Genomic DNA, 60948 nt, shown 5'->3' with positions numbered 1-60948 from the left:
GGTGGTAGGAGCAGTGGCAGCTCCACCAGCAGCGGCTGCCTCAGTCTGCAGTCGATGATGAGTAGCTTTCTTCACCAGCGCAGTGAGGAAACTACTAACCAGCCGCAGCAGCAGCAGCAGCAGCAGCAGCAGCAGCATCAGGTGGACCTGGAGCAGGACCTCAAACAACAGGCTTAGGCCTACTTGGACAGCACCCTGCCAACCGAGGTAGACAATCCCCTTGACTACTGGGCAACGAAACTTGACCTTTGGCCCCAACTAGCTGAATTTGCCCTTGAAAGGCTGTCATGCCCGGCCAGTAGCGTGGCATCGGAGCGCGTGTTTAGTGCGGCAGGAGGTATTGCAACTCCGCGGAGGACACGACTGTCCACCCAAAGTGTGGAGAGACTGACGTTTGTGAAAATGAATCAGGCGTGGATTAGTCTGGATTTCAAACCACCAGTTCCTGACACAACTGACTAAATCCGCCATGAATCATGCCCCAAACATGTGCCACTTTCAGGTCTCCTCACACTGCTGGTGTGTTCCATTTTTTGTCATAGGGTGCTGGCAGATTACGGGCCTCCCATAGCTGCTGCCAGGCCCCTAATCTGCCATGGGCCCCTATACCGCCTCCTCATGCTGCTGCCAAGTCCAGAGTCTCTCATGGGTCCCTGTACGGCCTCCCATTGCTGCTGTCTCCATCGCCACACTCTGCCATGTGCCACTTTCAGGTCTCCTCACACACTGCTGGTGTGTAGAATTTTTTGACATAGGGTGCTGTCAGATTACGGGCCTCCCATAGCTGCTGCCAGGCCCCTAATCTGCCATAGGCCCCTATATACCGCCTCCTCATGCTGCTGCCAGGTCCAGAGTGTGTCATGGGTCCCTGTACGGCCTCCCATTGCTGCTGTCTCCATCGCCACACTCTGCCATGTGCCACTTTCAGGTCTCCTCACACTGCTGGTGGGTTCCATTTTTTGTCATAGGGTGCTGGCAGATTACGGGCCTCCCATAGCTGCTGCCAGGCCCCTAATCTGCCATGGGCCCCTGTTGTCGCTTGTTGGCATATTCCGCTCGTTCAGATGCTCCTTCTCCTGCTACTCCTCTTCACGGATTCCGTCAGCAGTCTTTCTTGGAATCCGTTTCCAAGAGACAACAGTTTGCGAGCACGCACCAGACGGTGCAGAAACTGAACGTCCTCCTGTCCAAGTTGCTGCTGCCAGGCTCGTAATCTGTCATGCGCCCCTGTACCGCCTCCTCATGCTGCTGCCAGGTCCAGAGTGTGTCATGGGCCCCCGTACCGACTCCAAATGCTGCTGCCAGGCCCGTAATCTGTCATGGGCCCCTGTACCGCCTCCCCATGCTGCTGCCACGTCCAGATTGTGTCATGGGTCCCTGTACGGCCTCCCATTGCTGCTGCCAGGCCTGTAATCTGCCATGGGCCCCCGTACCGACTCCTCATGCTGCTGCCAGGCCCGTAATCTGCCATGGGCCCCTGTACCGCCTCCTCATGCTGCTGCCAGGTCCAGAGTCTGTCATGGGTCCCTGTACGGCCTCCCATTGCTGCTGTCTCCATCACCACACTCTGCCATGTGCCACTTTCAGGTCTCCTCACACTGCTGGTGGTTTCCATTTTTGTCATAGGGTGCTGTATGGCCTCCCATTGCTGCTGCCTCCACCGCCACACTGTGGCTCCACACTCTGGTTTTGGCCCCGTGACTGGCCAAATGAGTGAAGTGTGCGGTGATTCTAAGATCGACGGCACTCATCTGCATGTCATACTGCCTGACAGTATTATTTCTCTTCCCCAGCAGACTCCAAGGGCATTTAAATTAAAGGTACAGTGTTCAGCACTAATATTAAGTCTCTCTGAAGCCTAGAAACACCCTTTTTTAAGTTAAATTCACAGCGAATATATTCGACTCGAATCGAAATTTTTCTACGAATTCGCCGAATCAGTCGAATCGAATTTTTGAATACTTCGCTCATCTCTAGTCAGAATGTCCGATACAGTCCCGCTATAAGTCGATGATCACCACCATTACTAGTATAACAAAAATAAAAATAAATATTCCAGGATATATACCGCCATTTGGAGATGCTATAACATTCACGTAAACCAATTAATATACACTTATTGGGATTTGTTTTAGCAAAGACATGTAGCAGAATACATTTTGACCTAAATTTATGAAATTTGATTTTTTAAATTTTTTACTGGATATGTTTTATAGCAAAAAGTAAAAACATTTTTTTTTCAAAATTGTCAGTCTTTTTTAGTTTATAGCACAAAAAATTAAAAACGCAGAGGTGATCAAATACCACCAAAAGAAAGCTCTATTTGTGTTTCACTTATGTACAGTGTTGCTTGACCGCGCAATTGTCAGTTAAAGTAACGCAGCGCTGTATCACAAAAAATGGCCTGGTCAGGAAGGGTGGTAAATCCTCTGCAGGACAAGTGGTTAATAAACTTCAAGAAATAGATTTCATGGTCAGTACATAAATCCAGTTTTCTTTTTCACTTTGCTATAACATTGTAAAATAGCTAAAGATAACATTTCTCTTAAATGCAACCACTATAGCAGTGGCATACCAACATTTTCATTTTCCTGCTGGTAAGATTGGATCATTGCCTTTTTTTTTTCTTTTTAAAACGTCAGGTTGCAAACATCCACATGTTTGGTGGTGGAGTTTCATAGGATTTTACATGAAAAAGGATACTGATTATGTGGAGGAAAGACAGACCCTCCCATGTAGGTTTACAGCTTACATCAATATCTACAGAACAAAAGACCTTTCCATGACAAATCCAACAATCAAGGTGTTTTTCGATACTTAAAGGGAACTATAGTTGTATTTTCAGGAAGTTATTGACCTGGCAAAAGTAGGCAAGATGGTAGCTAAGACGTTTTCTACTTCACTGACTGCTTGTTTGTTTAAGGCAGTGGTCAGCAACTGCGGCCCTTTTTTTGCCTTCATCTGGCCCTTGGGGCACTATTCCTCCCACTGACAACAACAATGGGGCAATAATTCTTGCACTGACAATGGTAGTGGGGCATTAATCCTCCCACTGACACTGAGGAGCACTATTGCTACCACTGACAGCAGGGATAGGGCACTATTGCTGCCACTGACACCAGGGATGGGGCAATACTCCTCCCACTGACACCAGGGATGGGGCACTATTGCTACCACTGACAGCAGGGATAGGGCACTATTGCTGCCACTGACACCAGGGATGGGGCACTATTGCTGCCACTGATACCAGAGATAGGGCAGTGTTGCTCCCACTGACACCAAGGATGGGGCACTATTCCTCCAAATGGCACCAAGGATGGGGCACTGTTCCTCCCAATGACACTAAGGATGGGGCACTTTTCCTCCCACTGATACCAAAGATGGGGCATTATTCCTCCCACTGACACCAATGATGAGGCACTATTGCTCCCATTGACACTAATGATGGGGCACCAATAATTACCTTAATATCAGTGATAGGACATTGTTTACTCCCACTGGCCTTGGCCTGGCCCCCTAATGTCTGAGACCCCTGGCTTAAGGTAACAAAATCCCTGAGTAGTCAAGCTAACATTGGGATTGCAGACCCAGATCTTGTAAATGTAAAATAAAAGAAGTTTGCAATGGCAACTGATATTTCTGTTCTCATAGGTTCACCCAATCACCAACCTAAAACCTTTTTTTTTTACTTTACATGCATTCCACTCTATGAGTTTGTGCTTTATCTTTGGTAGCATTACTGTTAACCTGCATCCACAGCTTTACTTGGCTGGATAATTAACACTACTGAAGTTTGTAGCAGATATTGTTCACCAGAAGCATCCTCCTGCCAATGACAAATCCTAACATTTGCATCTCTCCTTTAATACTCTCTGCAGCTTTCAACATGGTCGACCACCCCCTCCTCCTCAAAAAACTATACTCTTTTGGCCTCAGAGACTCCGCTCTCTCCTGGCTCTCTTCCTATCTATCACAATGCTCCTTCAGTGTTACCTATAACGCTGCCACCTCCCCCTCTCTGTTGGAGTCCCCCAAGGTTCTGTCCTTGGGCCCCTTCTCTTCTCCATCTACACCTCCTCCCTTGGTCAACTGATACACTCCCACGGCTTCAACTACCAATTCTATGCTGATGACACTTAAATCTATCTCTCTACCCCTCGCCTCACCCCTTCAGTCTCCGCCCGAATCACTAGCCTTCTGAACGACATATCAGACTGGATGTCACTCCACTTCCTCAAATTAAACCTTGCCAAAACCAAGCTCCTAGTTTTCCCCCCAGCCTGCACCCCCCCCGACCTCTCCATCACGACCAACAATGCCACCATCAGCCCCACCCCGCAAGCCAGAGTACTAGGTGTCACTCTAGACTCCAATCTGTCTTTCCAGCCCCAGGTCCAATCACTGACAAATTCATGCAGACTCCACGTCCGCAACATCTCCAAAATATGCACGTTCCTAACTCCAGAAACTACAAGGCAACTCATTCACTCCCTTATTATATCACGACTTGACTACCGGAACTCCCTCCTCGCCGGCCTACCTCAACACAGGCTATCCCCGCTTCAGTCTATCCTGAATTCTGCGGCCAGACTCATCCACCTTACTAACCGCTCAGTATCCGCCACCCCCCTCTGCCAATCCCTCCACTGGCTTCCGATTGCCCAACGCATAATTCTTATGTTGTGAAACTAATAAATCCACTCTCTGGATCATCCTATGCACCTATCCAGCCAGACGGATAGCTCCCTGACATGGTGAATTGCCATATCTGCCCTGGAGTTAGGAAAGTTATTCATTTCAATTTCCTGGAAGGTGCAACAACAGTACCAGCCTTCCAGGTTTGAGGTTAGTTTACAACCTACAACCCCTTAATGGTTCGGGGACCTGGTCTTCAGAGGAGATGACATTCTCGAACTGAAAGTTATTAAATTATCTCTACAACACTGGACCCCCACCTTCTGCAAGGTCACCCAGTAGAGTGACCTAATCCTCAATTGGGAGTTTTCTTCAATGTGTTTCTCATATACAGTAAATCCCCAAATTTGACATCCTGTCTTGGAATCTGAACCTGGTGCACTCCAGAGACCCTCACTTTGCACTGATTAGATATATCTTCTTGGAAGGCCTTACATGTAAGGCTGGGGACATAAAGTGTGTTAGGTGTGTTTCTGAGCTGACATAGGACATTGTTCTCTCTTTCCTCTGTCCTGCTCCAAAACATACCAAGTAAATTTCTCTACACTGCTTGAACATTTTCAGGGCTGTCAAGGTCTGCCTGGCAGAATCCATTTCTGTTCACAAAATGGAGCCCATTTTTGCTTTACCTCTGATGCTTGTAGAGATCATCCTACCTCCCCTAGCTATGTTCAGGTCCCCAGGGGCATCTGAATATTTGGATTCTATGCCAGGAACATGCCAAGCACAAGAAACAGGACATGTTGAGTGCAAGGAATGTTTTACATCCTGTGCATTAGAGTGACTCTGCTAGGGACATGCTGAGCTTTTAGGATTCTGTACCAGGTACACGTCAGCACATGTAGCACACTGCTGGGGATATGTTTAACTCAATGAGCATTTTTCCAGGAGCATGGTGACTTTGAGATATGCTAAATACATGAATCACTCTTACATTGCAGTGGTTTAGGTGATGTTTCCTGTGTTCTGATTTTCACCAGCCTTTTTCAATCAGGGTGCCCAGGTATGTTGGTCATCTACACAGCATCCTTGTTTGCCCCTCTCCATCAGCACTGGGGTTGTATGATAGAGAAAAACTGAGAAACCCTAAGGGAGAAAAGAAACATTGGAATACTAGCCAGTACCAGTGTGCAAAGGTTTATTTGCTTTGGAAGATGTCTCCTCCAACATTGGGAGTCCTAAATGTGTGGATATTGTTGTGTTATGTAAAACTATTAGTTTAGTTTTTCACATTTTAGAATGGGGTGCCTTGAATCAAAAAAGGTTCAAAAACACTGATGTAAACAGATGTGCCATGATAATCCTATATACACACATAATGACATGCTTGGATGCTGCCACCTTTCTGCAAATCATTATTTTGGAAGATAGCAATTAAAAAAGTACAGCAACACAATAAAATTTAAATTACTGTAACCAACACATAAATTCCTAAACAATGAAAATATACTGTCCCATATATGTCTCTTTATCTGTTAAATATATTTGCAATGACTGGATCTGGAATAACTAGGGCTGCACTAAAACCAATGTGCTCTTGGTTAAATGTCTCTATTAAGATGAATGTATCAGTAATGGGCCTACAAATTTGAAATTTTACAGTACCACTCTATCTCTTTCAAATGATTAGGGATAGATAAGGATGCTAGTTGGATAAAGAAAAGAACATCTTTGGCATACTCTGTCAAGAAGAAAGTATCACGTTTTTGACGCCTTGTGGTAAATACACCCCTGCCGTTATACACTGGTTACTCACATAATTCCGAGAAATGCTTTATCTAAATCAGAAAACACAACATACAGTATTTAGTCTGAGAAAAGCTTTGTACTTTTATAAATAAATACAGAGTTCCCTTGATAGGATCCTCTGACTCTAGTATAGGAATTCCTAGAAGTTTCTTGGCACTGAATGTTTGTGGTCGTGTCTAGAAGTGACTTATTTGGGTTATCTGGCTTTGACTCTGCTGTTCAATATTTTCCTGGAATTATTTTATTTTATATGTGGTTCTATTTTGTCACATTTTGAGATGAATGAAAAATTTTCAAACTGACATTATCATGATCAGAGGTTTTAGGTGTTTCTAAAACAAATTCTGATCTTTCATACAATAAGAAGAAACTATACTCAAAATCATAGAAGAAATATGGCATGCAGTATAAATCATGACAGTGGTTTTCTACTTTATAATTCTATTCAACCCCTCTTTGGTGTCTTTATATCTAAAAGACAAAGGTTCATAGAACCCTTTTCCCCTAAAATGCACCATATCTTAACCTCCCTGACGGTATTCTCGAGTGTAGCTCGGGGTTTAACTTTCACTACCAGAAGTGGTAACCCCGAGCTACACTCAGGATTACACTGCAGTGTTGCTCTGGGATCCCTCCAGCACTTACCTTGTCCTTCGCTCCTGCGATGTCCCCCTTGCAGTGTCTCTGGCCATGTCCTCTGGCCGATGCTGGCATCCGTCTTCTGGGTTCCATTCCCTGCGAACGTTGGGACGTATGGGGGACGGAACTGGTGGGAATTTAAAAAATTTAAAAGTTTTACATTCACTCAATACATTAAAATCTGAAAGTATTACATTACTGTATCAAACCATTTCACATACATTTTGTCCCGAGTGTTTTGTCCTGTGCCCTGCCTGCATTTTTACTGTTCTTTCTGCCTGGAAACTGAGAAATGTCCATGGCGTCCAAAAAAAGTCAAAGTGGTTTTAGACCAGCTGGAGAACAGTGATAGCAAATTAGAACCACTTGCAGAATTGAGTGATAATGATTCGTGGGGAAATTCGTCATCAGACACTGAAAACGATTTTGCGACTAAGCTCAGTGATGTGTGAACTTGGTGCTCTATTTCAAATTTCAGCGTTTTTGGTTTGATTACATTATTGAATTAAATATATTATTATTATATTATTATTTTTTATGATTATTTATGTTGTTATAAGTTATGATTTTGTGTTTCAAATTTTATCCTACCCGGGATGTTTACTAGACTCTTGTTCGGACAGATTTCAGTGAGTTATTCCTAAGAATTACAGGCCTACAATAAAAAAACAACATATTTCCATTGAAAACAATGTACCGCTTTGAGCACAGAAATACTGATATAATCAGACTGCTAGGGAAGTTAATACAAGAGAATTTGTGAACATTTTATTCAAAATATTAACATATCCATATAAATAAATGACAAATGCTGGCAATATTAGAAACAAAACTTACAGTAGGTAAAGCACTGCATAAATGTATGGCACTATATAAGTACCTATAATAAATACATTTAACAGAAGATCATAAAATATGCTTTTACCCACAACTGTATAGTTGTTGTTATACTGGACGTTTTGGCACTTTTACATAGTTATATTATTATTTATGCTTACTACTTTTATATTCGAATAAAGGGAAACCACTGAGGCTTCCACTTGATGAACACAGGTGGTGGAGATTTTGTTGAGAGATCTGCCTGTTTATATCCAGTATTATACAACTGTAGAAAAGGTAGGAGGATGTAGATGTCTGATGACTCAGTGTTTACACTGGCTAGAAAACTTTTTCATCCTTTCAATATGCGAAGAAGGGTCTTCGCATGACCTAAACCTTTCCACCAAGCTCGGTTTTGTTAGCATAGGTAAGACCTAACAAGAAATGCACATATAAATAGTTAAGTATTTCTGCAAAATAGCCTATATAAATAAAATTAATATTAGAGCTCTGATGTAATCTTTTCTCCGTTTAATGGTCATATTGTCACAGTTAGCCTTGATTATCTGACTCATCTGGGTCAGTGGCATATCTGTTTTCTACAGTTCAGTCTTCAAAGCGTGGTACAGTAATAACTAGCTTTACGTATGATTGTGGAACTTTGATAAGGCAACAACGAGTCTTTAGTGTTTGCTGAAGACCCAACATGTAAAATTTTACCTTTGTTTTGCCAAATTATAAAAAAAAATTCCCCTTTATTTCTGTCTGTGACCTTATTTTGGAGCTTTTCCCTTAGAGTAGGTTCACACCATAGCACGTGCGTCAGTGCATATATGTATGGACATGTCCTGGCAATGTGCACTGTGCTACATGAGCTGCGTTGTGTTGTCCATATGTGTGTGTGCTGCATTATTTATTTCTTTTTACACACAATACACAATACTTTATTTTTACAATTTTTTGTTTTCCATTTTACATGCACTGCGGTGTGTCTCAACACACACGCTAAATTAATAAAAGTGAATTCTGATTGCTCGCTTTGGTTATTGCACTTTCCTTCTTGTAGTGTTTAGTAAATATTATTGTTTCTATTTATAGCCATATTTTTTTTTTTTTACATTTTTCATGCCTGCAGCCTGATATTTGCCACAGACGCCAGCACTTCCTGAACCCCGAGCATTATATATACTGAATACAGCTTCTATTTGGCATCACCAATTACAGAATGAAAGAAAGCTTTTGTATACCTTTCACATGCAAAGGCTAGAATGCAGTGTGGAAATCCCACGATCCGTGCGCTTTTCCTGCACCGCATTCAAAACACACTACAGTTGTGATCAACAGCAGGTGTTAATGTTAACAACACTTCAAATGCAGGTCGCAAATGCAAAAGTACCATGCAATCTGGTTGCAATGCATTTCCAAAAGTAGTGCATACACTTCTTTTGGTCTGATGCAGTGCAATTTGAGCTCATTCAAAATGAATGGGCTCAAACCGCATTGCTCTGAATCACATGTGAATCACACAAGAATGTGCTGTGCATTCCTGTGCAATTCATAGGCAATTCTTAGTATGAACCAGGGCTAAAAGTGTTGTGGAACCCACAGGGATTTTGCTTCCCATTTGGCTTTTATTGATCTTTTTTGCTCACAAAGTTTATGTGAATAAGTTAGGAGCTTTGAGGCAAATCAAGCACACCGGGACACATTTTTTTTGTATCTAATAGGTGAATGTTCACAATGTTGTCACAGAGCTTTACATAGACATAGATGTCTACCCTAGCTGAAGCAAACTGTCTTACTATTATGTGCATAGATTCAGTCACCCTAGATCAGGGTTTCTCAACCAGGGTTCCGTGGAACTCTGAGGTTCCTCTAGAGGTTGCTAGGGGTTCTTGAGTAATGAGAAATTTCTTCTTCTCTCATAAGTTCCCACTGACACCATTGGCCCTTTTAGCTATCTGTAAGGGGGGCATTCTTCCCAATGACCACAAAGTGTTAGGAGAATTCTTCCTACTGACCATCACACTAATGTATTATGAGTTGTAAATATATTAATTTTTACCAGGTGTTCCCTGAGATTGGAAAGTTATTTCAAGGGTTCCTCTGTGTTGAAAATACTGAGAAAGGTTGCCCTAGATCCTAGAAAGAGAGGTCTCCACATTATTACTGGCAAATACTTTCCACAAAAGCAATACTCAACTGTATTAGAATAATGTAAACAAATGTACCCTAGACCGTGGACCCTTTAAGCTGTCCTGCAAAACATTCTTCCCTGTTGCAACTTGTTACCCTCTTCATGTGATTGATGAACAGTGTTGGAGAAGAATAGTGTCCTCAGTAGAGGGGTGGCATCCACTTTGGGGGAGACCAAGGTTGAAGGAGGAATACAATTAGATACTTCAGTAGCTTGACTGTGGACTCACCCTTGGAAATGGGGAGGGCAGGACTTCAATTGGCAGCAGCCACTGTTTGGGTTTTGGTCCTTCCCTGGAAGGAAGAAACCGTGTACAGAGTCTATGGGGAGGGCAGTTGTTGGAGGGCCATCTGAGAGTAAAAGGCTGGACTACTGAGGACTGTTGCTGTGAGAAGGCCAAAGAAAGAGAAGCTTGCTGAGCAGCTGTAGTATGCCAGAAGAAACATTCTGGCTAAGTTAGCAATGAGTCATTGTGGGGCATTGGTGCAGGAAGGTTACCAAGTGCCTGTTAGTGAAACTGTTGTGCAGCACCCACCTGAAACTGTGTGTGAAGCTGCTAAACCTCATCTGTGTTACTATGAGGGCACCTGCTTAGCTGCATACAGAGATAGTATGTGTCTAAGTGATATCCAGAGACTGAATGTAGATATCTTCACTGGCACTGTAACACAGGGCAGAGCCACCAGAAGATGATCATCAGCCAAGTTCAGGCTTAATTAAGAAGGAGGCCAAAAGCTGTAGGCTGCCTTTTACCTGATCCCACACAGGAATTACGGCCTAAGTGTATTTATTCACCATCCTGTCCAGGGCAGCATCTGGTGAAGAAACAATTACACCTAGAGGAGTGTCATAAGAACATCAGAGTGGTAAGACTATTGGTTGCTTATTGGTCACCTGCTTTGCTTCCATCAGGGGTGCTCTGATGTGGCCCGTGACCTCAAACCAGGGACGTGCATGCCTGGGGTCAGCAACCCATTGATCACGATCTGGGTTTGCCGATGTGCCATTCCAGTGCATCAGAGTGCATCGAACCAGTGCCAGCAGCAGAGAAAGCAGGTGGCCACAGAGGGAGCAGGTGCTGCATAAGCCAATGCTTACTCTGTAGTGCTGGCTCCTGTCCCAGGTGGAATGATACCAACTGCATTTTGCCTGGACCTTTCTAGTAACCTGAAAACAGAAAAGGATGCTTGCAGAAGCTGGAAGAGGAAAGGAAGGTCAGTGTATTACACAACACATGCTCTGTGCTTTTGCAATGAGCATATTAGCACCTATAAAAGGGTTAATGACTATTAGGCTGCTTTCACACTGATCCAAGGGTGCAGCGCAGTGCACCTGCATCTTTCCTGGGGGTTAGCTGCACTGAACCGTAGAATTCCATTATAGTCTGCATGTTTGGTGCCCTTTCTGGAAGTACACTAAAACTCCAGGAATTCTTGTGCACTTTCAGAAAGTGCAGCACACCTGCAAGATAAAAAAGAAGTCTATGGCAAAGCGCAGCTTACCCGCAGAACCACGGGTGCACTGCGCTGTACCCATGGTGTGGGTAAACAGCAGCACATCAGTCTGAAAGCAGCCTTATAGGGGACTCAGTACAGTAAGGACTCGTTCACATTTCTCCTTTGGGGGGCAATAAAACTCCATAGTTGAGAAGTGTTTTTTTCCACAACCCCCCAACCACTGGTGTAGAATCAGGAGTCGCAATGGCAACCCCAACCCATGCTCCAGAGAGCCTGTGCGGCCTCCCTGTCACATTCTGTTTTACATTTAGACAGGAGGGGTGGTGGGAGTGGCATACACAGACACCAATCCTTTCCATTTTCCTCCTTCAACTGCTGAAATCCGACTTCTCCTCCTCTCTCTCCAGTTGGATTTCAGCAGCTGCAGAAGGAAAATGTTCATTATACTATTTCAAATAAAACATTGGAAATTCTGAACCATTTAATTTCATTGTAGGCCATACCAAACATCTTAAGTGGCCCTTGCCCTTCAAAAGGTTGAGCACCCACCCCACTGGCCAATGGGCTAGTTAGGGCTCCTTGCTTCTAGATATGACATTTGATACTGTTAGCACTGCCACAATGGAAATTGTTGGAGCTGATTTATTGATCATATTGCATCAGTGTAATCAATTCTTTTCCGAAAGGCTTTTGCCTGTTTAACCACTTGAGTCCCAGCACCTTTAACTTATATAAACCTGCTTGATTCCTAAGGCTTTTTTCAGGTTTTGGACAGGTAGATTGTCTTACAATTGTTGCTTTGTTTTGCAGTTACCCTAGCCAATCTCGATATTATTTTTTGTGGACAGATAGTACTTTCTTTTGACACTACATTTTAAATTGCATACCTATTTTTTTTCTCTTAAATGAGAAAAAAAAACTGGTGAAAAATGATGAAAAATTTTATTTTCTGTTGATTTCAACCATAAAAAAATTTAAAAGATGAGACACAGTTTTTTTTCTGAAATAAAAAAAAAATCAGGAATCAAACAATGCTAAATTTGCCTGTTTTTCTAAGATATGGGGAAATATACTGTATAGTATAGAAACAATGGTGGATATATTACATATTATTTACAAAACTCTTTTCTCACACTATGACATGACAACATCATTGAAAATATATTGAAAAACACCACAAAATTGTACCATTTTGAACTGCCATTTTATTTTGTGAATGTTACATTTATAATCAATAGTTTTTTATTATGGTTACTTGAAATTAAAAAATGTACATAAGTACATAATGAGGTTATAAAATACTTTATGCCACTACTCCTATACATAAGAACACCACATAGGTATGTCTTAATCCCTTGGTGGGAGCATGGAAGAAAAAAGGAGCACATCCTGGCTGTCAATGACATGGAATTGCATTTACAGTTGCTCAGGAATAGCGGGACCCCAGAAACTATCCCATAATCACTCCATTTAGAAAAGTAGATTCCCACAAGGTTTTTGGAAAGAAGCATAACTTGGACTTTAAGCCCTACTTTTTCAGAATGTACTTGGCAGCAAAATTAGGTAATTAATGTAAATAAAACATTTTCAACAAAAGTGTAAATTCAGTGGTGGATTTGTGCCACTTCTGTGCACAAGGATACTATGCAAGCATGTATTAGTCATTTGTTAGGAATATGGCAGAGCACAGAGGGGAGAGCATTTTGGCAGTCAATGGCTGTACCATCATTTATTGGTACAAAAAGGATTTTAATTTGGTAGCAAATTTTGATACATATATTTTATTTCTTTGGATTTTATTGAGAATAAATAGAAAAATTTGAAAAGAAATTGTACTTTTATGCAATTTTCCCAACACAGGATGTTTGTAATATACACACCCTTATAAATTTACCCCGAAATATGATCATCAAAGTCTGCTGATTAAAATATGACATTAGTGTAACTTTTATGTAATGTACTGGAATGGTAAAGCCCAAAGTGATTTTATGCATCTTACTTTAGGATTGCTTTGTTCCTCTTTGGATGTCACATTTTGAGTCATGCAGGGAAATGAAAATGTTTGCATAAATTGTTTGTATAATAGTAAGGTAACACTAAAGTAAAACTATAGGCAAAACCTTTTTTTTTTCATTTTGGATAGCGCAAGGGATGGTTACTACCCCTGTTGGATTTTTATTTGCCATCTGTTTTCTATTGTGAAGGGATTTCCCTTCACTTCATGTCCCATAGCCCAACAGGAAGTGAGAGGAAATCTCTTTAAATTAGGGGAATTCCTTGGGGCAACCTCCAGGATACCAAAACCAATGTTTCCATTGGAAGATTTCCGCTCTATTACTTTTCTTGGGACAATCCAAAATTGGGGATTTTCTTTTACTTTCACTTTCAATGATAATGGTAAAGAGGACACATAGAGAGGGAGAATCTTCCTAATGGGGGCACAGACAGCAATAAAAACTGACCGGTGTTCTAATCCCTCCCCACTCTATCCAGAACTTAAAAAAAGTTTTGCCTTTAGTTATATTTGAAGTTGGGTTTAATTTGGCACACATTAACATGACCATGGCATTTTCATAGGTATGCATTTGCTAAAGATGTGAATAACCTTGTGCTCACTCAGGCATTTGAACAATCTTGTGTTCACTTGAGCATCTGATGCTTGTGCAGTGAATACATGCGCCATTCAGATCATCCAACATCATTGTTGCAACTTAGGAATTTTTCTGGGGAGGGAAAATTCTTATTTGGCCTCCTACACTTGTTTGCTTTTGTACGTACAAATGAAACATTTGGGGGTTTAATCGTACCCAAAATGTACAAGTACTGTAAATGGTAAGCCATGTAATTTTAAAGTCATGCGCAGTTGTACAGCAGTATATGCTGATAAATGTGCATATAGCATATGGATGTATTCTCTGAGAAATTATCGGCTGTAGGCGACTGTATGTGGGTTTATGGTGGTACTCATGTGAACATTCGTATGGTAATACACCCCTATGTTATATGTGTATTTAGGGAAGTACTGATGTATACCTTCATACATCTGCACACAGCCATTCATATATATATATATATATATATATATATACAATTATTTTTTTATTTATACAATTTTTTATGTATTTTTAAAATTTACTTTTGTTCTCTACTTGGTGGGGGATCTGGATCTGATCTGTGGAGATCTGATCCAGACCCATCCCATGCAGCTTTGCAGCAACAGATCACTGATATTAAACTGCCTATACACTAGTTAGATTTTTGAATAAATGTTCATATGAATATTCATATGAACATTCATACGAAAAGTCTTTGTGCATTCAGAAACTTGGCAAATTTAATTCAAAAGAACTTCAACATTTTGTTCCTTTTAACATCTGATTTAGGAATAAATGTAATTTCCTGACAGAAAATTACATTCACTGTTAGAAATTCATTCGCTCAAGAAAAATTTGACATCCTGCTACTTTGAATTTATTCATCATTGTGGCTGAAAACGAATGGCGATTTGATCCCACTAATGATTAGAAAATTGAACAAACTTTCTTGAAACAAAATATTTTGAACAAAATTCTGCTAGTGTGTAGCGAACGTTAGTCATCTGTTGCTGGCTGCAATTAGCCTGCAATAAATCACTTCAGCAGTGATTAGAGATGTGCATGACAAAAAAATTCATTTTGTTTAGTTTTGGATTCATTTGTCATATTCATTATGTTAGAATGATTTGTTTTCAGAATTCATTTCGCATAAATACCTGTAATAAATATTCAAATTTGGCTAGTCTAACTCACAAAGAGAAATAGATTTTGCGGATTGGACAATATAAAAGAATGAATGGAACAAAATGATTTCAGATTCATCCCAACACAATAAGTAAGAATCATCATCTTATTTAATTTCATACCTAACTTTATTTATTTCAGTATGATCTTCTGTGATTGGACAGTATTTCATATGTAGTGCATTTTTTATATTAATGAAAATTGTTAATGCAAAATAAAAATGAAATGGAAGCAAAAGAACGAATGGAACAAAATTAATTTAATCATTATATAATTTCGGATGCTTTAAACATTAACAAAAGGCCCAAACTATCGCATTATGTCATCCGAATGAAACAAATGAATACAAATTAATTTGTTTTGTTATAATGTATTTTGGATTCGTTGAATTTCGTTACTATTGTGATTCGGAGATCTGTATACATTCGAATCTCTGAATAATGAAATTTTCATCTGAATTTTGAAACAAATTGCGCTCATCTAGCAGTGGTCTGCTGCTGTGCAGAGAAGCTGGGCAGAACTATGACTCTTGGTGAATAAAAACAAACAAGGGTGCACTCTCATTGTGCATTACCGTGGTATAACACATAATTTATTAAATAAAAAAGGATGTATACTCACAAACCAACGTGATTATAGTCAGTATAGAGCTCTGAGGAAGAGGGTTCAGCTCCTGAAACGCGTCAACTAATCCGCATCATTAGACACAGTTGCATTGTGACTGTTTTTGTGGATCACCTATACTGCCTATAATCACGTTGGTTTGTGAGTATACATCCTTTTTTATTTAATAAATTACATGTTATACCACGGTAATGTACAATGAGAGTGCGCCCTTGTTTGTTTTTATTCACCAGTGGTCAGATTTCCGGATCTCAGAAGGGCAGCACCTCTTCGGTTGGCATTTTGGCAATTCCTTGGTTTGCATGAAGATTGGAGCACTGGTTTCGTTTGTTTATCTCTTGGAGTGCAGAACTATGACTCTGCAGGACTCTCCATAGTGAATGGGAGTACTGTGATGTCACTGGTGAAGTTATCACACTCCCAAAATAAACACCACACAGAAGTGCTGTGTTTCCTTTCCTATGAAGCGATCTGATGAAAGCATCAAAAGCCCAGGAGCTGGTCATCTCAGCTTTTGGGTTTAGAGCTGGATGATGGCTGACACAGATGACTGGCAGTTCTAGCGCTTATCCCTGCCAATCCCCTCCACCATTTAAAATGGCTGCTATTCCAGAGTCATTTTAAAAAATTGTGTTGGGAACTCAAGTGGTTAATAAATCTCACTTTCTCTTACCCTGTGTGCCAGTGAATTGGGTTCAACCAGGGTGGGTCATCACTGGGAAAGGAAGAAGAACCCAGCTATCAAGTGGCTGACTTGGGGATAGTACTATGCATGATAGCATTAAGGAACCCTGCAACTCTTCTATTTTCTATAGCATAAAGGGCTGTTCTGTAGTCCTCAGAGAACAATGTAATTGATCACATTCTGCACAGGCAAAGAATGTAGGAAGGTATCAGCTCATAAGATTTCCAGCAAGAGCAACAGTTATGTTTTGGAACTTATTAAACAGATAAAGCAATATGCCTTTAATGGTATATTTAACAGACCAAAATGGACCAAATAAGAGATGGATAAAATCTGTTGTATATTTCCACTGTGGTATCAAAATGAATGTTTTAGCATGTCACTATTTTTTGTTTCCGTTAATAATTATTATGCACCTCTCGCTTATGACCACCTTTTTTAATGTACTGCAGGCCAGAAGCATGAACTGGAGCTGAAAGCAAGTCATTCTACCCACAGATAGATGATTAACCTTCATATTCTCATAAATGTGTGATTTCTCCTGGATGTAGCACTGAAACTGGCACATGGCAGTTATACGACAAAGGCGTTCCATACGAGCATGGTGGGCGAATACTGTGATGAAGCCCCTTTAGATCATGAAGGAAATTATTTTGAAAATAAACTCACTTTTAACACTAAGAAATAATCTAAAGAATAACTTTCACATGCCTTTGGTATAGTTATTTGGGATGCTATCTAGACAGTTCCTAATGTTGCAGACATAATAACTAATAAAATATATCAGTTCCTATAGCAGTTTAAACACATGAGATTAACCAGTAATCTAATCGAAGAAATTGGTAGAAGAGGAGCTACTGCTGCCAGTATACAACATTAACACTAAGCATATAAATGTACACCAGTATTTAAATAATATGAACTTTATATAGGAAAAGATTAATAACAGTACACACATCCAATATACAAACAAGTATTATTAGCAAAGGGCCTGACAGGAGACCTGGTGGAATTGTGCACTTGTACCCGGATGCCTCTATCTGGAGTCAGGCTCGGAGGCCAGGAGTAATAGCAGTAGCAAGGTACCTACCAACCAGCTGGATAACTACAGAAGCAGGGCACCCTGGAGGATGATACAGGTTCATCTGAGGTGCAGAGCCTAAGTATTAACCAGTGTTCTTCAGAGCTTCTGACGGGGGAGATGAGTTATGCTGCATGTTAGTACCAGATCGCGGTCCTCAGGATTGCCCCATCAGGAGATGAGCAAGCCAGGGTCCAGTAGCAGATATAGCAGGTAGGGGTAAGCACAGCAATGGGCAAACTACGGCCCGCGGGCCGTATACGGCCCGGCGGACCTTTTAATCCGGCCCGCGGAGCTAGGCTCCCGCAAGGCCAGTGGTCGGCAAGCCGCGGCTCTTTACAAATTTAGATGCGGCTCTCCTGTGTGCCGGGCGCCCGCTCCCCTCCCTCCTCTCCCCTCCTCTCCTCTCGGATGGCCGCCCCCCCTCTCGGATGGCCGCCCCCCTCCCTCCTCTCGGACGTCAGGACTCTGCAGCTGTCAGGATGTAGGCGGGGCAGCCAGGATGTAGGCGGGGCAGCGTGACGAACTCCTCTCACAGTCCTCCCTGAAGACCAGAACGGCGCGGGAATACGAGAGGAACGCGCGGACCAAAGGTAAGTGAATTGACACAGGGGGGGGACTTACTATATGGGGGACTTACTATATGGGGGATGAATTACTATAGGGGGGACTTACTATATGGGGAATTAATTACTATATGGGGGACTTACTATATGGGGAATTAATTACTATATGGAGGACTTACTATATGGGGAATGAATTACTATATGGGGGACTTACTATATGGGGAATGAATTACTATATGGAGGACTTACTATATGGGGAATGAATTACTATATGGGGGACTTACTATATGGGGAATGAATTACTATATGGAGGACTTACTATATGGGGAATGAATTACTATATGGAGGACTTACTATATGGGGGATGAATTACTATATGGGGGATGAATTAATATGGGGGATGAATTAATATGGGGGATGAATTACTATGTGGGGGATGAATTACTATGGGGGATGAATTACTATATGGGGGATGAATTACTATGGGGGATGAATTACTATAGGGGGGATGAATTACTATGGGGGACGAATTACTATATGGGGGACGAATTACTATCTGGGGGACGAATTACTATATGGGGGATGAATTACTATGGGGGATGAATTACTATATGGGGGATGAATTACTATATGGGGGATGAATTACTATATGGGGGATTAATTACTATGGGGGATTAATTACTATGCTTACTATGGGGGAATATTACTATACTTACTATGGATGACACATACACATCATTCATCTACTCTTGGTCCGGCCCCCGGGTCCAATATATGAACCCATTGCGGCCCTCAAGTCAAAAAGTTTGCCCACCCCTGGGTAAGCAGAAGCGTAGATCATAAACAAGCCAAAGGTCGGTAATGAATGGTTGCAGGTTGGAATCAAGCAGAAGCATAGTCACTAAACAAGCCAAAGGTTGGAAATAAGTGGTAGCAGGATGGCAGCAGGAGTGAAATTTTACATGGCAGCAGATGAAAACTCCAACAGTAGGAGTTCATGGATTTACAGCCAAATAATGTCTACCACAGCTGCTCTTTGACTTATTACCGCTATGAAAACCAAAATGCATGGTTGGTAAAAGTTAGTTGCCCAAGTTAATGTAATATCTTGCCATGTAAATTAAAAGATCAATTTTCGTTTTAACAACAAGTTCCTTCAGTTGTTCATCTGGTATTGTGGTTTAGGAAAGTTTAGGACAATTAAGATCTAAAATGAACTTCCAGGCAGAATTTGTTTTTGCTCTCAGTAATATGAAGAATATAGGTATTCCCCATCATTTGCTGTTGTTTCACCAAGGCTACAGACAACAATATAAATTGGACAATTCTAAAACAAACAGAAAATGATTAATGCGAGATTTACTTTAATCTAACAAATACTACTGTAAGTCATTTATGGAGTAGAAATTACTTCTGTGGCCAATCTATATACTCAGGAATGGAGAAAAAGTGAGTTGGATGATATGACCCTTCCAGAAGAATATCCCAGATTAGCTGAACCATATATTGGCTATAACAATCCATCACCGAGATCTGTACCATTTTAAGTTTGTAAAAGAGGCTGTACGGTATTATGTGAAATGTTTTATACTGCACTTCAAAGTGGATGACCTCTATAGATTTTAGTCAATTTGCATAAAATCTGGAAGATTTGTTTAGGCACCAATGCTTAAACCAAGGCAGCACCGAAGTGTGCCACCATCTTGAAAATATAGAATGCTTACCAAAACACATGGACTCTTTGTGTATAGAAAGAGTCACAAATGCGCATGTGTCAATGCACCATCTGTTGAGGTACCTCCTCCAGGTCTCCAGATGAGATCACCAATCCATAGCCATAGCATATAAAGAAAATCAGGAATGCCAACGTAGTGTAATATATACATTTTTTTAATTCCAAAAAGATTTGCCACTCACATAATAAAAACAACAAGTGTTTGTCTGTAATACCAATCCCAGGATTCACACTAGTCACTTCCTGGTAACAGCATGCATGGTGATGTCATGAGCGATGAGTCATCACTTGTGACATCACCACGCACGTTGTTACCAATCTGGCCAATTAAATGAATGAATGCTTGATGCGCCTGAATGCATGTAAACTAGCCTGAGTGATTTTTAGCAATTTTTAATGCTGTTCTGTCGGGGGAAAGGCATTCAGAAGAGCCTAGTGGGCATGAGGCCTTACTGTGTCTAGTTTTTGAGTGCTTGCTTACACAACGATATTGCTAATATAGAGTTAGTCCTGAGATGGGCAACAAAAAGGGTATGAGGGATAAAAGATATCAGGAGAGACTGGGGAAATGTAATATGGACGCCTTCAATGATAAAAGGGTATGGGGGACATGACAAAACTTTTAAATACATTGAAGGTGTGAATAAGGTTCAGGAGGGCAGTAGTTGCAATATGAAGCTGAGGTCAAAAACATGGGAGAATGCGAGAACAACATAAAAACAAAAATTGGAAAAAAAAGTGAAACAGAGCAATACAAAATCACAGTAAAAAAAACCCAGCAGACTCGATGGACAACTTGCTCTTTTTCTGCTGTTGCTTTTCTGAGTCTGTGTTTTTCAGTTGACCAAGTTAATAGATGAAAGTTTCCTTCTTTGAATACTGTACTTAATTTTGTCCCAAAGACATTTACCTGCATTTAAAACCAGGATTCTATAAACCAGATTACTTTCTTCAACTCACTGACAATCCAGTGCTGATGTTCCTAACTTCAGTTAAAACATTTCTGCAAGTCAACCATGGATAGGAGAGGTGCCCTTCATAGTTATTTACTCTTACATGGCCAAATGCAGCCATATGCAGCCCAAAACCACCAAGAACCACTTTGCTTATAGTGGGTGTTTTGAGAAGAAATCTGATGATTTGGTACATTCACTGTATGATTTTGAGATTGCTGTCCTTGATGAGTCCAACAACTTTAAAGTGTATGTAATCCTAACAATGAACTTTAGATTGTACGCCCCTTGAGGGTTAGGGACTGATGTGACTGTACAATACATGTATGTAAAGCACTGCATAAATTGACAGCTCTATATAAGTACCTGAAATAAATAAATAAATAAACGTATTTGATTTGGTTCCTAATATATCATTGAACGTTTTTGGGCATATCTGTTTGATAAGTTGAAAAAATAGCTATTGATCTTGCCATAAATCTTGCAATCTGATCATTTTCTATGTTCGCTGCTGTGCAGACTATTATCAAATACATTGTCTCTGAGGACTAAAACACCCCCATACCGCTCTATGTTATGGACAAATAGGAGAGGGGCAGGGATTCATAGTGCTTTCTTGTTTCTGTTGTCCTGAAACAGATGGATAATTGAGTGTTGTCACCATAGGACAAGAAATGTGTTACTGGAAGTATCACCAGGTAAAAATAAAGGAAAATAAGCTTGAAAAAAGAAAACTAATGCAGTCATCACATCTAACGATGGTAAGCTGCAATATATATATTTTTTGGTTTTGGGTTTAGACACACTGTAAGGTCCTTACGAGGCTCTGCAGCTTCCGCATGTATTTGCAAACATGTGCTAACTAAACCCCTGTTTTTAACGCATACTGTTGGACAGGACAATTCGGCTTGTTCGCAAGCTGCTTGGTAAGTTGAGCTGGGAATTTTTTTTACCTTTATTGTTTGACATGTGTCAACCTTCCATGTGCTCCTTGCTGTGATGGCCAGTTATAGATTGGGGCAGTGACCATTTTTTGTACTGTTGATATGCTGGAGAGAGGGTGCACTGGACACCTTGGCTGTCATTTTGCTATATGCTGGGTGTCTAGTACGCCCCTGTACCTTTAAGGAGGGTTGGGCTCCCTCAGGCTCACCTGCCCTCAGTCTATCCATTTATACATGTGCTTCTACTATGGAGGCTCTCATAATTTAGAGTTAGGAACTGCAGAGTATTGGGGAGCTGTGAAGAGGCTCTGTAGTTTACGTATGTATTTACAAATGTGTGCTAACTAAACCCCTGTTTTTAACACATACTGTTAGACAGGATAATTCAGTTTGTTTGCAAGCTGGTCATTATGCTGAGCTGGGAATTTTTCTCTTATATTGTTTGACATGCGTCATCCTTCCATATGCTCCTTGCTGTGAAGGCCAGTTATAGACTGGGCAGTGGCCATTTTTTGTACTTTACAATTTTCTAACCCATTTTTTTGGTATTAATCCCCATGCATTTTTAAGTATCTTTTGGGTAAGACTGTAACGCAAACCCATTTTTTACCTATTCTGGCCAAACCTGCAGGTTTGCTTTAACCCCAACTTTGCCAAGCATATACATAACTTCCCTTTTGCTCCTCTACTCTTCTGTTCAAAGCTGGAAGCTGAAAGAAATGCCCTTTTATTATAGAGATAAGAACGGGTAAAGGCGGAACAGAACAAACAGCAGGTCAGTTGTGCTGCAGTGCTCATGTGCTACAAAGGACTTGCCAATAGGACTCTCCTGCTTTTCCTTCTATTGTCCTATCACAGGATTTGGAAGGAACTAGAACTGCATGTGTTACGTAATTGCATCAGAGAAAAAAAAACAGCTCTTCTGGCCTGCCAGACATGGTGGTGCTATATGGTAGAGCTGTGTATTTCTCAAATGTGTATAGGCAGTAATACAAAGCCTTTTGCAAAGAAAACAGGCTCATTATACAGTATGTGTTTCATCTATGTATTTAGCTGTTTCTATATAGTTCCACTTTAAATGTATTCATTGAATATTAATTGAAAGTGTGTGTTGCTTGCATATACATATGTGATACATAACAGTTTTACTCTAAAACTTTCTATTGGCTACAGCAAAGGTGTCAAACTGGCGGCCCTCCAGCTGTTGCCAAATTACAAGTCAAATGAGGAATTGCACGATTGACAGTTACAAGCATGACTCCCAAAGGCAGTGGCATGATGGGACTTGTAGTTTTGCAATATCTGGAGGGCCACCAGTTTGAAACCCCTGGGCTACAGTATGATTCAAAACTCATAGAGTCTTTAACACACTTCTCTGGCAATAACTAGTTTATATACATGCATGAGCTGAGCTTTCATACTTTCGCCCACTGCAGCCTATAGGCAGGGCCAAGAACATGGCGGGAAAACGTATAGATACGCAGGTACCATATGCCAGCTTCAAGCCCAAATTGTACTAATGTGAGCCCACACTCCCATAGGGAGTCCTTGTACCCTAAGTCTTTGTGCCACTCAACCAGTAAAGTAAAAGCTCACAAACCTTCCGCCCCTCCTCTGGGGGATCAGGTGGCCTACTTATTTCCCCAAGGCATAGGCCACAGACTAAAATAAGGAGAGGTAAATCCAAAAGTTCTTTCTGCTTTTATCTTTACTAAAGTGCAAATAACAACAAAACATCTCAAATTAAAGGTTGTTGGTGACCAGTCACATTGTCAGAGCCTGGGTCCGAACCTGGGCCTTCTGCGGTGAGAGGCAATGTTTCTTCTTGCTTAGCCACCTGGAATTCTGGACAGCTCCCTTGACAATTGTTTGGATAATCCTGCCTTGGCCCTGTTTGTCTTGAACCTTGAACCCCTTGCTCTTCCCATGTATTTCCTGATAAAAGCCATCTCTCTGCATTTCCTCTTTGCCAGATTATTGTGCCTTCTCCAGCCAATATCCCGCTTGTCTCTCCTGCTGCTGTCTATACCTTCGCTACTGACCTTTGGCTTGTTCCTGGACTACGATTTTGCCTCATCCTCATCTACTACTGTTTGTGACCGACCCTTGGCTTGTTGACTGACTTCGCTTTTGCTTGATCCCGAACTTGTTCGATCTGCTACTGGATTCAGGCTTGCTCATTCCCTGGTGGGGTGATCCTGAGATCTGCGACCTGGTACCAACACGCGGCCAAATCCATCTCCACTATTAGGAGCTCTGGTGAAAACCGGTTGGTGCTTAGACCCCGCACCTCAGGTGAGCCTGCGTCCTTTCCCAGGGTGACTTGCCTGTGTACCTATCCTGCTGGTTTCAGGTAAGCCTTAACATTGCTATAGCAACTGGTCTCTGAACCTGACCCAGACCGTGACACACATACTTACGGAGTGTGGTGAACGAGGTCCACACTGGGTACTGGTAGTTTGGGAATTTCAGCTGGCCACCTGCCATTTTGTTTTGGATCTTGCAACTGCCACTGTCAGACAGAAGTGCTGCTAGTAATACAGAAACTGCAGCACTGCTTCTTCTTGTCTGACTGGAGCCTCCTTGGCTCCAGTCATTTGACATATCTGGGGGAGGACTTCCCTCACTCTGAACTGCTGCTACATCTGGAAAGGAAATGCACTGAAGTGGTATCTGCACCGGGGGCCGTTTGTACTGAGGGGATGTCTGTACTAGGGGGTGTCTGTACTTGTAGGTCTGTACTGGGCTGTATTTTCGGTTGCCTGTACTTGCAGGATCTGTACTGGGGGATTTTTTGTATTGGGGGTTTGCATTGAATGGGGTCTATACTGACAAAAATGGAGGGTGTGACTGTTTGTAGTGGGGGTGTCTATACTGGAGGGGGTCTGTACAGGGGGAAGTCTGTACTAAGGGGGCCCTGTACTGAGGGCGGTCTGCACTAGGTGTTTGTATTGGGGGTGTCTGTACTAGGGGGTTTGTACTGAAAAGATTAGGATTGGAGAGGAAACTACTTGGGGGTTTTGTACCGAGAGATTAGGATGGCAGGGAAGTCTGTATTCAAGTGTTAGGAAAAATTATCTGCCCTCTTTGCCAGATATGCTAGGTAGAAGAAGATGCCAGTTTTGTATATAAACAAGTTTTATATATTTTCATTAATCCCTACGGAAAAGACATAATTGAGCTGATATGTAATATATTTTGGCATTTGCTTTTCACCTTTTGGCATTTGTTTATCAGTTGAATAAAATTACTGCTTTATGAAACCTATTTTTTAAAGCCAGTACATCTGGTTATGTAACTGACTTTCACTAGCATATGATTTTGAAAGGGGGATTTCACTGTGATACTTCTTCATATTATTAATGCCAACATTACACAATTTACAGTCTGACAGACACTACATCTTTGAGTCTGAACTTTGTGGCTCCAATTACTGTAATATATAGAATAATTTTTTTTTAATTGTTTGCGTTATAAGTAATAGACTTACATACCCACTTGTCGTAAAGGGGGTCTGCATTTTAGCTTTTTGGCAAATGTTCCTTTCAAAAATAAAACACTCAGACCGGTAAATGTAATCTCAGATATAAAATAAATAAATAATGCAAATGTTTGAATGATTTGTAAGGCTTTCAGTTTAAGGGTCCAGCTAAAGGTGGCATCCATTTACAGACAGTAGCTGTGTCCAGGTCCTAGTAATCATATTCAATTGTACATAGTAATTTACTGATACATACTCACCAGCCTCTTTATTAGGTACACCTGTTCAATTACTTGGTAACACCAATTGCTAATCAGCCAATCACATGGCAGCAACTCAATGCATTTAGACATCTAGACGTGGTGAAGATGACTTGCTGAAGTTCAAACTGAGCATCAGAATGGGAAAGAAAGGGAATTTAGTGACTATGAATGTGACATGGTTGTTGGTGCCAGACAGGCTGGTCTGAGTATTTAAAAAAACTACTGATCTACTGGGATTTTCATGCACAACCATCTCTAGGGTTTACAGAGAATGGTTCGAAAAAGAGAAAATATCCAGTGAGCGGCAGTTGTGTGAACAAAAATTCCTTTTTGATGTCAGAGATCAGGGGAAAATGGGCAGACTGATTTGAGATGATAGAAAGGCAACAGTAGCTCCAAAAACACTCATTACAACCAAGGTATGCAGAATACCATCTCTGAATGAACAACACACTGAACCTTGAAGCAAATGGGCTACAGCAGCAGAAGACCACACCAACTGTCTGCAGAGTCAATAGCTAAAGACCTCAAAACTTTGTGTGGCCTTCAGATTAGAGCAACAACAGTGCGTAGAGAGCTTCATAGAATGGGTTTCCATGGCTGAGCAACTACATCCAAGCCTTTTATGACCAAGTGCAATGCAAAGCGTCAGAGGCAGTGGTTTAAAGCACCCTGCCAATGGACTCTAGAGCAGGGGATGCGTGTTCTCTGGAGTGCTAAATCATGCTTCTCTGTCTGGCAATCCAATGGACATGTCTGGGTTTGGTGGTTGCCAGGAGAAGGGTACTTGCCTGACTGCAATATGCCATGTGAAAAGTTTGGTGGAGGGGGGATTGTGGTGTGGGGTTGTTTTTCAGGGGTTGTGCTTGGCCCCTTAGTTCCAGTGAAGGGAACTCTTAAGTTGTCAGCATACCATGACATTTTGGACAATTGTATGCCAACTTTGTGGGAACAGTTTGGGGATGGCCCCTTCCTGTTCCAACATGACTGTGCACCAGTGCACAAAGCAAGGTCCATAAAGACATGGATGAGCGAGTTTGGGGTGGAGGAACTTGACTGGCCTGCACAGAGTCCTGACCCCAACCCAAAAGAACACATTTGGGATGAATTAGAGCGGAGACTGAGAGCCAGGCCTTCTTGTCCGACAACAGTGCCTGACCTCACAAATGTGCCTCTGGAAGAATGGTCAAAAATTCACATAGACACACTCCTAAACCTTGTGGACAGCCTTCCCAGAAGAGTTGAAGTTGTTATAGCTGCCAACTCAACATTGAACCCTACAGACTAAGACTGGAATGCCATTAAAGTTCATGTGCGTTTAAAGGCAGACATCCCAATACTTTTGACAATATAGTGTATATATATTACCCTCTTCAGTGTTCTCTCTAGATGGAGGGTTTCCCTTTGTTCCTGTGTTGGTGATAACTGCAAAAAATGTGGAATTCCCATTACTTTCTGTCCCAGGATAAGTTGAAGCACTGAAGCATAGACACTTACAGCAATGAAAACTTCACATGAGCTTTTACTCTTCCAGAACGATTTAAAATGTAAATCCAGTACAGTTTTTGACTTAAGGTATACTTTAATTGGTTCTATCCATCTTTGCATTACAGGAGTATTGTGATCCCAATCCCTGTTTAATATTTTGTAATGCTTAATAAAAAGCTAGGATAGAATTTGTGCAGCAGTAATTTATAATAAAAGGAGATGGATGGTCAGGGAGGGTTTTAAGGGAACAGGTGGTCTCAAAATAAGTTTACAGCAAATTCCTCAAATTAGAGAAATGTCCTAAACACACTTGAATGACGATTCCTTATTTGTACAGACCCTTTGCACTGAGATAAAAAAAACTACTGTGCTACTGGAGGGCAGTTTTGCTTTATACACAAGTTAACTTTTCAATTGTATAGACCAACAAAATTACTCTTATTCCTTTACTCCTTCAGCTCTTTTAAATTTACTTAACTGTAAATGTCTGGAGGTGGACAGAAGAAAAAAACAAAAACATTTTTTTAAAAATCACAATTTATATATTTCAGTGCTTGGTGCTGCATAATCTTACTGCTGTAGGATATAACACCATACTTTACGCAATAATCACAAAATTAAAAAGAACAAAACAAAACAAAAAAAACCCCACAATAAATAATAGCCAGAAAACAAATGCAGAAAGACTTCCTTACATGGTAGGTCACTGGAGAAATTCCTACTTGCATAAGTAGTCAGTGAAGGGTGCCCTTACATTGTGGTCAGTTGAAGAGATGTACCCTTACATTGCTTGTCAGTCAAGTGACTCATTACATGGTGATCACTTATTACTTCTTTATGTCTATTGGAAGGTATAATATCCTTTACATTGGTGATTTAGTGGAAAGGATGAATTATTTAATTGTGGTTCAGTGGGAAGAAAGTCCCATACATGGTTCTCATTGGGAAGAATGTAACCCTTACAGAAGGCTAAAACAATAATTTGTGTAGTGCAAGAGACTCTTTTAAGGGTCATTAGCCCTTGGAATTTTGCAAATATAACCCTGTCCTTAATGCTACTTCCTGCATTGGAATGAATGGTGTTTTGGTGCACAGAGGCAAACGGAGCATATTACACTATTTTATAGAACAGTGCAATGCTTTATAAATGCACTGGTATTTATTTTTGAACTTTGTTCTCTTAGGAAAGTAAAGGAACTAAATCCCTCTGTCTCTCTTAATCTTCAATTGCCCTTTTTGGTCTGATATACAGACTTCTATAAAACGGGGATACTCCAAAAGAGTTATAGTACTCTAAACCTCTAGGGCAGGGGTCTCCAAACATTCTAAACAAGGGGCCAGTTTACTGTCCTATAGACTTTAGGAGGGCTGGACTGTTCCCATTGGGACTAAACAATGCCCTATCTTTGGTGTTAGGGTAAGATATAGTGCCCCATCGTTGGTGTCAGTGGGAGGAAATGTGCCCCATCGTTGGAATTATTGGGAAAAATAGTGCCCCATCATCGGTGTCAATGGCAGGAATAGTGCCCCATCATTGGTATTACTGATGAGAATAGTGCCCCATCATTGGTCTCAGTGGGAAATATAGTGCTCCATCATTGGTGTCAATGGCAGGAATAGTGCCCGATCATTGGTATATTGATGAGAATAGTGCCCCATCATTGTTGTCAGTGGGAAATATAGTGTTCCATCATTGGTGTCAACGGCAGGAATAGTGCCCTATCATTGGTATTACTGATGAGAATAGTGCCTCATCATTAGTATTACTGATGAGAATAGTGCTCCATCATTGGTGTCAGTGGGAAATATAGTGTCCCATCATTGGTGTCAGTGGGAGGAATAGTGCCCCATAATTGGTGTCAGTTGGAGGAATAGTGTCCCATCCTTGGTATCAGTGGGAGGAATAGTATCACATTGTTGATGTCAGTGGGAAGAATAGTGCCTCATCGATGTTGTCAGTGGAAGTAATTATGCGCCATCAATGGTGTCATTGGGAGGAATAGTGCCTCATCAATGGTGTCAGTGGGAGGAATAGTGCCTCATCATTGGCGTCAGTAGAAGTAATTATGCACAATCATTGGTATCAATTGGAGAAATACTGCCTCATCATTGGTGTCAGTGGAAGTAATTATGCACCATTGTTGATGTCAGTGGTAGGAATCATGCCACAATGTTGGTGTTGGAGGCAAGAATAATGCCTCAAGGGCTAGATAAAGGCAAGCAAAGGGCCACATCTGGCCCCTGGGCTGCAGTTTGGAGACCATTGCTCTACGGTATTGCATAAAAAAAAAAAGCACTTGTTGATGTAACCAATCATTTTTTGTTCTATTTTTTTTTTCTGGTCCACGCAACTGGGGATATGGCATGGGTAATTTGTCTACATACTTTGTGCTAAAAGGTGTACTGCTTTGTCATTATCGTAATCAGAACATTGAGATTTACTGTATGAAATATTAGTTTAATGGGCTCTGGTTGATTCTTCTAATTCAAGACAATTTTTATTTCAGTAGGTTTTTATCATTACCCTTTCATGTACAAAACCTCTCTAAAAAGCCACATGCAATATATATGGGAACCTCTGTTCTGGGACAAATGTCAAGCCTCATCTTATCTGCATTCCCTTCTTGCAGCTCTCATATTTGTAGTTCTGGCACTGTATTAAAAGGATTTGGACCTTTTTACAACTTCAATCACCAGACTCCTGAATTGATTTCCTTTGGTATAATTCAGCACTCAAGCATGAGCTCCTCTGCACACGAATAGCTTCGAACTTGTCAGTTTAGTTGGAAATGAGAAAATTAATATATTAAAAGGTCAGAAACAATGGCTCATTTTCACTTTTACCTGGAAAATCTCTTTAAACTGGTTATACAAAGCAATTGCATGACTTATATATAGCTATTAACTGAAAATGATGTAAACCAAGCAACAGTTAAGCCCTAGAGCGTCTACCAAAATATTATCCTAAAGTGTTAGTTTCATTTATTCATCAAATGAAATGCTGATTTAACTTTCCTATCCTGATTCAGCCAATCTGTCTCTCTAGGGGAGACAGGCGGAGGACACAAAGTGACTCATAGCAACATTTTAAAAAAAAAGGTGTCAAGAAAAGTGGAAAACAAAAGTGCTTCAGATAAATTAAAAAGGAACTAAACTCTCTCAAGCAACAATAACTATTTTCAACCCCTTGGCACCAAGCATGCACAAATATGCAGCCCCACTGAACTGGGCTTTTTCTGTGGGCCACATAATTGCGTTTCTGTTTTTGTGTTGGGAGAGCACCCAACACAGGGGCCGGAGTCTCACTAAGAGTCCCGGGTCCCGTACTAATGATCAGGACCCGGAACTCCTGATGCCCCCCTCCCCCATGTTTTCTCTCTCTGAATGAAGGAGAGAGATACATTGTATCTTTCACTCTTTGCAGAAAGAAAAAAATCATTACTGTACCCACGTGCAGGGCCGTGTTTACCTGCATGGGTAAACATGGCCCTGTACAGGGATGCAAAAGAATTTTGTGCGTCCCTTTGCAGGCAGTCACACTGATGTTTATTGGGACATACTGACTGCATGGACACAGCCACTGTGCCTCAATATGACACCCATGTGGGTGCAGGTCCCAAAACTCACCCTATCTACATTCAGGGATCTGCACTCACACAGATGTCATATTGGGACATAAATGGGACTGCCTGTGCAGGGATGCATGGAACACCTGTGTATCGCTGTATAGGTAAACACAAGCAGGGGCAGACTGACCATTTGGAAACTCGGCCCAGGGTCAGTAGGGGGCCCCATGAGATGCCCCTGGTACCTTTTTCATAGGCTTTTTTGTTTGTCCAAGGACACAGGGGCCCCATGATCCCCTGTTGCCCGGGGGCCCCATGAGTTGTCAGTCCGCCCCTGAACACAAGTATACTGTATTGCACAGCCAGTGTGAAAGAGGTCTTATATCCAGAGCACTGGTCCCTAGTAGTGTACTGGCATGTTAACAGCTCTCCTGCTACCTGTTCTTGATTTAGGTATATTTTAGGTTAAGATCAAGGTTAACATTGTCACGGTTGACACTGCCAGATGCCACGGAAAGAGATCATGGGGGTTGGGGGGATCACATTTGTTTTCTGGAATCACATGACTTGTAGTTAGACCCTTGGCATTACTAATTAATTTTGTAGCATTTGTTACAAAACCTAACCTGACGTTTCATTGGTATAGTCCGGGTGTCAGCAACCCGCGGCTCCAGAGCCGCATGCGGCTCTTTTTCACCTTGGCTGCGGCTCCGGAGCACACTGCCCACCAGGTGACAGGCAATAGGCCAGCAATGGGCAAACTACGGCCCGGCGGACCTTTTAATCTGGCCCGCGGAGCTAGGCTACCGCTAGGCTCCTCTCACAGTCCGCCCTGAAGACCGGTGTAGCATGAAAATCTGTCTCCTTTGAGGATCTGTCCCCCTCGACGTATCTGCGCATGTGCCGGAGATCGCCGATCGGCTGCTAATGCCTGAAACTGGCACATGCGCAGATACGTCGAGGGGGACAGATCCTCATAGGAGACAGATTTTCATGCTACACCGGAACGGCGCGGGAACACGGCGAGAGGAACACGTGGAGCAAAGGTAAGTGAATTGACACAGGGGGGACTTGGGGACTTAATATGGGGGATGAATTACTATAGGGGGGATGAATTACTATATGGGGGATGAATTACTATGGGGGATGAATTACTATATGGGGGATGAATTACTATGGGGGATTATATACTATATGGGGGATGAATTACTATATGGGGGATGAATTACTATGGGGGATGAATTACTATGGGGGATGAATTACTATGGGGGATGAATTACTATATGGGGGATGAATTACTATATGGGGGATGAATTACTAGGGGGGATGAATTACTATGTGGGGGATGAATTACTATGGGGGATGAATTACTATGGGGGATGAATTACTATATGGGGGATGAATTACTATATGGGGGATGAATTACTATGGGGGATGAATTACTATATGGGGGATGAATTACTATATGGGGGATGTATTTTCAGTTTTAAAAACGTGGCTCTCAAAATAAATTTCAATTGTGGTTTTGGCGAGATTTGGCTCAGTTGAAAAAAAAGGTTGCCCACCACTGACCTAAGGCTATGATTGTGATTATGACGATACACTGTGGCCCTGATTAACCCTTTGCTTACTGGGCCCTTAAACCCCCTTCATGACCAGAGCGCTTTTTGCAATATATGCAGTGTCGGATTTGTTTTAAATGTTGCAATGGTTTTGCGGCTCCCAGTCTTTTTTTCCCTCTCGGAAACGGGTCCAAGTGGCTCTTTATGTCTTAAAGGTTGCAGACCCCTGGTATAGTCAATACCTTTAGAATTATCTTTCATATATGAGACCTATTATCACATGATCCATCAAAAAAGTGTTAAATACTTCCATGCATTACAGAATTGTAGAAGTTTTACCTCACCAATGTTTGTTTATATTCAAAGTAGGACATGTACCCTTTGAGATGTAGATAATTTACACATATTTGCCTATTTATAATTTAAACCATAGCGTATCTTTCTTAGGGATCATCTTGTAGCCTGCTATTGACAGGTAGCTTTAACTAGTTGGTTAAGATAAATGGGTCATTCAACTGTTGGCAGCACAAAAAGGAAACTGGGACAAGGCACATGATCTTGTAGATATTAAAAGTAAGCTTGGTAAAAAGTAGGTAAAATCCCATTGTGCAAAGAAAAAAATTTTGTGATGTACGGTAAACATATTTTTATATGTGTGTATATTGTTTGTTCTGAAGTTTGGCTTGTATGGTATTTTCATGGGACTTGCCACCACTGAGTTGCGTGTCAAATACAGAGTCAGTGCTTTTTTGTGTAATCTTCTTCCTATTAGCTGACAAAAGCTCAAAGGAGTCTAAAAACTAACTTTAGGCTGCCGTAACAGTCATTTGTAGAACCCCTTATGATGCTGCCTGTGTGGTCTCAATAGCAACAATAGTATTCCTTTTCTCCCCACAATTCCCACTTATCCATCGCAGAAGGTTTGGGTAAGAGACAGAAATACAGTGGGGCAAAAAAGTATTTAGTCAGCCACCAATTGTGCAAGTTCTCCCACTTACAAAGATGAGAGAGGCCTGTAATTGGCATCATAGGTAGACCTCAACTATGAGAGACAAAATGTGAAAAAAAATCCAGACAATCACATTGGCTGATTTGGAAAGAATTTATTTGCAAATTATGGTTGAAAATAAGTATTTGGTCACCTACAAACAAGCAAGATTTCTGTCTCTCACAGACCTGTACCTTCTTCTTTAAGAGGCTCCTCTGTCCTGCCCTCATTACCTGTATCAATGGCACCTGTTTGAACTTGTTATCAGTATAAAAGACACCTGTCCACAACCTCAAATAGTCACACTCCAAACTCCACTATGGTGAAGACCAAAGAGCTGTCGAAGGACACCAGAAACAAAATTGTAGACCTGCACCAGGGTGGGAAGACTGAATCTGCAATAGGCAAGCAGATTGGTGTGAACAAATCAACTGTGGGAGCAATAATTAGAAAATGGAAGACATACAAGACCACTGATAATCTCCCTCGATCTGGGGTTCCACACAAGATCTCACCCCGTGGGGTCAAAATGATCACAAGAACAGTGAGCAAAAATCCCAGGACCACACAGGGGGACATAGTGAATGACCTGCAGAGAGCTGGGACCAACGTAACAAAGGCTACCATCAGTAACACACTACGCCGCCAGGGACTCAGATCCTGCAGTGCCAGACGTGTCCCCATGCTTAAGCCAGTACATGTCCGGGCCCGTCTGAAGTTTGCTAGAGAGCATTTGGATGATCCAGAAGAGTATTGGGAGAATGTCATATGGTCAGATGAAACCAAAATAGAACTGTTTGGTAGAAACACAACTCGTCGTGTTTGGAGGAGAGAGAATGCTGAGTTGCATCCAAAGAACACCATACCTACTGTGAAGCATGGGGGTGGCAACGTCATGCTTTGGGGCTGTTTCTTCACAAAGGGACCAGGACCACTGATCCATGTACAGGACAGAATGAATGGGGCCATGTATCGTGAGATTTTGAGTGCAAACCTCCTTCCATCAGCAAGGGCATTGAAGATGAAACATGGCTGGGTCTTCCAACATGACAATGATCCCAAATATACCGCCCGGGCAACGAAGGAGTGGCTTCGTAAGAAGCATTTCAAGGTCCTGGAGTGACCTAGCCAGTCTCCAGATCTCAACCCCATATAAAACCTTTGGAGGGAGTTGAAAGTCCGTGTTGGCCAGCGACAGCCCCAAAACATCACTGCTCTAGAGGAGATCTGCATGGAGGAATGGGCCAACATACCAGCAACAGTGTGTGCCAACCTTGTGAAGACTTACAGGAAACGTTTGACCTCTGTCATTGCCAACAAAGGATATATAACAAAGTGTTGAGATGAACTTTTGATATTGACCAAATACTTATTTTCCACCATAATTTGCAAATAAATTCTTTCCAAATCAGCCAATGTGATTGTCTGGATTTTTTTTCTCATTTTGTCTCTCATAGTTGAGGTCTACCTATGATGCCAATTACAGGCCTCTCTCATCTTTTTAAGTGGGAGAACTTGCACAATTGGTGGCTGACTAAATACTTTTTTCCCCACTGTATATGGCCATCTCTTGTTTTTCTGCTAAGTAAGATTCCTTACTAATCAGGTGCTATTAGTGCAGTCAATGCTGCATCAGTTGGCAATTTCAGCAGGAAAAAGGACAGGTTTTAGTCTGTGTGTACCCTTTCTGTTGAAACAGAAGCTGGTATAATGACTGGCTTCTGTTGAACGATCCTGGTGGAAAACCAGCATTCAGTACTAGACATGTTCCTTGTTTTTGTTGTTTTTTACGATTTGTTTTTCAGACGAGAGTTTGATTTTCAGAGATTCAGATGTATACGAATCTCCAAATGGACATAGTATCGAATGGCACCAAATCCGAAAAAATTAACAAGTGCATTTATTTCATTCGGATGATGTCACATGATGCAATTGTAGTTCAGACTCATGGGGAAATTATTTACATTTTTGAATCTGCTCAATAATTCAGATTCAGATAATGAATGAATCTGAATTTCATTTCATTCGTTAATTCGTATGCACATGATGCCAGTTGTCCAATCAACTCGTGCCATTTCTCTGGGTTGGACTAGTATTCGAAACTATTGAAACCTTCCAATTTGAATCCATCCGATTTGATAATATATTGAATATACAGCAATCTTCTGGAAAAGCTGCTAAGTTTTTTTTAATCCATATTTTTTAATCCACACGGATCAATGAATATACTTAAAGTGGAGTTCCACCCAAAAGGGGACATTCTGCTTTAAAGATTGGTCCCCCGCTCCCCATTAAGGATTGGCACCTTTGGGGAGAGGGGGGGGGAACGGGTACCCAAATTTGATAGGTACCCGCTCCCACTTCCGCTGTGATCGCCTAGGCGATCGGAAGAGGAAGTTGTCCTCCTACCCTCCCTCCCTCCCCGAAGTCTTGTGGGATACGTGACAGGTCCCAGAAGATGACGGGGCCATTCAGGAAGAGCAGCACTACTCGCGCATGCGCAGTGGGTACCCGGCTGTTAAGCTGCAATCTGTCACAGCCGGGTGCCCACACTGAAGATGCAGGTGCCTGGAATACAGGATGGCTGGTGAAACTGGCTGTGGCGGGGGCAACACAGGATCATGGGACAGGTGAGTTGCTATTTTTTAAAAGTCAGCAGCTACAGTTTTTGTAGCTGCTGACTTTTATTCTTTTACAGAGTGAGTGGAACTCCGCTTTAACGAATGCCGAAGATATGAAACAAATTACAAAAATGAATCGAAACAACATGAATATCTCCCCTGTGTACATGTCTAATCAGTATTTGCAGCCAATGGCTGCAGTGCTGATCTGTGTATTCTGATGTGGGGGGGGGGTTAGTCCTCACAGAATACAATAGCGTGGCAGGGGAACTGCATTGTTTGTTTGGATGCGCAATCTGTGAGTTTTTTCATTCAACTAGCTGGTTGCATAGTTAATCCAGTGCAGTCCCACTGCACACCCACCACAAGACAAGGCAAAATGTCTTGTCTCCAGTGTGGCTGGGTCACACTACTGTGTTGTGGTGGTGTGCAGGCGATGTGCACTGAAAAAAGTACTGTGCGCATTACTTTTTCCCAGCGCAGTACACTTACTGCACACTGACCAAATAGAGCTTTATGAAATATGACTGTGTGATATTTCAATAAAGTTTATTAAGAAAAGTAAACAGTGAAATGCCTTGGGATCAGCCCATCAGCACTGTCTTCACTGCAATGCACACCAACCGCTGCATTGCAGTGTAGCCGCTGGTGTGATTGGACTTCTGTACAACTACCCTGTAGGGCTTTTCCAGCTCGTTCAGTGCCATCTGGGTGGCACAGTGGGGACGTCTGTTAGCTGTCAGAATACAATAAATCAGCGAGAAGGATTCCCCCATCCACATCAAGTGTGTAAATGGGGTAATTTTTTTTTCATATAACTCACTGGTCTTAAAGTAATGCTTGGGAAATTCAAGTACCAATATCAGATGCTGAATTCATTCAAGCTGTTCTCTCAGCAGCTCAGCTCACCCTGTTAACCCACTCAGAGCACCATCTCTGTATTTACTTAAAATAAGAAGGCTGGAAGGCTGGGTGGCTGGACATAGTTAATGGTGGGGAAGGTTGAACTAAACTGCTAAGAGTGTCCTAAATGAGAGTACTTATGTTGTAAAATGTGAGGATTAATTTCTCCACAGAGTCTGCAGTTACAGAGGTCAGTGAGGACTTATTTCATTTATTACTTATTAAGAATGTGTAATTACAAAAGTCTCAATGATTTGAAGTCAGCTGCTAAAACATGATGTATTCCAGCGCCAGCTCCAGCTCTAGAATGTAACTAAATGCATAGGCTGCAACTAAAGGGGACTGACCGATGCTCCAGCTAGCATTGTCACCCTGCACTTTACACAAAGAAGGGTTTGAGTTTATTCAACACTGAAATATCATCTTTGGGTTAAATGGTCTCTATAAGTATACAAGTACCTTTTATACTGTGTTTTATAGTTTATTAGGTAATATAGTTTATACTGTGAAAATCATGTGTTTGCACAATAATGATTACATGTTTAGAAAAATTTAATTGTTCTAGAAAAAAAAAAGTTACATTTATAACAGTGATATAAATGTAAGTATGCCACAAAATCTGATGTGGTGATAATCTCTTCCTAGTTAAACTAGACATGGGTGTGCATCAAAACCTTGGATAACATGTAAATTGGAATTGCAACATAATAACACACATATTTTTTCTTCTTTCACTTAGGCAAAGTTCACACTTGAGCAGGTTTGTGCTTGCATGGTAGCCCATTCATTGGAATCGGCTGCTGTGCCTGCGCACAGATTGACTTTAAAGATTGACTTCAAAGCACATCATGACACACAACAAACCATGACAATGCACTTAAATGCAAGCATGTTGACACCCAAAGCACAACTAAAGTCAATGCACGTTAACACACCTTGACATGGTTTTTGCTGTGCTTCCAAAGATTTCAATGGGAAACGCATCAGGGAGAAAAATGATGGGTTTGAATTCAACCTTAATGTCACTGATAGTTTCAGAACATATTTGCATATAGTAGCAATGATTCTTTCTATGGCTTCCTTTTTTTCAGCAATGTTTTTAATGTCTGAATACTCATATCATAAGTAATGTCACTGCCAATCTGGTTTCATAGTTGGGTGCATATAGTGCTTTGTGCATGGTGTTTCATCAAATAGATTCTATATACTTATATATTTTCTGTATTCGCGTTGCTTTTGCACAAAATGCAGAACAAAATACATTTTCTTAGTCTCCAAAATCCTCAGGTTCGAAATAGGTAACCAGAATATCCCAGTAGTCCACCATAAAGGTGTACAAAACACAACCTTCTATCCTTGCTTTGTCATCCTAACCAATCTCCACCACCACCTGTAAATTGATAGCATGCCCTTCTTATGGACCTCATACACTGTTCCATCCATGCTGCATGTTCCACCTTTTTCCATGGACATTTTATAGCATTTCTCAGTTCATGGAATTCAATTTACATGTTTTCATACGTTCCTTAGCCATTGTTAGTTAAGCTGTTTGTTAAGGCTCACTCTCCCACTGGAGAACCCACTTTTGTTCTATTCAGTTCTGCAAAAGAAGAAAAAAAGGTTTTCAGTATAATCAATTTTTTTTAGCTCTGCGTGTACTTTATATTTTCCTGCGTGCATGTCTGTGTGTTTTTTAGGTGTTTGCAGGGGAACTTGAATGGGAGGGTTTCCTCAATGGGAGTTTTAGTCTTTCCACTGGTGGAATACTATGCCAAAAAAGTCTTGTCCCTTCAAATGCATAGAGTAGGTTTCTCAACCAGGGTTCCATGGAACCCTAGGTTCCTTCAGAGGTTATGTATTACCGCTGCTCAAGGTAGAGAGACTCCCAATATCCAAGCTCAACTCCCCTGTAGGTACTAGCCCAGCTCATGTGCTGCATAGATAATGATCCTTCAGAGGTTACTAGGGGTTCCTTGAGCAATGTTTGCCTCTTAGATAAGTTTCCAGTGATGCCATTGATCTTTTTAGCTATCTATAAGGTGGTGATTCTTCCCTATTACTTCAGTTGTAAGGAGCATTATTCCCACTGACCATCACACTAATTAGTTGTAGAAATAGTAATTTTTTGCATGGGTTTCCTGAGACTGGAAAGTTAATTCACGGGTTCCTCTGTGTTAAAAAAGGTCATGAAGGGCTGGACTAGAGGGTAATCCCATCAAGCTCAGCAACGTTGAGACTCTAGAAAAAAAATGTGGCTGTTAGCTGGCAAGAAGTAGAATAAACAATGTCACCTTGCGCATGCTTCATTCGAATAGATGCAAGGTGACAGTTTCCAGTATCAACTTTTGTGAGAATGGGCAGCCAAACTCATCTTTTCATGGACATCCGTGTGTTTTCAAAGAATTTCTCATCTTGCGCATGGAATTGTACATGATTCAGAACTGCACGTGCGTTTCTTTATTATCAATTATGGGATGGATCGGGTATCTTTGTCTTTCTTTTTTCTTCTTTCTTTAACAGCAATATTGCAGCCACTGCAGATGCCAAAAAGTATAAAACAACAATGCAGCAAACCACACAGGAAAACCTGGAAGCAAATGCAGGTGAACGATGACTAGGCATGTCAAAGATTAAACTGCTTTCCATTGGCCCAAGAAAAACACATGCAAAAATAGCTAAAAATGCAAACAAATATGGTGTAGCGCTCTAATAAATAAATGTAATTAAACAGATATAAAACTAAATAGTGAACCAATCCCTAGTGGGATAAGTGAGTGAAAAATGGTGAATATATAAATGGTCTATATCCGACCTATTGTGATCCAATACCGCAAAAAACAGTGCTGGATAATCCAGATCTCAAAAGTGAAAAACTAAATGGAATATGTCAATAAAGTGAAACACACACGTGATCCCAGCACTAGGGGACAAGTAACTACAAATGGTGAAAAAAGTGCTCAGTGTTATAAAACACTCAAAACAACATATATAAATGTGTAATAATGAATGATGATAACAGTGACAAATGATAAATATAGAACCCCTATAAAAATACAATCTGAATCATAATAGACAAAAAACAATGAATAGCAATTCTTTCAGTGGCAGAATAGGCAAAAATGAACAAATAAATCCCCTATAACAACATAAACGCAAGTCCAATCAAAAAATGTGTGACACCAGTGTCCACAATAATACAAAAAACATGCAGGTGATCTTGTGTGTTGCAGCGTCTGGTGATGAATCCACACACAGCTAAAATGGCTCCGACCCTCCTTACCATGACCCTAAAAGGGCCTACAAGACTTTTGGGTCACTCCTGGACACTCCAAGACCAGATTCCTTCTAATGATATTCTTCAAACAATCTCATATCAGGGAAAAAACGTAAGAACCTTCCAGGACAAGATCAGCCCGATATTCCCTCTATTTGGTTCTAATTGATATGACCAGCTCCCACAGGATCCACATAAAAAGAGAACCGCAAATAGTGTGATACCCTGATGAAGTCAGGTGTGCCGTGACGCAACGCATAGGTGACGTGGTGACGCAACTTCCGGCGTGGACGCCATTTTTGTACTCTCATAGAACCCATGCAAGTACACCCATACATGAGGTTCTAATGCAAATAGAAAGCTGAAATCAAATGTGAGTGCATTGGCTGTGTTTATTTACTCTGCATAATTAAAATGGTATCACACTATTTGAGGTTCTCTCTTTATGTGGATCCTGTGGAACCTACTTCTAAGTTCCATCAACCTGCTTCAAGCCCCTTTTGCATTTCCATTGACTTGTACTGTAAAAGGAGAGAAACAGTTGTGACATGAAAAAAGCCTATCAACACAAAACCTTAGGGGCACAAGAGCAAACCAGCAACTGTGGTTGGACGTACCGAACTTCCGCATGAGCTGGGCAGCTTGGTGGTGTCCCAAGTGGGCTGGGACTCTTTCAAACTCACGTGGATAGCGCCAGACAACAACTATGAAAAATTTGTGATTAAGGTTCAGGAATTAAAGGATGGAGAAGAACCACAAACCATTGTGGTTCCTGGAGAACTTCGCTCTTTGGAAGTGCCGAGCCTGAAGCCGGCCACAAAATATAACATCACATTACATGGGGTGATTCAGGGACTTGACACCGTGCCTCTCTTTGGAGAAGCTGTTACAGAAAACAAGCCAGAAGTAGACAACCTTACCGTCACCAGTATCACACCCGAGGGCTTTGACTTGTCCTGGACAGCAACACAAGATTCATTTGATGGCTTTGTTGTAGAGGTTACTGATGAGGACAGGTTACGTGAGCCAGTGAAAATTAATGTCCCTGGTGATCTCAGGAAAACTCTTATCTCAGGGGTACTCATTACACCATCTACCTCTATGGTATTGTTCACGGTCAACGAACGCAGCCTATTAGTGTCTCGGCAACTACAGAATCAGAACCTGAAGTTGGAAACCTCAAAGTTTCCAGTATAACCCCCGATGGGTTCCATCTGTCGTGGACAGCTGACGAGAGTGGCTTTGACGACTTTATCATTAAAATACAGGATGCTCAACACCAACATGAACTGGTTGTTCTGACAGTGCCGGGCGGTGAACGCACGAGCGCAGTGACGGGACTGAGAGATGGCACTGAATATGAGATTGAGCTGCATGGTATTGCTAGTGGTCAGTGCTCTCCACCGGTAAAAGGAGAGGCAACAACAGGTTTGGGATCTCCACAAGGACTATCCTTCTCTGATATCACTGAGAAATCTGCCAAAGTTATCTGGCTAGCTCCAAGAATACGGGTGAACAAATTCGTCATCACATATGTTCCTGTGGCTGGAGGGGCCAGTAGCACAGTTGAAGTTGATGGATCAAGAACACAAACTACCTTGGTCAACCTCTTGCCAGGAGTTGAATACCTTGTAAGCATCGTGTCCGTGAAAGGAAGTGAACAAAGCCAACCTGCTTCTGGTTCTCTGACCACAGCCCTTGACAGTCCATCAGCACTTCGGGCCATCAATGTCACAGAGTCTGAGGCTTTAGCACTGTGGAAACCCTCTTTGGCTTCTGTGGACAATTATGTTATCTCCTACTCAGCAAAGAACGCTCCTGCTATGGATGTAACGGTTTCAGGAAACACAGTGGAAAACAATATTATTGGACTTCAGCTGGCTATGGAATACACACTAAAAATCTACGCTGTTAGAGGACTCTTTAGAAGCAAGGAAATCTCTACGACCTTCACAACCGCATTGGATGGCCCTAGAGATCTAGCTGCAAGTGAACTCCAGGCCGACTCAGCTCTGGTCACGTGGAGACCCCCAAGATCCATTATTACCGGTTTCTTGCTGATCTATGAGTCTGTAGATGGAACAGTCAAGGAAGTCGCTCTGGGGCCTGATGCTACTTCATACAGATTGCTAGATCTCAGCCCATCTGCTAAATACACTGTAAGACTGCAGTCCATAAATGGAAATGTCAAGAGTAAATTCATCCAAACTGAATTCACAACAACTGGGCGTCTGTATCCATTGCCTAGAGACTGCTCGCAAGCCCTTCTGAATGGAGAAACAGAGTCAGGAATGTATACCATATATGCCAACGGCGATCAGTCTCAACCCATGGAAGTCTACTGTGACATGAATGTTGATGGTGGAGGATGGATTGTGTTTTTAAGACGAATTGATGGTTCTGAAGATTTTTACAAAAACTGGAGGACATATGCTAGTGGATTTGGAGATTCATCTAAGGAGTTCTTCTTGGGTTTGGATAACTTGCACAAGATCACATCGCAGGGACAGTACGAGTTACGTGTGGACCTCAGGGACCACGGGGAGACGGCTTACGCTGTCTATGACAAGTTTAGCGTTGCAGACTCAAAGAAGCGGTACAGACTTTCAGTCAGTTGCTACAGCGGTACAGCAGGAGATTCAATGACCTATCACGATGGACGCCCATTTTCCACCTATGACAAGGACAACGATTCCGCCATTACAAACTGTGCCTTGTCCTACAAAGGAGCTTTCTGGTATAAGAACTGTCACAGAGTCAACCTTCTGGGCAGATATGGTGACAACAGCCACAGTCAGGGAGTCAACTGGTTCCATTGGAAGGGTCACGAATACTCCATTCAGTTTGCAGAAATGAAAGTCAGACCCGTGAGCTTCCGAAATCTTGAAGGAAGACGGAAGAGAGCATAAAGACTAACATAACATTTTGACAACAACATGCAAGAAGAGGTGCAAAGACTGACTGTGGTGGCGAACTACAACAGCCAGCCCACACCCCACTATCACATAACTCAACCCTTAAAAAAAACCAAAACAAACGTGTCTTATGGAAATACCACAATGTCTTAAGTATGCCATCGCTTAAAGGAGCTACCAATAATTTTTTGGCCCCAACAGCACCAAAGACTTTTGATGCAGCTAAGTTGTGCTTACGGAATCCTCCACTTGTGAGGCAGGCAAGAAGAATGGGCGTGAACATTGGCCGGAACCATGAAAAAAATATGAACTGTACAGTAGTAGTTTTAGATATTGTCATATTTTTAAACTAAAGCTATTGTGTAATATTTTTGTCTTAAGAATGTTTTATTTGGTGGGTTGGGTGGCTTTTATATAAAATAAAATAAACACGTTACAGTAAAAAAAAAACAAAAAAAAAAAACAAAACACAAAACCTTAGGGCCCATTCACACTAGTGCACTATAGTAATGCATGGTAACATGTGGTAAGTGCATTGGGGTTATGCAGTGCCATTTATTCTGAATAGCACCCCAACACAACTAGCTGACAGACTTTTGGTGAGCTGCCAAAAATGCTACATAAACCTTTTTGGTGCCTGTTGGTGCATTAGGCAGCCTATTCAAATGAACACAATAGGCCTTAAGAATCGTAATCTAGTTAAATGTCACCAAGGAAAAGCTGTTCTGCCAGAAAAAGAACCACTTCAACCACCTTTATTATATTCTGTTATAGTAGATATTTGCTTATTTCCTCTGTCTTACTCTAGCTTGGTCCAAATTAACTTTTTAAAATTAAATCAAACCAGTCTTTAACTCATGCATTAAAATTTTTCAAGTTTCTGGATTTAGTTTTAAATCAATATAATGAATCTTGAAGCTAGTCTTTTTTTTCTTTTATTTTTTTTAAACGTTTTCAAAAGTCAAAAAGGTACAATACAGCAGGGAGCAAAGTAGGCTCAAGAATGCACCTCAGTGGCATAGAGACAAGAATACAGCATTATAAAAACAACAGCAAGATCATATTAGACAATCTATGGCAATAAACAGAGCGGTAGTGAAAAAAAAGCCAATAGAAAATAGACAAAACTTTGATCAGGGTTCCTTGCTGCTAACGGAAGACCTAGGGAGGTGGCACATATATTGTGCCACATATGCATGCTAAGACTAGTAAATGTATAGAAGGCAAAGATGAGGTACACCCTAACTGATAAGTGCTTAACAAAGAGAGTACCAAATCACACAAATACCTAAGCATACCCTATGGCCCTGAGACAATCAGGCAAGTGGGAAGAAAAAAAAGGAATTATTAAACGACAGTGAAGATAACATCTACTGAGATATCGCATTCAGGACAAAGAAAGGTAGACCAGTAAGCACGATGAAGTAGCATCTGGTATTTTCAGCCTTCCTAAAGAATTGGTGAGATTAGCTGTGGCATAACAGTCCGTGAATTGGAATGGCTTCATGAGAAGATGGATTTCCGAGAGTGAGAAGAAGTGTTCCATAAATGACTTCCATCGTGTAAAAAAACTTTTTGTGGACCCAAAGTTCTCAGTTATAGTGTCCAGCTTAGTATACATAAGAGCTTTCAGTTCCTTTTTAACTGCTGTAACTAATGGAATTGATGATGAGGTCTAGGCTTTAAGATTAGTCCTGTGTGCAGTTAATAAGCAGAGGAACATCCATTGGGGGAGTCTAGCAGAGAAAGAGGGTGAGATGTCAGAGGTCTGGGGGGCACACCCTGTCAGGGACCACCAGGCGGTACCTCTAGCAGTCCACAGAACAGGATTCCCCAGAGTGCGGAGTCCCAGTCTGCTTGTTCACCAGGGCCCCCTGATGGTGGGGATGGACTTGGAGATGACAGTGACCAGGTCGCGGCCCCTGAGTACACCTGCCTGTGGTAGAGGGATCCGCCAGAGGTGTATGCAGGTAGAGAGCCTGACGTGAAGAGGCGGAAGGCTGGAGCAGGGACGACTGGATCCGTGCAGGATGGATGGATAGGAGAGTAGTGAGCGTGGTCAGACGGGCAGGATCGGTAACAGTGGGGTCAGTGTAGTAAAAGGCAGCAGGCAAAAGAGTAGTCAGGTCACTCGTCGGGTTCGGTAACAGGAGTTCAGATCAAATAGGGATATCCAGGAGAGAAGTCAAACGAGCCAGGGGTCAGAGCAGGAGAAGTCAGCAGAGGTCAGGATCAGGCAGGGTCAGCAACAAGTCACAACAGCAGGTATACAGGAACAGGAACACAGGATGAATAGACCATACGGCAATGAGAGTCTGTGCAGGGCAGGTTTAAATAGTGCGCCCTGCCCTGTCATTGGTGCCAGGCGAGCATCCGTGATCGCGAGTGCGCATGCGTGGCCGCCGCCACCCAGGTCCTAGTGCCCGCCGGCTAGAATGGATCGGCGTTCTGCGCATGCGCAGACCCGCTTGTCGCCGCGATCCCTGGCACACCCAAAGAGCCAGAGCATAGAGTCCTTGGGAAGCACAATGAATGTGACTCCGTGATCATATGTCAGTACTTGATCCCAGCAGTAATGGCAGTGCAGGACCAAAGGCGGTATGCCAGAGTAGGATGGTGGGAGCCACACCACGAGCAAAAAGAGAGCAAAGGATTGTCGGGAGTGATCACTGATGGGATGTAGGCCATATGAACAATCTTAAATTGTGTCTCTCTCTCCAGACTTCATTGGTAACAATATTATGGGTCTGGTGGTACTTTTGTTGTGTTTTTTTTTTTTTTTTTGGAAGGAGGGTAGAAGCTTGGAATCTCTGGCATCAAAACAGGTTATCCTTCCAATGCTGAGAGATGATCGTACACAGACACACAGAAAAAACTATAGATAGGCTTCATGCACACTGGGTGTTTGGCCCTGTTGCATGAAGCTCCAGTGTTGAAGATCCCATTCACACTGTTCTGGTGTGGTTTGACCACACTGCAGAAGCAGCGCAGCCTTCCCGTGGGTTTGGTTTGGGTTAGCTGTGCTTTCTCATACAGTTGCATTGTGTCCCACGGTTTTGGTGCGCTCTCCAAAAGCACACCAAAACTCCTGCTGTGAGGGACCGCCGAGCGGCACCACTAGCACTCCACCGGTCAGGCGTGCCCAGAGCGCGGAGTCTAAGCCCCAGGGTACTTGTTCACCAGGGCCCCTGATGGTGGGGATGGACTTGTAGTACCCCGGGACCAGGTCGCCACTACTGAGCACACCTGTCAGTGGTAGGGGTGTTCGCCAGGGGCTCCAACCAGGGAGAGCCAGATGTGAGGAGGTCGGGTGACCCCGATGGGATGGATCCTTGGAATGACCTTGGAATGACCCCCAGGTATTTCCGCGACCCTTACCAGACCTCTCCAATCTGCGCTCCCGTAGCCTACGGTCAATTTTAATGGTGAGTGCAATCAAGTCCTCTAATGTCTCGGGCACCTCCACCCGGGCGAGCTCGTCTTTCAGAGCCTCAGATAGGCCCATACGGAACTGGTGCAAAAGTGCAAACTCGTTCCAGCGAGTGTCTCCCATCCAGCGCCTAAAGTCAGAGGCGTATTCCTCAGCCGCTCGCCGACCTTGTCGGAGTGCGTATAATGTGGCCTCGGCCGAGGCCGCCCGTTGTGGGTCATCGTATAAGATGGCCATAGCGTTAAAGAAGTTGTCAACCGTAACCAGATGGGAGTCATTATTTCCCCTTAGTCGGTGGGCCCAGTCTTGGGGTTCACCCTGCAACAGGGAGATAACAAACCCCACTTTCACCGATTCTGTCAAAAAAGTCCGTGGTTGCAGTTCAAAATAGAGCAGACAGGAGTCACGGAATGACTGAAAGCGTGTGCGATCCCCGTGGAAGCGCTCGGGTAAGGGTACTCGGGGTTCCGCCATAGGGAGTGATGCGGAAGGCCCAGGAGCCGGCTCGTGGGCTGCTGCGACCGGAGGTGCAGGAGCCGGGGCCTGTGAAACAGGAGCAGATATGGTGCAGGCCTGAAACCGATTCTCAATCTGCAAACATCTGTCCTGTAACGTGTTTACTGCTTGCGTCAGGGTACCCAGGTGCCTGCAAACCTCCTCCATCGGGGAGGGTCCTCCTCGAGGCTCAGTCATGGCCTTCTGGTACTGTGAGGGACCGCTGAGCGGCACCACTAGCACTCCACTGGTCAGGCGTGCCCAGAGCGCGGAGTCTAAGCCCCAGGGTACTTGTTCACCAGGGCCCCTGATGGTAGGAATGGACTTGTAGTACCCCGGGACCAGGTCGCCACTACTGAGCACACCTGTCAGTGGTAGGGGTGTTCGCCAGGGGCTCCAACCAGAGAGAGCCAGATGTGAGGAGGTCGGGTGACCCCGATGGGATGGATGGATGGATGGCTGAGCAAGTGCGAAGTCAGACAGGCCGAGTTGGTAACGTAGAGGACGGTAAGGTACAAGGAGCAGGCAGAGAATCGTCGGGTCACACGCCAGGTCAGCAACAGTAGGTTAGATCTAATGAGGGGCATCCAGGGAGAGAGGTCAGGCAAAGCAAGGGTCTGGGCAGGAGAAATCAGCAGGTCAAGAACAATCCGGGTCAAATAACTTACAAGGCACAGATTCAGAATCACAGGAAGCAGGTAAGAGCAGAAGGCAATGAAATGACAGCTCAGGGACATTTAAATATCCCGCCCTGCGCTGCCATTGGTGCCCAGCGGGCGGCCGCGGCTTCTACTGCGCATGCGCGAACTCGAACGCCGTGGCCAGCCCGGACCTAGTGCCCGTGTCCCTGCACAGGGCGGAGCAGTGCGCCTGCGCCGGGACCATCGCGGCAGGGATCGAGGGGATCCCTGAGATTGCCCCCCCCTACGGGCAACCTCCGGATGCCCACCCGATCTCTCCACCACGGGTGATCACAAAGAAACCTCCGGACAAGTCTAGGTGCATGGACATTATGGGCTGGTTCCCACGAATTGTCCTCAGGGCCGTAGCCCTTCCACTTGATGAGAAATTGGGTCTGGCCCCCCTTCGTCGGCACTTCAGGATTGTCTCCACCTCGAATTCTTCTTCCTCTTCGACTGTTACGGCCTCCGGGGGCCTGGATTCCCGTTCCGGGAAGGCATCAGGGACTACCGGCTTCAACAGGGACACGTGGAAGACAGGGTGGATCTTGAGTGTCTCAGGGAGAACAAGTTCATAGGCCACTTCATTGACCATCCGTTTGATGCAAAAAGGGCCTATAAATTTAGGTCCCAACTTTTTTGGCGGGCAGAGCATCTTCAAGTTCGATGTAGCCAGCCAAACCTTCTCTCCGGGCCGCAACACCAGATCCCCTCTTCGCTTCCTATTAAAAGCCCTCTTGTAGTCTTCTTGGGCTTGACGGATGGCTTCCTGTAGTTTTTTATTGTTTGAAGTGAAAAAAGTTAGTGCATCCTGTGTCACTGGAATTGGGCATTCCGGGACTAAATCCGGGAGGAAGACAGGGTGAAACCCATAGTTGGAGAAGAACGGGGACTGCCCTGTTGCTGAATGGCAAGCGTTGTTGTACGCGAATTCCGCCAAAGGGAGAAGTGGCACCCAGTCGTCCTGAGAGAATGATGTGTAGCATCGCAAGTATTGCTCTAGGGTCTGATTGGTCCTTTCGGTCTGACCATTGGTCTGAGGGTGAAATGCCGAGGAAAGGGATAGCTTGATATCCAGGGCTTTGCACAATGCCCTCCAAAATCTCGAGGTAAACTGCACCCCTCGGTCCGAGACGATGTCTTCGGGGACCCCATGCAGTCTAACAACCTCTCGAATAAAAGCTTGCGCCGTCTCGACTGCTGATGGAGTCTTCCGTAAAGGAATGAAATGGGCCATCTTGGATAAACGGTCCACGACCACGAGAATTGCTGTGTGGTCCAGTGAAGGTGGAAGCTCGACTATGAAGTCCATAGAGATTTTCTGCCAGGGCCGTTCAGGGATGGGTAATGGACGTAGCAGGCCCCACGCCTTATTTCTTGAAGGCTTGTTCCGCTGGCAGATGGCACAGGAGCCCACGTAACTTTTACAATCCTTGGCCATGTCCGGCCACCAGAAGGAACGTCGGAGAAGTTCCAGGGTCTTGACCGGGCCAAAATGTCCTGCCATCGGGTGGTCATGGCAATGTCCCAAGACTAGGGTTCGGGCTTCCTCCGGCACCACAATCCGGTCCTCCCTCCATAGGAGTCCCCCCTTGTTCTGGAGGGGCACCCCATCGGAGGTAGACATTGCTGTGGACGCTCTCAGTATCTCGGAGCGAAGGTTCGTCTGGAGGGCCAAGAAGTTTCCCGCAGGCAGAATAGTGTCAGGTACTGGGATCTCCTTGGCGTCCTCGTACATACGTGACAACGCGTCTGGCTTCGTGTTTTTTTATCCCGGCCTGTATGTGATGTGGAACTGGAACCTCGAGAAAAACAATGCCCATCTTGCTTGTCGTGGGCGCAAACGTTTGGCCGTCCTCAGATATTCCAGGTTCTTGTGGTCCGTGAATATCAGGATGGGATGTGAGGCACCTTCCAGCAGGTACCTCCATTCTTCTAATGCGGTCTTGATAGCCAGTAGTTCTCGATCCCCAATGTCGTAGTTCTTCTCCGCAGGGGTAAGTTTCCGTGAGAAGAATGTTACTGGGTGAAGTAATTCCTTGGCGCCCTTTCGCTGGGAAAGGATGGAACCAACCGCGTTTTCTGACGCATCTACTTCTAAGATGTAGGGCAGGGAGGCGTCGGGATGACCCAGAATGGGTGCCGAGGTAAATAACTTCTTTAGTGCTTCAAAAGCTTCCTGTGCCTCTGGCGTCCATCTGAATCGCGTCCCAAGCTTGGTTAACTGAGTGATGGGGGAGACCAGACCCGAGAAGTTCTTGATGAACTTCCGGTAGAAGTTTGCGAACCCGATAAAACGTTGGACGCTTTTCCTGTCCGTGGGTTCAGGCCAATCTAGAATCGCAGAGACCTTCTGAGGATCCATTGCGACCCCCGTGGTGGAGATAATCAGACCCAGAAATGTAACGCTAGCCTGTTCAAAGCAACATTTCTCTGCTTTAGCGTACAACCCATGCTGCCGCAACCGCCCCAATACCTTTGTTACATGTACCCTGTGCTCCCCCAGGGAGGATGAGAAAATCAAAATGTCGTCTAAGTAGACGATGACAAAGATATCCAGGAAGTCCCTAAAGATGTCGTTTACAAAGTGCTGGAAGGTGGCCGGCGCATTGCACAACCCGAAAGGCATGACCAGGTATTCGAAATGGCCGAAACGGGTGCGGAAGGCTCGTTTTCCACTCATCCCCCTCCCTTATGCGAACCAAGTTGTAGGCTCCCCTTAAGTCCAGCTTGGTAAATACTACTGCAGCTTTTAAGCTCTGGAATAATTCTGGTACCAGTGGTAATGGGTAACGATTTTTGATTGTGACCCTATTCAGCTCCCGATAGTCAATACATGGCCTCAAAGTCTTGTCTTTCTTTTCTACAAAGAAGATCCCTGCACCTGCTGGGGAAGTGGAGGGACGGATGAATCCCTTCCGGAGGCTGTCCTCAATATAATCCTTCAGGGCCCCTAATTCTAGCTCAGAAAGGGGAAAAATTCCCCCGAAGGGAATTTCAGAACCGGGTAACAGATCAATAGGACAGTCATATGGGCGGTGGGGGGGTAGAGTATCTGCTCCCCGTTCACTGAACACATCAAGAAACTTATGATAGGCTGCAGGAATCACTTGTTTTAGTCTGGCATCCCCTTCAGAGCACAGGAGGACCTGGGGGACCTCCGGGCCCAAAGTTCGGCACAGTTCCCGACAGTATGGGGAAGGGAACGAGACAACCCCAGTTTCCCAGTCAATTTGGGGGTTATGGGCCCGCAACCATGGGAGCCCCAGAATGACTGGGAAAAGGGGTGATGCAATAGCATCCAGGCGGAGGAGTTCCCGGTGCTGACCGGCAATGGAAGTCACAATAGAAGGGGTCTCCTGGTTAACCACCCGACTTTATCCGGGAACCATCAGCCAAAAAGATGTGAAACCCCTTCTCCTTTGGACGGAGGGGGATACCCTGCTGGTGAGCAAAATTGATATCCACAAAACAGCTGCATGCCCCCGAATCAACTATGGCCGTCACCTCCACGGTCCTTTCTGAAAGCTGAAAGGAGAGGGGGACAACTAAGTATTGGGACGGATTCATATTGCCAATAGATAAAGAAGATGAGGTGAACTTACTCAGTTTCTGCGGGCAGGAACGTACCATGTGACCAGCTTCACCACAGTAGAGACACAGGTTCTGGGAGCGTCTGCGCTGGCGTTCCTCTGGCGGTAGTTTAGGCCGTGCCAGGCCTAGCTGCATGGGTTCGGGAGCATCTTCAGATGGCAGGTTCTGGATGTTTGGCCTAGTATGTTGACTGGATCCTTGGAATGACCCCCAGGTATTTCCGCGACCCTTACCAGACCTCTCCAATCTGCGCTCCCGTAGCCTACGGTCAATTTTAATGGTGAGTGCAATCAAGTCCTCTAATGTCTCGGGCACCTCCACCCAGGCGAGCTCGTCTTTCAGAGCCTCAGATAGGCCCATACGGAACTGGTGCAAAAGTGCAAACTCGTTCCAGCGAGTGTCTCCCATCCAGCGCCTAAAGTCAGAGGCGTATTCCTCAGCCGCTCGCCGACCTTGTCGGAGTGCGTATAATGTGGCCTCGGCCGAGGCCGCCCGTTGTGGGTCATCGTATAAGATGGCCATAGCGTTAAAGAAGTTGTCAACCGTAACCACATGGGAGTCATTATTTCCCCTTAGTCGGTGGGCCCAGTCTTGGGGTTCACCCTGCAACAGGGAGATAACAAACCCCACTTTCACCGATTCTGTCAAAAAAGTCCGTGGTTGCAGTTCAAAATAGAGCAGACAGGAGTCACGGAATGACTGAAAGCGTGTGCGATCCCCGTGGAAGCGCTCGGGTAAGGGTACTCGGGGTTCCGCCATAGGGAGTGATGCGGAAGGCCCAGAAGCCGGCTCGTGGGCTGCTGCGACCGGAGGTGCAGGAGCCGGGGCCTGTGAAACAGGAGCAGATATGGTGCAGGCCTGAAACCGATTCTCAATCTGCAAACATCTGTCCTGTAACGTGTTTACTGCTTGCGTCAGGGTACCCAGGTGCCTGCAAACCTCCTCCATCGGGGAGGGTCCTCCTCGAGGCTCAGTCATGGCCTTCTGGTACTGTGAGGGACCGCTGAGCGGCACCACTAGCACTCCACTGGTCAGGCGTGCCCAGAGCGCGGAGTCTAAGCCCCAGGGTACTTGTTCACCAGGGCCCCTGATGGTAGGAATGGACTTGTAGTACCCCGGGACCAGGTCGCCACTACTGAGCACACCTGTCAGTGGTAGGGGTGTTCGCCAGGGGCTCCAACCAGAGAGAGCCAGATGTGAGGAGGTCGGGTGACCCCGATGGGATGGATGGATGGATGGCTGAGCAAGTGCGAAGTCAGACAGGCCGAGTTGGTAACGTAGAGGACGGTAAGGTACAAGGGAGCAGGCAGAGAATCGTCGGGTCACACGCCAGGTCAGCAACAGTAGGTCAGATCTAATGAGGGGCATCCAGGGAGAGAGGTCAGGCAAAGCAAGGGTCTGGGCAGGAGAAATCAGCAGGTCAAGAACAATCCGGGTCAAATAACTTACAAGGCACAGGTTCAGAATCACAGGAAGCAGGTAAGAGCAGAAGGCAACGAAATGACAGCTCAGGGACATTTAAATATCCCGCCCTGCGCTGCCATTGGTGCCCAGCGGGCGGCCGCGGCTTCTACTGCGCATGCGCGAACTCGAACGCCGCGGCCGGCCCGGACCTAGTGCCCGTGTCCCTGCACAGGGCGGAGCAGTGCGCCTGCGCCGGGACCATCGCGGCAGGGATCGAGGGGATCCCTGACACCTGCATGCTGCAACTTTGGTGCTCTTTCAGAAAGTGCACCAAAACCATGTGACATAATGCAACTCTATGGGAGAGTGCAGCTAACCCGCACCAAACCCATTGATAAGTTGCACTGCTCCTGTGTTGCGGTCACACCACACCGGAACAGTGTGAAAGGGCTCTAACAGCTAAACACCAGTGCCTCATGCACAGGGGTCTAATCACCCAGTGAGTATGAGGCTGACTTGTGTCTGTTTACACCCACCAACCTTCGAGTCCAATCAGGCTTGCTAATAAAGCGGATCGAAACTAGCTGGGTGTAAAAAGACCGTGGAGTCCATTCATTCCTGGCTGTCTGTAAAGCAGAACAGGCTCTGCCCGTGTCTGCTCTGCAGATACTGAACGGACATTGACCTGTCATCCTCCTGCTCTCTCTGATCAGCAGGGAATCAGCTCACAGATCCCATGTTGATCAGAACAGAATCCATCCGGTGTGAAAGGGGCCTTAACATGGTCTTTATTATCTAAGGTATCACAAAAAATCATAGTAGACTTCCTCGTTACCAACTCTTCTGTGCTTTCTGTGTTTTATGGAACCTTTTCAAAATGAAATAAATTTTCATTTCAAAGTTGTTGCCTGGCAACAACTGTAAATACACACTTGAAATAAACATATTTCAAGTGTGACATTGGCACAGAAAAGGCTCCTTTCTGGCAACTTGACCATGCAGCTCATCTTTGTTCAAGTGTTGTATTGAGCTCCTTTGAAACACCCACACACTGTCTCTTTTTCCAGAGCAGCCTGTATTTTTCTTTTTCCTGTATTTTTCTTGCAGTTACCTGTGGGTTTTCCTTTCTATCCCGGACAATTCTTTTGGTAGTTGTGGCTACAATCTTTCTTGGTCTACCTGATCTTGGCTTGGTATCAAGAGGTCCCTGAACTTCCCACTTCTTAATGAGTTATTGAACAGTACTGACTAGCATATTCAAGGCTTCCATTACCTTTTAACTCAGGTCATTTGAAAGTTCTTTTCTGCTCCCCATGGCTCAGTATCTACTCTGCTCACCGCATCCACATGAAAGCTAACAAACTAATTGACTATTTATACACAGACACTAATTGCAGATTAAAAAGCCACAGATGTGGAAAATTAACCTTTAACTGCCATTTTAAAGTGGTAAAATAAACCCACTTTTGTATCTTTTACCTACAGGCTTATAATAAAGCTTACCTGTAGATAAAATGAATATCTCCTAAATGGTGCATGTTTAGGAGATATTCGCTCTTTGTGACAGCCGGCGTATGCATTCTGAAGGAACGACATACCTGTGCCGTTCCCTCAGAGCACTGTGCCATCGCCCAAGACTCCCGGCAAGCTCGGGAGTGAGCAAGCTTAATAGAACTTACCAGTAGCGGGTGGCCATAGCTGTCTGAATTATCTGTGGTGGTGGTGGAGGAGCACTGGAATATCACAGAAGTTTGAGAAGTTTTTTTTGCTGAAGATGCATGAAAACACATGGTTGTGATTTATTTTCATGGACTCATTTATGTTAGCCACGTGGTGGCACATGATCTATATCATTTTGTTGGTGGATGTTTATTGTATATTGGTGATTTATTACAGTAGCCTACGGTCAATTTTAATGGTGAGTGCAATCAAGTCCTCTAATGTCTCGGGCACCTCCACCCGGGCGAGCTCGTCTTTCAGAGCCTCAGATAGGCCCATACGGAACTGGTGCAAAAGTGCAAACTCGTTCCAGCGAGTGTCTCCTATCCAGCGCCTAAAGTCAGAGGCGTATTCCTCAGCCGCTCGCCGACCTTGTCGGAGTGCGTATAATGTGGCCTCGGCCGAGGCCGCCCGTTGTGGGTCATCGTATAAGATGGCCATAGCGTTAAAGAAGTTGTCAACCGTAACCAGATGGGAGTCATTATTTCCCCTTAGTCGGTGGGCCCAGTCTTGGGGTTCACCCTGCAACAGGGAGATAACAAACCCCACTTTCACCGATTCTGTCAAAAAAGTCCGTGGTTGCAGTTCAAAATAGAGCAGACAGGAGTCACGGAATGACTGAAAGCGTGTGCGATCCCCGTGGAAGCGCTCGGGTAAGGGTACTCGGGGTTCCGCCATAGGGAGTGATGCGGAAGGCCCAGGAGCCGGCTCGTGGGCTGCTGCGACCGGAGGTGCAGGAGCCGGGGCCTGTGAAACAGGAGCAGATATGGTGCAGGCCTGAAACCGATTCTCAATCTGCAAACATCTGTCCTGTAACGTGTTTACTGCTTGCGTCAGGGTACCCAGGTGCCTGCAAACCTCCTCCATCGGGGAGGGTCCTCCTCGAGGCTCAGTCATGGCCTTCTGGTACTGTGAGGGACCGCTGAGCGGCACCACTAGCACTCCACTGGTCAGGCGTGCCCAGAGCGCGGAGTCTAAGCCCCAGGGTACTTGTTCACCAGGGCCCCTGATGGTAGGAATGGACTTGTAGTACCCCGGGACCAGGTCGCCACTACTGAGCACACCTGTCAGTGGTAGGGGTGTTCGCCAGGGGCTCCAACCAGAGAGAGCCAGATGTGAGGAGGTCGGGTGACCCCGATGGGATGGATGGATGGATGGCTGAGCAAGTGCGAAGTCAGACATGCCGAGTTGGTAACGTAGAGGACGGTAAGGTACAAGGGAGCAGGCAGAGAATCGTCGGGTCACACGCCAGGTCAGCAACAGTAGGTCAGATCTAATGAGGGGCATCCAGGGAGAGAGGTCAGGCAAAGCAAGGGTCTGGGCAGGAGAAATCAGCAGGTCAAGAACAATCCGGGTCAAATAACTTACAAGGCACAGGTTCAGAATCACAGGAAGCAGGTAAGAGCAGAAGGCAACGAAATGACAGCTCAGGGACATTTAAATATCCCGCCCTGCGCTGCCATTGGTGCCCAGCGGGCGGCCGCGGCTTCTACTGCGCATGCGCGAACTCGAACGCCGCGGCCGGCCCGGACCTAGTGCCCGTGTCCCTGCACAGGGCGGAGCAGTGCGCCTGCGCCGGGACCATCGCGGCAGGGATCGAGGGGATCCCTGACACCTGCATGCTGCAACTTTGGTGCTCTTTCAGAAAGTGCACCAAAACCATGTGACATAATGCAACTCTATGGGAGAGTGCAGCTAACCCGCACCAAACCCATTGATAAGTTGCACTGCTCCTATGTTGCGGTCACACCACACCGGAACAGTGTGAAAGGGCTCTAACAGCTAAACACCAGTGCCTCATGCACAGGGGTCTAATCACCCAGTGAGTATGAGGCTGACTTGTGTCTGTTTACACCCACCAACCTTCGAGTCCAATCAGGCTTGCTAATAAAGCGGATCGAAACTAGCTGGGTGTAAAAAGACCGTGGAGTCCATTCATTCCTGGCTGTCTGTAAAGCAGAACAGGCTCTGCCCGTGTCTGCTCTGCAGATACTGAACGGACATTGACCTGTCATCCTCCTGCTCTCTCTGATCAGCAGGGAATCAGCTCACAGATCCCATGTTGATCAGAACAGAATCCATCCGGTGTGAAAGGGGCCTTAACATGGTCTTTATTATCTAAGGTATCACAAAAAATCATAGTAGACTTCCTCGTTACCAACTCTTCTGTGCTTTCTGTGTTTTATGGAACCTTTTCAAAATGAAATAAATTTTCATTTCAAAGTTGTTGCCTGGCAACAACTGTAAATACACACTTGAAATAAACATATTTCAAGTGTGACATTGGCACAGAAAAGGCTCCTTTCTGGCAACTTGACCATGCAGCTCATCTTTGTTCAAGTGTTGTATTGAGCTCCTTTGAAACACCCACACACTGTCTCTTTTTCCAGAGCAGCCTGTATTTTTCTTTTTCCTGTATTTTTCTTGCAGTTACCTGTGGGTTTTCCTTTCTATCCCGGACAATTCTTTTGGTAGTTGTGGCTACAATCTTTCTTGGTCTACCTGATCTTGGCTTGGTATCAAGAGGTCCCTGAACTTCCCACTTCTTAATGAGTTATTGAACAGTACTGACTAGCATATTCAAGGCTTCCATTACCTTTTAACTCAGGTCATTTGAAAGTTCTTTTCTGCTCCCCATGGCTCAGTATCTACTCTGCTCACCGCATCCACATGAAAGCTAACAAACTAATTGACTATTTATACACAGACACTAATTGCAGATTAAAAAGCCACAGATGTGGAAAATTAACCTTTAACTGCCATTTTAAAGTGGTAAAATAAACCCACTTTTGTATCTTTTACCTACAGGCTTATAATAAAGCTTACCTGTAGATAAAATGAATATCTCCTAAATGGTGCATGTTTAGGAGATATTCGCTCTTTGTGACAGCCGGCGTATGCATTCTGAAGGAACGACATACCTGTGCCGTTCCCTCAGAGCACTGTGCCATCGCCCAAGACTCCCGGCAAGCTCGGGAGTGAGCAAGCTTAATAGAACTTACCAGTAGCGGGTGGCCATAGCTGTCTGAATTATCTGTGGTGGTGGTGGAGGAGCACTGGAATATCACAGAAGTTTGAGAAGTTTTTTTTGCTGAAGATGCATGAAAACACATGGTTGTGATTTATTTTCATGGACTCATTTATGTTAGCCACGTGGTGGCACATGATCTATATCATTTTGTTGGTGGATGTTTATTGTATATTGGTGATTTACTACAGTTCTTTTGTAGCACATAGAGCTGTAAAGATTTAGTTTGTAAATACCTTGGACTGTCTACTTTCTAAAAAGGGGTCATTTGGAGGATATTTGTACTGTTCTGACATTTGTGGACCTCAAGAAATGAGATAGGCCATCAGTACATCAGGATAGATTTCAGATTGATATGGACTCTATAACTTTCATACAGACTGAATACTAAACAATAATTTGGGTTATTTACACCAAAGTAATGTAGCAGAAGTTTTGGCCTAAATTTATGAAGTGAGATTCTTATAACAGAAAAGAAGAAAAATGCGTTTTGTTTTTTCAAATTTTCCGGTCTTTGTTTAGCAAAAAAAATGTAAAACCTAGTGGTGATTAAATACCACCAAAAGAAAGCTCTAATTGTGTGAAAAAATGCTAAAAATTTCATATGGGCACAGTGTTGCGTGACTGCGCAATTGTCATTCAAAGTGCGAAAGCACTAAAAGATGAAGATTGGCCTGGGCAGGAAGGGGGTAAAAGTGCTTGGTATTGAAGTGATTAAATAAATCACTTGATGGCATGATTAGTCGTATTTTCAACATAAATGCCAAAATTTCACGATTTCTGCCAGGGTATACAAAGTTTTTAGCACAACTGTAGTTCATATGCAAGCTGCCGATAAGACTGTGGTGTGGGGGAGGACCATAGCCAAGCCATTAGGTGCACTTCCATGTAGCTCTGTGATTACAGTATTTCAATGAAGTGGGATTGAAAAGATAGCAATGGAGTCTTGAATAAAAGAAAATCACATTTAAAAGATGAAGTAGTATAAAGGACTTAGTCTAGTAAAATACATTTTGGACCATGAAATATATTACAACAGGTCACTCAGGGTTTTTGGTCTAGTAAATAAACGCATGTAAAAGACTTGCTTTCTCTTTCTGATAAATGTTATCTATAATGACTAGATGTATCTAGTGATGAGTAAGATATTATGCTGTTATTTCTGGCATGATTCCTTTTTTGTAGCGCTTTTAGATACTCTCATACAACTTTCACTTTTTCACTTCAATTTTTGGGCCTAATTATAGGTAGTTTCACTTTTATGTTTGTATCAATCTTACTTCATGAAAGCGTAACTTAACTTGTGTTGAGAAAAAAAAAATCCCCTCTTGGTGATCAAATGCACATTAGAAGGATTTTAACAACTTTTATTGCAGATTCTTACCTGTTTCTGCTCTGAAAAAGAATCTGTTTGTGTCATCTTGTCCTTTGCTGACTGTTTCTGAATTGGAGGGTCTGGTTCATTATAGTCACCATAATAAAATAAATGTTTTGCTCAGGGGCGGACTGACAACTCATGGGGCCCCCGGGCAATAGGGGATCATGGTGCCCCTGTGTCTTTGCCCAAACTCAAAAAAGCCTATGAAAAAGGTACCAGGGGCATCTCATGAGGCCCCCTAGTGACCCCGGGCACTCGGGCAGTGCCCGAGTTTCCAAATGGTCAGTCATCCCCTGGTTTTGCTACATGTGCACTTTAGAGCTAAACTCTGGCCACAAAAACTTTAATTTGAATATATTCCTCAATAGCTACAAAGGATATAAATCCTCTGTACAAGGGAATTCTTAACTTTTCAAGGAATTTTCCGTTAGCTTGATGAATGAGGTTAAGCTCTGTTGACTATCATCATCCAATTTGCATTTAGTAAATCAGCCCCATTGCCTCAATGGCCTTGTGAAGCTGCTGGTGTGACCATTAATGAGTTTTTGTATATGTAGAAATCATCCAACTTTTGTGCAGTTTTAAATTTACAGCATGGAGTTTTTTTTCAACCTGAGTGAACTCCACTCAGGATGCAAAATGTTCATCTTTGCTGTAAGATAGATTCCAAAATCAGGCATTCTTTGTAAATGCATTAGAAAGACATGAAAAAGGAGGCTTAGCTGTAGCAGTAGGATCAAACAGAGTAATAATATTCACTCACCGGCCACTTTATTAGATAAACCTTGCAATTACTGGGTTGGAGCCCCTTTTGCCTTCAGAACTACCTTAATTCTTCGTGGCATAGATTCACAAGGTGTTGGAAACATTCCTCAGAGATTTTGGTCCATATTGACATGAGTTACTGTTGCCTTTCTATCATCTCGAACCAGTCTGCCTATTCTCCTCTGACCATTGACATCATTAAGGCATTTTCGTCTACACAACTGCTGCTCACTGAATATTTTCTCTTTTTTGGACCATTCTCTGTAAACCCTAGAGATTGTTGTGCATGAAAATCCCAGTAAATCAGCAGTTTTTGAAATACTCAGACCAGACCATCTGGCAATAACAACCATGTCATGTTCGAAGTAACTTAAATTCCCTTTCTTCCCCATTCTGATGCTTGGTTTGAACCTCAGCAAGTCATCTTCGCCACGTGTAGATGCCTAAATGCATTGAGTTGCTGCCATGTGATTAGCTGATTAGCAATTTGTGTTACCAAGCAATTGAACAGGTGGACCTAATAAAGTGGCCAGGGAGTGTATATAGTGCTTGCAAGCTGACACAACAGATTGGAGGCAGGAAGGCAGAGCAAAAAGAAAGGTGGTCTGTACTCGGGCTTGTTCACATGTATTGCAGCTATCACTGCCCCTCTGAAAATAGATCTGTGGTAGATCACTTTTAAGTGCATATTAGACAGGCAGTGAGGAGGCTATATATGTTGCCTCCTCACTGTCTGACTAACCCTTTAAATGCTGCACTGCCGTGCTGAAATCACATACATATTGCACACAGTTGCTGGGTGGCCCCATATACTTGTATGGGTCGAGTAATGCCCACCCCAGACCATGTCTAAACACAATCATAAAAGTAACTATTGCAAATATAACCAAAAAATTATATAACCAAATGTATCACCTGCAGGTGCATATTCTGCAGGTCAGTTGTATATGACCATCAAATTGACCAATTCATAAATGTGCAAAGTTCAAAATCTTCTTATAAATCTTCTCTTATTATTTTTATTATACAGGATTTATATAGCACCAACGTTTTGCACAGCACTTTACAATGTGAGTGCAAACAGCACAATTACAATACAATTGAATGCAGTTGGAATCAGAGGGCCTTGCTCGTTAGAGCTTACAATCTAAAAGTGGAGGGTCAAGTGATACAAAAGGTAGTAATTGTGGGGGGATGAGGCGATGGAGAAAATACATGTACAGTTGTTAGGTGGAAGCAAGATAGGTTTCTCTGAAGAGAAACGTTTTCAGGGATCGCCTAAAAGTGGACAGAGTAGTCAGATAGATGGGACAGGGAAGTCCATAGGCCGGGAGAGGCTCGGAAGAAGTCCTGCAGGTGAGCATGGGAGGAGGTGACAAGGGAACTAGAGAGCAGGAGGCCTTGGAAGAAAAGAAGAGTGTAATTTGGTTGGTATTTTGAGCCTAGGTTAGTGATGTAGTGGATGGCTTTG

The 60948-nt window shown here is 43.6% G+C and overlaps 1 pseudogene; it reads left to right on the top strand.

Annotated features, from left to right (window-relative positions):
* Positions 1-20541: 20541 nt before the first annotated feature.
* On the top strand, positions 20542-43444 carry LOC149469595 (tenascin pseudogene; annotated as a pseudogene).
* The last annotated feature ends 17504 nt before the right edge of the window (positions 43445-60948 follow it).

The sequence above is a fragment of the Staurois parvus genome, unplaced genomic scaffold (genome assembly GCF_062004578.1).
Source record: "Staurois parvus isolate SC_StPar_1 unplaced genomic scaffold, SC_StPar_1.0 ptg000066l, whole genome shotgun sequence".
NCBI classification, from domain to species: domain Eukaryota; kingdom Metazoa; phylum Chordata; class Amphibia; order Anura; family Ranidae; genus Staurois; species Staurois parvus.
This window is presented reverse-complemented; position numbering and strand designations above follow the sequence as displayed.